This window comes from Bufo gargarizans, unplaced genomic scaffold (assembly GCF_014858855.1).
Source record: "Bufo gargarizans isolate SCDJY-AF-19 unplaced genomic scaffold, ASM1485885v1 fragScaff_scaffold_703_pilon:::fragment_2:::debris, whole genome shotgun sequence".
Taxonomy (NCBI): domain Eukaryota; kingdom Metazoa; phylum Chordata; class Amphibia; order Anura; family Bufonidae; genus Bufo; species Bufo gargarizans.
In genome coordinates, this window is record NW_025334170.1 from 94,075 (window position 1) to 166,163 (window position 72,089).

The window sequence follows — 72,089 nt, forward strand, 5'->3', positions numbered from 1 at the left end:
GGGGGGCCTTTATAAGTGAGATTGCCGCAGTAAAAAGAACATTTAGGAAGAAAGAGGAGGAGTTGGTTAAGACAGTCGCACTTACAGCAGAGCGATATGCTAGCCACCCCACTGAGTACAATAGGGAAGGAATGCAGAAGGCTAGCTGTTCTTTGGAGAAATATGTAACAGAGAAAGCAAACCATAGGGTATTCTTTAAGGGGCTCAATTATTTTACCAAATCTGGACGCCCGGGTAAGCTTTTAGCCAGAATAATTACACAACAAGATAAAAAAAAAAAAAACATTACTTCCATCCGTAATGCAGAGGGTGAAATCATAACAGATTTAGATGGAATTGGTAATACTTTTTTACAATACTTTGCTCAGATATATAGATCTTCTCCTGGTTTGTCATCTGGGCTGGCGATGCGGTTCCTAGAGAGAATTCCACTCTCAACGTTAAATGAAGCTCAGAGGGGATATTTGGAGGAGGAGCTGTCTCTTACGGAGTTGCAGGAGGCCCTTGGGTCTGTCTCGGGGAACTCATCGCCAGGGGCAGATGGCCTCCCATATGAGGTCTATCGCAAGTATAGCGATGTGATTCTCCCCTACCTGTTGGAGGTTTTCTTCCAAGCAGCTCAGGGAGGGAAACTCCCACACTCTATGATGGAGGCTCTTATTGTTTTAATTTTAAAAAAGGATAAAGATCCGGTAGAACCGAGCTCCTACAGACCAATATCCTTATTAAATACTGACGCTAAGCTATTATCAAAAGTTCTGGCTAGGAGGCTCTCGCGGGTTATGCCCACGATTATTCACCCAGATCAAAATGGCTTTATGCCAAATAGGGGCACCCATCACAATTTGCATAGGTTATTTACTAATATTCAATCCCCAGAGCGTGGTGCCCACTCCATCCTGTCGCTGGATGCCACGAAAGCCTTCGACAGGGTGGAGTGGATTTTTCTCTGGGAGATAATGAAAAAAATGGGCTTTGGTCCAAGATTTATTGCGATGGTCCAGTTACTTTACAATTCCCCAGTTGCCAGGATCAGGATCAACGATTCAATGACAGAGAGCTTTACTTTGGGAAGAGGCACTCGCCAAGGTTGTCCCCTTTCCCCCCTTTTATTCAATATTTATATTGAACCTCTAGCGGCTATGATAAGACAAGATCCGGAGGTGGCCGGTTTTGGCATAATGGGGAAGCATGACCGAGTATCCCTCTATGCAGATGATATTCTGGTTTTTATTCATCAAACAGATACTACTCTCCCTCGTATAATGGACCTGGTTGATCACTTCTCCGATTTATCCGGACTTGAGATCAACTGGGATAAGACCGTCCTCCTCCCTATAGACGAAATGCGAGGCGAATTTAATAATCGATTAATGATCTCTGATTCAATAAAGTACCTAGGGATAACAGTCTCCGCTAAACCTTAGGAATATTTACAACTTAATTTGATTCCTTTGTTGATGAAGTTAAGAGCGAAAATCAAGATATGGCAAAAAATTCTGCGAGCAAGAGCGGACAGAATCTCATTGATAAAAATGGTAGTGCTTCCCCAGGTTCTTTATGTCCTACGCAACTCGCCTATATGGATTCCAGACAAGTACTTTAGACTGATAGAGCGTATACTCAATGATTTATTATGGGGGAGGAAGCGCGTGAGACTGAAGGCACTTTACTTCTCTATGCCCTATAGTCAGGGAGGTCTTAACCTCCCTTACTTTAGGGGCTATTTTGTGGCCTCCCAACTATGGCTTTTTAATGATTGGCAAAATAGTCCCTTCTGCAGTAAAGTGGTGAAAGATGCAGGTTTCTCCGATTTTTTCACCGTACTGGAATCAGATTATTTACTAAACACACTGAGCGGATACACGTTTTTCTGCAGAATGGCTATGAAGACTTGGTCTCTCATAAGGAGTTGGTGTGGAGTTAAGGCTTCGCTTATTTGCACTCCATTATGGCATAACCCAAAACTTCTTAATTTAAATGACTCAAGCTGCTGCCAGTATTGGAGGATCAAAAATGTGCAGTACTTACACCAAGTAGTCAGTGGTGGACAAATTTTGTCCCTGATGGAACTAAGGGCAAATTTTGGTGAGGTGGCTTGGTTTGCATATTTTCAATTGAGGTTAGCACTCTCTAGCACTTTGAACAGTAATCTTTTTATTATAGATACTCCTGTTTTTTTACAGGATTTAATTTGCAAGAAAATTGCCACAAGAATTAAATTATCGCACTGTTATAGACATTTAATGCACAATTTCTTTTTTGGTGTTCTTTCTCCAGGACAGAGAGCCTGGTCCTCTCTTTCTTTAGAGGGGGGCTCTCCAAACTGGGAGAATATAGGGGGAAGTTTAAAATTAGTTTCACATAATTTTAACCACAGCGTGGTACAATTTAATATTTTGCACAAAATGTACAGTATGTGACACCTTTATGGTTATATAGAAGAGGATTCCAGGCTTCCTCTGACTGCCCACGCGGTGGCGACCCCGAGGCAGATCATTTACATCTGTTCTGGGACTGCCCAATGGTGAGTAGGTACTGGAGTTTGGTCCAAAAGAATTTGGTGCGCAAACTTAAAATTGTTGTTCCCCTGTCCCCCAGGATCTGGGTCCTGGGAGACTTATCTGAGGTTAATCATCAACCTATAAAAAGTCACTTGTTGGTTAAGGTGATGTTCTTGGCTAGGCTCCTGATTTCAAGATCGTGGTTCTGCTCTTCCGCCCCAGACTGTAATAATTGGCTGAGCCTGGTGGAAAAAGTAAAAAGTTATGAGAGGATCCTATACAGACAAAGAGGATCTTATCCAAAGTGGAATAGCTTATGGAAAGATTGGGATATGGCTAACTAATTAGGACTTCTTCCCCTTTTTTTTTTTTTTTTGTTTCGTTGTTTCCTGCAAGGTGGGGGATGGGTGGGAGGGGTGAGTTGGGGAAAATTCAATCTGTCCGGTGTTTCCTTATGTACATTATTGAGGAAGAATGTGAAGGTATATCCGAGCACGGGCGGGTCTCCAGGATGGTGGAGGGGGGACTTCCCGGCATTATATGATGTTGGGAGCTCTCAGCTATTTAAAATATCGAGCGATATGTGAGTGGGGGGTCGCGGCTTGAAGTCCGGGGGTCCCCGGATGCCGGGCGCGGCTCGGGGTACGGCTCTTCCCGTTGATACGGAGTTCGAGCGCAGGCAGGGATGGATCATACGTGACGAGCACGCTATTGTGTGCTCTTTTAAGGAGACAGAGCTGATTTTAGGCTCTGTTTTCTGTTTATATCTCCTTTTTCAGCTGCCAGTATCTGACATTTGAGTTGAGTTCCCTGCTGCATTAAAAATCTAAGCTAATGTACGCAAGGTACGGTGAACTATGGCTCTGATATGATTAATCATACGGGGATGAGGCAGTGAAATATGTGAGTGGGTTTCTGACCACTGTGGTGAGACTGCTGAACCCCCTCTTCTTGGTTTCCGTTTTATTAAAGGCCTGCGATCAAAGATCGTGGCAAGTTCGCCTACAGGTAGTATGGGAATATCAAGCGATTGGTCATACTGGTGCCAACCTCTTGGCTTGTATTTGTCTGTGTCTGGGTGAGGGCGTGCGCGAGCGGCGCTCGTTGCTTGGTGGAAGTCTGGGCTTCAGACCTCTACCCCTATAGCCACATAGAACTTGGGCTGAGAGTTTATTTATTCTATTAAGCCATGGATGGTCCTTGTACCCTCCCCTCTAGGAGACCTCCCTTTGTTTTTTGTTTTCCCTTTTAATGTTAACACTGTTAGGGATAATTGTTTGAAATTATTGGAAATTATTGTTAATTATGCTTACAGATTGGAAATGGTGGATTCATGGAGTATGTAATAAGGATTTAAAATTTTGTATTGAAATAATAAAAAAATATAAAAAAAAAAAAAAAGTCTGCATCCGATACGCAGCTTTTAAATACAGTATTAAAAAAAAACTTTTCCTCGGATATCATACCTGCCAGCCCCTTCTGGCATGCCGGTTTTAGTACATACTTGAAAATAACAATTCTGAAGCATGTTTTCTCATATTCAATTTCTCCATTATTCCTCTAAGAATTAAAAAAAAAATGATAGCTGGGTGCACCCATTCTCCTTGACAAAAGAGGCGTGTCGCTGCATGGTCTGATACTATCAGACTGATTGGACAGTGTAAAAGTATACAAGGACAGGCCCCCTACTGGTAACAGTTTATTCATACATTTCTAGGAGGACCAACAGAGGAACAGTACAATGTGGAACTATAGGAAAAGATGCTCCAGAATTGTTATATTACAGGTAAAAACAAGTAACTACTAACAGATTGTCTTTAAAGTTTTTTTAAAGGCACAATAGCATCACATTTTTTATTCACATATTGTGTAAATATTCTCTGCATTTTGTGTCTAAAAAAATGTTTGGATGGTCGTCTGGATGGAATTTTTGGAGTTTATTCCATGTATTTTACTTCCTTTCTGGGCTCTTTAACTTCCTCATTTGCTTGACTTTCTCAGTTGGACCATCACTGTGACCAGAGAGGGAAGAAGATGAATGGCAAAATTAGATCATCACACATTACACTAATCAGTGCAATGCTCTTCTGTGGACAATAGGGCTGCCATACTATCCCAATTCTACCTCTACTATTATTCTAGCAGATAAGTTCTGCCCCTCACAGCGGCAGTAAACTCTCAATGGTTTCCCTATTTATATAGGTATTTAACTCTCCATGCTGACTACTACAGAAGGACAGTATTTTTTTCTATGAAGATTGAATAAAAAAAATGGAAGTGTCCCTTTAAGTGGAATAAATTATACTATTGAGGTGGTGTAGAACCCTGGCAAAGCTTTACCAATTGTATCCCTCGGTACTTAACGCTTGTTGGCGCTATTCTTCTGCAGTGAAGACAATGCTTCGCATTTGGTGTGAATGACAAGGTGTGGCCCCATTATGGCTAGAGATTTTTTCTTTAAATAACTCCCTTTGCCGGTCTTCTATATCCACCTAATATCTATGTTCCCAGGACCCATTTCTAAGACCAAGAAGGGGATTCTCAGACTGTATTTTAGCAATGCGACAAATAATCCTACGTAGATGGAGATCAACTGAGACTTTACACAGGATAACTTGGGTTTCGGCAGTGGATGTCCTCTTCCCTATGGAAGAACCTAGAGCTGAAGACCACAATGTTACCTCTACCTTCACACAGGTTTGTTCGCCTTGGCTTTGGTTTAGGCAATCTCCTGCATCCTCTATACACTATTTCCCTTCTCACTACCTCCCTTCCTAACCTCCCCCTCTTGTTCCTATCCAGTGTTTATTTGGTTGTTTGTTGGTTTGTTAGTTTTTGCTAATTATCTTTTTTCTTTGGTTATCTTATTTGACTTTTCTGTACTGCGCAATTGTGATCGCTTTACACTTTTCATCCTCGTCCTGAGGATGGTATATATTACTATTGTACCGCCTCTCAACTGTCAAACACATGTTGGAGTTTCTAATATGTTAACAAAAAGATTGAATTCTAAGTGAAATAAACTGTTTTCTTGACTTGTAGTCCCATCTGTCCAATTCCATTACTAGAAGAATAAACACACTTACCGTCCAAGACACTAACGTGTTCTTCTAAGTGTGTGTTTTAGTGCATTTGGCTTCTTTTGTCCTAAGCAAGAAGAAAAGCGCTGAGCAAAGTCTGTCCATGGAGCCTGCCTTCAGGAAAGCCCCACATGTCTGCTCCTGTAAACATAACCCGAGATGCGGCTGATTATGGGAAATACAGAATAAAATGTCAGAGTAACACAATATACAGTATAAATGAGACAAAGGCGAACAGAGCAGCCTCTGTGCGGGCAGACGGAATATATTTGCTTTCAAAGGATCCTGAAGATGTTTTGGTGTTGAATGGGGTCCGCTGCAGCCCAGATGTTATCAATTATCAGCGATATTCCAGCACGGTAGAGCATGAAAACTTGTGACGGTATTCGGCAGTTTTGCTTTTGAAACATATCGTATCAATGAAATGACCCACAATGCCATGTCAGAGCTTTCCCATGTTATCGACATTCCACCTTGAATGTTTTATTAGCGTGTATTAAAAGCCGTGCGTGTTCTGTAAGAATCGTTCTGCTTTCACAAGATGTGTGATTTAAAAGCATCCGAAAATGTGGCCAAAATACATAAAATTCAGCTGCAGTAACAGTGCATTGAATTGCAGTTCAAAGCTGAGCCTCATTCTTGGGTCTTCAGATGAAACCCTAAAGTTATGACAATATAAAAATTACTGCTGGAACTTTTAGCATAAAACTGAGTATTTCTTAGGACATCGGGATATATGTTGTAACTTTTGTTATAATTTTGTCACACTGCCATCTAGTGGTCTTACCTATAAATAACACAAAGTATATTTTCTGTTAGAACACAGATCATTCAAAACCGTTTACATCACTGTGGTCTGCATACTAGACAACTTGCAGGTGTACCTGACCACACCACCAGGCACAGACGTCATCGTCTTGCATGGGCCAGGGAGCATATACGCTGGACGATGGACCTCAGTGCTGTTGACTGATGAAAGTTGATTCACGCTGAGCAGAAATTATGGCCGCCAACAATGTTGGAAACATCAAGGAGAGCGCCATGCATCAGCCACTGTTGTCACCTGAAGGCTCTTTGGTGTTGGTACAGTGTGGGCAGGTGTGTTTAGTCTAGTACACTTTGTGAATGGTACAGTGACAACACAGGCCTAATTTTATCTTCATGGATGATAATGCGCCAGCTCATCGAGGTCACATCATTAGGGAATGGCTGCTGTAGAATGGGGGACCTCACATGGATTAAAAACCTATGGGATCAGCTGAGTCACCGTGTAGAGGCTCTTGACCAGAACCTCAATGACCTGAGGGCCACCCTTTAAGAAGAGTGGGATGCCATGCCTCAGCAGACAATAAGTCGACTTGTGAAAAACATGAGACGTCATTGTGAAGCTGTAATTGATGCTCAAGACCACATGACAAGTTATTAAGACAGTGACATATTTTGTGGGGATATACCCACCACTGCTGGTGGCTTTTGTTTCAATAAATTGTTTGAGATGAGGAAATCACCATTTCCTGAACTTTCAAGTGAAATCTGCTGTTCAGGATGCTGCTAGAAACAGACAAGATATACTATTTGAAGGCTCACAAATCTCAATCTATTGCAGGCTTCTACTTAAATGCCCTACTTTCATCATATCATATCACTGTAGCGTGAACTTTTTATGTTTTCCATAAATTTCACCCGAAAGCCAAATATCTCAAACTTTTTGTGAGTAGTGTATAATGGTTTTGACTTATGTTTACAGGGTCAAACTGGCCATTGACCCTACAGGGAAATTTCCAGGGGTGCCACCCGAAGCCTTCCTAAGTCCCCTTTCACACAGACGAGTATTCCGCGCGGATGCGATGCGCGAGTTGAACGCATTGCACCCGCACTGAATACCGACCCATTCATTTCTATGGGGCTGTTCACATGAGCGGTGATTTTCACACATCACTTGTGCGTTGCGTGAAAATCGCAGCATCCTCTATATTCAGCATTTTTCACGTAACGCAGGCCCCATAGAAATGAATGGGGTTGCGTGAAAATCGCAAGCATCCGCAAGCAAGTGCGGATGCGGTGCGATTTTCACGCACGGTTGCTAGGAGACGATCGGGATGGAGACCCGATCATTATTATTTTCCCTTATAACATGGTTATAAGGGAAAATAATAGCATTCTGAATACGGAATGCAAAGTAAAATAGCGCTGGAGGGGTTAAAAAAAAAAAAAAAATCATTTAACTCACCTTAGTCCACTTGTTTGCGTAGCCCGGCATCTCCTTCTGTCTTGATCTTAGCTTTATGTAGCAACAAGGACCTTTGGTGACGTCACAGTCATCACATGATCTTTTACCATGGTGATGGATCATGTGATGACTGTGACGTCACCAAAGGTCCTTGTTGCTACACAAAGCAAAGATGAAGACAGAAGGAGATGCCGGCTACGCAAACAAGTGGACTAAGGTAAATTTTTATTTTTATTTTTTTAACCCCTCCAGCGCTATTTTACTATGCATTCTGTATTATTATTTTTGCATTATGCATTCTGTATTATTATTTTTGGGTACCAAACATGCGCGATTTTTTTCACGCGAGTGCAAATCGCATTACAATGTTTTGCACTCATGCAGAAAAATCGTGGGTGTTCCCGTAACGCACCCGCACATTTTCCCGCAATGCCAGTGTGAAAGAGGCCTAACAGTTGCTGAATTGATACATAGTGATCTGATGCTCTTAGCATTAATTAATGGTAGGTGCATCTGGCTGGCAGAAGACAGTGCCTTCCTGCATTCAGCTGTATTGCCATCCTCAGGACTGTGATAGATTTGAATGCTGCAGCAGGAACAGCAGCATTTTGTGCTGTATATTTGGTTCTGCTGAGGCGCTAATTTGCGCTGCACTGCAGTATTTCTGCCCCGCCTACTTATATTGGCCCTGACTTCTGTCAGTTTGGAGCTGCCACTTTAGTTTTTTTTTCCAGGGCCACTTTAAGTTCCCAGTCCGCCCCTGTCTGTTTAACATTACTTTACTTCAAATTACAATACAACCAGTGTTTATCTATTCTGAAATATTTTTACATCCTTCAGCTTTAAATGGACTTAAATGTTGATGACCTATGCCACGAATAGGCCATCAATATCAGATCGTCGGGGGTCCAACTGCCAGCATGATCAGCGAATCTGCTCCTGGAAGGGGCTACAGCACTTGTGTGAACATTGAGGTCTCTTACTTGGCCTGTTACATGGCCTTTTTGCAGCTCAGCCCCATACAAGGGAATGCGATTAAGCTGCAATACCAAGCTCAGCCACTATACAGTGTACAGCGCTGTGTTGGTAAATTATGAAGAGGCCATAGTAGTTGTCTTTTCGGACACCTGTTTGGTTGGGATGTCGGTTGTCAGACCTCCACCGATATGATATTGATGAGTCCTATTCTGAGGAGAGGCCTTTAATATTTTAAGTCTTGGAAAACCCAATTCAAGGTTGCTTGCTTTTATGTGAGTGATCATGAAATTGTATGAAAAATATGTGACAACATAGACTTGTAGCTAGCCGAAAGGATAACATAAGCTAGATTTGCTCATTTGGGCATTAACGGTTGTGTAATTACAAATGTTCAGAGGGATTAGAGATATTAGAGATGAGCAAAGTTATCCAAAATATGGTTCAGCAGCTTTCGCCAAATTTCACAAAGAAATTTGATTTGTTACAAATTACTCAGTCACGAATCGCAGTGCATTGTTTTTAGTGGGCGCGATGATGAGAACGGCGATCGCTCCGCCCCCCCATCATTGAACCCCTCAGATGCTGTATTTATTGCTGATCATAGCATCTGACATTAAAATTGAAGCCTTTGAGGGGTTAAACAGGGTTAAAAAAAACATACTCAAATTATTTGTTTGCTCGCGGAGAGGCCGTCGCATCCATCTTGATTGAAGAAACCTGCTGAAATACTGCGCGCGGTGACATGATGACGTCATCACGCTGGTCAGGTGCGGTTTCTTCAATCAAGATGGCCGTGATGGCCTCTCCGCGAGCAAATGGATGAGGTCAGTGAATTTTTTTACCACCATTTCAGGAAAAATAAATTTGTTACCACAAAGCGAGAGAATCAAATCTTCATGGAGAATCAAATTTTTCCTGAAATTCGGATTGAAGTCAATTCGTTTGACTTTGATTCGCTCAACACTGTCGACAGGACTTTTTTTCTGCCCATAGACACGTATTAGGACGGAGCGGAATGCCTCTTAAAGGTTTCTGTTTTGGATTCCGTCATATATAACAGAAGTTATAATGTGAGTGCGAACCCGTCTAAAATCTGTCATGTGTTATGGCACCCTAATACATTGACTCTGTGGGAGAAATGCATCAAAGGATGTTACCAGAGTGGCATTTGGTAGACTGTACTCCAGCACCCTTCTTATTAAGACTGGCATATTGAAATAAATTCTCCTTTTTGTTCTCATGAACTAGAAAGATCACTGTTCCCACTAAGCCGTGTGCTCTGGAAATGATAAAAATTCCAGTTTGCAGACAGGTAAGGGTATGGTCACAAGGTCAGGTTTCCTGATACAGTTTTGGAAGCCAAAACCAGGAGAGATTTTTTATTTTTTTTAAGAAGTTGCATATTGCCTTTCTACTTTCTCTTATTTTATGATACATTTCTGGTTTTGGCTTCCAAAACTGCATGCAGAAACCTGACCATGTGACGGTACCCTAACACTGTTCTGGGCTTCTTCTTTATTAGTATGTTGTTTTGAGTCTTTCTCTTCTGGATCACAAAGCTTGGATGGAAAACGTACCCCATAAATCCAATGAAAAGCAGAGAATCCTCTGCTCACAGTGTTAGGCCTACAGTCAGGTGTAATGGTCAAATTAGAGAATTTTGGGTGACTCACCAATGATAAATGGCAGAGAGGCCGAGTACACAGTATGTGTCCTATACCATTAGACTACTATGGTTGTAGGCCACTCAGAGATTACTGGCACTGAAGGTGTCAATTTTTTTTTCTCAAATACATTAATTGACAAAAAATCCTGATCATGCCTTGGTGGTTCAGCACTGTATGTTACCCTCAAGGTGTACTGTTGGATCAGCCACTAGGAACGCTGTATAGCTTCTAGATGTGTTCTAGATGTATTTTGAAGCCCCTTCTAGTCTTCTTTCTCAATAGCCTGCAATTGTCAAATGATATATAACAAGGCCTCATGGTCTGTGAAAAGTAAAAAAAATTCCCAGGAATTATATATGTCCTCATCATGTCTGCTTCTATTGCCAAGAAGTCTGTTCAGGAGTTTCATAAAAGGGTGATTCTTATATGTCTGTCAAACATGCCAGAAGAAGGTCTGAGTCCTGTGACCCCAGAGATCGTTGTGCTCCTTCTAACTTGAAAAGTTGTTGGAATCTCCAATTCACTGCAATGAGACTGTAACGCACTATGACATCTTCTGACATGTCTTAGGTGTTTGAAATTGAAACGTCCATTTATTACAGTTCTTATTGGCTTTATCATTTACAAATCTGTATAGCAATGACATATGCATCCAGGCAAAGTCTTTCCAGGGACTCTGTTGGTTTATCAGTCATCACTGTTTGGCGGTCATAGTGTTGGTTCAGCCAAGGTTTCCATCTTTGACGGCAAGAATGGCACCACATCCTGCATTATTCTTACAGTGATGGATTTTCTGGTGGATCCCTGGACAGCAGTCTGAACATAGCCTAGCTTGAAGGTGAGTACCAGCATATAGGTGGATGAAGCTCATCGACAGCTTCCATGTTGAAGACTACAGACTGTGACATACCCAATCATCTTTTATACCAAAGAAACATAATGTCTTTATTATTTTTCTTCAACCCTTGACCTTTGCAGCTGCGGTATGGCAAATATATATTAATGGAAATGGGGTGTCATGGAGGAGACAGCTGTGGGAAGACTTTTCATGGAGATCATTGGCACAGTAACAGCGATACCTCTGTGCAGTGTTTGTTTGGTCATATTGTCTAATGATCAGTACTAGAACTAGCTTGTAATCTCTAAGACCACAGTGAGTGGTAAAGAGACAAAAAACATAACGTATTCATGGCGAGCCAAACCTTTCTGAGTGTTTGTTTTAAAATTACTGAAGCTCATAAAGCACTGACGACGGATGGGGTATAATTATGAGAAGATGATGGGAAGATGGGTGGATATTTACTCAATGCTTGGTTTGCTTCCCTTCCAAATAAATGACATACACAGCTGTTGGATAATTAGCACTTGCTCTGTGGAGATTTTTGTCTCCAAATTGTTATTTTATTAACAGAACCACATTATCCAAGGGATTTTATTTGCCATAATTGTTTACAGGTCCAGACATTTCCTAGAGCCTTCCAAGAATCATCTGTGAGATGATGGTCCTTTAATTTGAGTGGTTTGAACTTTTATACTATCCAAAACGTACAGCAGCTCCCTACCTAAAATAACCTCTTGTGTTTTAAAGAATGGATGGTATCTGGCCACCATTACTTTTTAAAATTGTAATATTTTTTTTATTTATTTATGAAGGTGGTTGTGCCACCATTAAATGTTACTTTTGTAATTTATTTTCTGGTACAAAAATGTTCCAGCTCACAGATATTTTCTTTTCTTTATTATAATGGTGCCTTGGTATTTAATCTGTATAGTAATGTGCACGTTTACTTACTAAGGTGGTCGCACGTGCTCAGTTCCATCCTTCAACTGCCACCAGTCATATCTACTGTTAGAAGCTATGACAGTTACAGGGAGAGAGCTGCAGCAGAAAGGACACCCCCTGTGCGGACAGCTTTAATTAAATCTAGCAGAGCAATTGCATCCATGAGTAGGGGAGATCTCGGGATCTACTGTATGTGAGGTAAAGGGCTTGTTCTAGCTTTTTTTAGGAAGAGATTGTCATATACTATACACTCATCTAAAGAATTATTAGGAACACCATACTAATACGGTGTTGGACCCCTTTTTGCCTTCAGAACTGCCTTAATTCTACGTGGCATTGATTCAACAAGGTGCTGATAGCATTCTTTAGAAATGTTGGCCCATATTGATAGGATAGCATCTTGCAGTTGATGGAGATTTGAGGGATGCACATCAAGGGCACAAAGCTCCTGTTCCACCACATCCCAAAGATGCTCTATTGGGTTGAGATCTGGTGACTGTAGGGGCCATTTTAGTACAGTGAATTCATTGTCATGTTCAAGAAACCATTTTTCCAGTCTTCAACAGTCCAATTTTGGTGAGCTTGTGCAAATTGTAGCCTCTTTTTCCTATTTATAGTGGAGATGAGTGGTACCCGGTGGGGTCTTCTGCTGTTGTAGCCCACCTTTCTTTCCCATTCTGACATTCAGTTTGGAGTTCAGGAGATTGTCTTGACCAGGACCACAACCCTACATGCATTGAAGAAACTGCCATGTGATTGGTTGACTAGATAATCGCATTAATGAGAAATAGAACAGGTGTTCCTAATAATTCTTTAGATGAGTGTATATTGTCTGATTTTATTGTTTACATCAAGCATGGCATAACACCCTTTCCATATGACCCATTAGAAATGGGTCCCCACTCAGTACTTCTATTGGCCAGGGCAGAGAGCTAATAAAGAGCAACTGTTACTCTGATGGATTTGTCCCATGGTATTAAGTGTGTTGGCCATTCATTTGAATAGCTGGCATGTACTACTACATTTCACCTGCATCTTCCCATGGCAATAACAAGTTAGTGACTGAATTTCTGAACTTGTACCCATGGCATAAATCTCATTGCCCGGGTGGCTTCGATGGAACAGTTGTTGTGTTGATCGGACAGCCCTTCTAAGGATCTCTGAACTATAGTATGGCAAAGACAGATTTGATATAGAGTTTGTAATATCATATGATAATAGATGGGCATTTTTAGGATAATGGTGGATTCACACAACCACATTTTGGGTCCATGATCATTCCGCATTTTTGCATATCGCATGCTGACACATAAATTTTTATGGGGCTGCAACAAATTTGGCATCCGGGTACCTGCTCCGCAAATTATAGAACGTGTCTTATTGTCCAATAGGCATTTTTTCAATGGGGATGCAAACGGACCACATCCGTATATTGTGGAGCCGCAATTTGCGGACCGTGGAAATGGATATGGTTATGCGAATGCACCCTAAAAGTAATAATCTGGTCCTTCTAGATTCTGTTTGAGTACAGGTCATAGTTTGCATTTAATCCATTAGAAATGTTAAAAAATGTAATCCACTTATGTGTCACCTACCTATTTTAATAGACTAAGTATAAAGGGGCACCATGGCTTTATTATGGGCGTTCTTTACTTATCATTATGCTATTTTAATTGGTTTCTCTGAACAACTTCTTCATTTTTGTTTGTTACTTTTTATCAATCCTTTAAATGGAACCTGTCACCAGGATTTTGGGTATAGAGATGAGGACATGGGTTGCTAGATGGCCGCTAGCACATCCGCAATACCCAGTCCCTATAGCTCTGTGTGCTTTTATTGTGTAAAAAAAACGATTTGATAATATGCAAATTAACATAAAAGAGTCATATCTTACTTTTGTGACCAGAGAAGAGTCATATTTTCAAACTCTGACTCATCTCAGGTTAATTTGCATATGCATCAAATTGGTTTGTATACACAATAAAAGCACACAGAGCTATGGGGACTGGGTATTGCGGATGTGCTAGCGGCGATCTAGCAACCCATGTCCTCAGCTCTATACACAAAATCCTGGTGACAGGTTCCCTTTAAAAGTTATTATCTTTATAGTCATATCTGTATTATGTCACTATTGCCTTCATGTAAAAATGTTATATGACATACCTAATATGATTGGTGACACAACTGAATTCCACAAATGATGCTTTCCAGAACATTTCACCATATGCAGTTCAGTCTTCAAACTATCTTTATATCTGCAGTCCAAAGGTATAATAAGTCATGCCACCCTGTATTTGTGGATACATAATATCACAAAGTGATTGTGGAAAGGAAAATAAACTAGAAATATACTGTAACACAATACATTTTATACATTACACATGTATGGGATACATTTAGCAAAGGAGACATAATGATGCAGGAATAAATACATGAAAATGACAGCTACAATTAATGATTCTGATAAAGCTGCGGCTTTATAGGATGCGCTGTTTGGCCAGTTGCACAGACATTTTTAGTAATATATGCTATGCATAATGTAAGTTCATAAAAATGTACATTGTTATGTTGACTGATGTCTAGGGAAATATCCTAGGAGCACAGACTTTATCCAATGGCTAATGGCAGTAAAAACATTCAGTCTGCCAAAGTCTCAAATGTATTACATATATTGCTTTAGGTTATTACTGTCTCATGCAATTTACAGTACATGTTTTTATTTGTGAAATCATTTTTCAGTTTTATCCCCCTAGTATCGAAGTCAAACCATCATACATCACACACTGACCTTATAGAGAGTACAGATGTAGCAGAGCTAAAAAGAATGGTCAACACATTAACTAAATGGCTTGCAATGGTTTCTGTCACGAGATAACACTGTGACAGGTTATCACAGTTCATTTTAGTTCTGTATTTGTAATCCAATAAAGACCCAGGGAGAGAAATCTGTCCCTGTTGCCCCCTACTTGACCTATTCAGCCCTAGTGACCTAACACGGGGTCCGTGCCATGTCCGGTGCCCACTTCCCTGGATATCTGCCATATGCCCCTCCAGGAGCATTGTGATACTGTGGAGCAACGCCATACGCCTCGCTGCAGTAGTAATAAGACTTGCCTTATTCTGCGGAGCTGTGCCATATGCCCCCTTTAGCAGTTAGGCAGCCAGGATTTAGTTAAATACTAAGCCCCATGTCCCCTAATGATTCATGGGGTTTCTTAGTAAATATATCGTGGCCAATTTATTATATTAACCATTCCATTACCCTGATCTGTGGTTCATAATTAGAGGATTGTTTCTTGTTAGACCTAGTATCATGGTTTGGGTCCCTCTCCCATGTTAGAACCTAGCTTAGTGTGTCGCCGACCCTGATCGTGTGGCATATTTGTTTAGGTCCTGCACTTGTCTGTCTCTTTATGTTTGTAAGGGGTTTTCATTCTCCCGGTTATGGGAGTTCTTATCTAGTATAATAAAAGTAAAGTTTTACTAGGTTACTGCTTCCCTTTTCCTGATTTTTGTAGATTATACCTTGAGCAGTACCCAGGGAGAGGTGTGTACACACTATTCTCTCCTGGTGAGACAGTCCTTTTTTCTTGTAATCCAATAAACAATACAGTCAGATCAGCAAATTCTGATATACAGATAACTAGAGATGAGCGAATCGAAGTTGACAAAGTGGAATTTGATCAGAATTTCAGGAAAAATTTGATTCGCACAGAATCCAAATTTCCTCATGCTTCATGGTAACGAATCACATTTTTTCCTAAGATGGCTGCTGCATGTGTGAGGACATGGAGAAAGGAACTCTGGGAATGAGGGATCACCAACACAATGCCTTGCATGCAGCCAATCAGCAGCCAGTCAACCCTGTGATGTCACAGCACTATAAATAGCCTCAGCCATCTTGGATTCAGCCATTTCCCAGTGTATTGAGTGCAGGGAAAGACGTCAGCAGGGGCTAGGCACAGTGCTAGGAAAGACTTTAAAACTTTTATTTTTCTGTATAGAAGTTCAGGGAAAGGATAGGGAGGAATCATTCCACAGTATTGAAGCAGAAGAGGGTTCAGTAGGGGAGTTAACAGCCTGGGAAATAGGAACAATCCTATTACACCTTGCTGCACTGACTGGGGATCCAAATTGCCATTATACAGGTCTGCAATTCCAGCAAAATTCCGTTCTTGTTATTGGGGCGCAGGTGCTGTTTGATACAGCCATTAACAGGGTTTATTGCAAGGAAATATTTCTACATCTTATTTGCCCTTGTGCGGTGCAGTTATATGTTCTAAAGCCTTTTTTGGCTTGTATTAGTGGGGAAAAAAGGGCTTATTAGCCGTTGTGTGGTGAAATGAGAAAATTACAGCTCTTTTTGGCGTGTATTAGTGGCAAAATAATATATATTATTTGTCTTTCTGCATGCAGTTATATGTTCTAAAGCCTTTTGTGGCATGTATAAGTGGAAAAAAGTAAGGGCCTATTGCTGTTCAGTGGTGCAGTTATAAGTTCTAAAGCCTTTTTTGGCGTGTATTAGTGGCACAAAAAAAAAGTATTTGCCGTTGTGTGGTGAAGTGAGAAAATGACAGCCGTTTTTGGCATGTATTAGTGGCAAAAAAATATATATTTGCCGTTCAGCAGTGCAATTATATGTTCTGAAGCCCTTTTTGGTGTGTATTAGTGGCAAAAAAATAGAAATATTATTTGCTGTTCAGCGGGGCAGTTATATGTTCTAAAGCCTTTTGTGGCGTGTATAAGTGGAAAAAAGTAAGGGCCTATTTGCCGTGCAGCGGTTCAGTTATATGTTCTAAGGCCTTCTTTGGCGTGTATTAGTGGAAAAAAAGGGCTTATTAGTCGTTGTGTGGTGAAGTGAGAAAATTACAGACTTTTTTGGGGTGTTTTAATTTCCTTTCTATTTATTTATTTGATCTAACAGTATGTCAGACAGAGAAGTGCCAGGCCCTGCGCAGGGGGGGAGTGGCAGAGGCCTAAATGTTTTTTGGATCAGGAATAGGTCTCCTTGAAGTGTGCAGTGATTCTAAGAGTGATGCCTGTCATCTGCATGTCATACTGACTCACAGTATTGTTTCACTACCACAGCAGACTCCCTATGAATGTTACTGCAAGGCACAGTGTTCTACACCACAATAAAGGCTCTCTGCAGCCAGAAAATTGATGTTTTTGAACGCTATTCGCCACAAATAAATTCAGATCGAACCAAATTTTTCTGGAAAATTTGGCAAACCAGCATACTTTTTTAGATATTCGCTCATCTCTATAGATAACCTTTGGCGCTCTAGCCCACTGATTTTCCAAAACCATAATCACGAAAAACAAAATTATATTGATATAGGGTTGCACTCTCACTTACTGGCAGAATAAATTACTAAGAAAATGATAAAAAAAATAATGTAAGTGTAATAACATAATTTATTACACAATTGTGTAATACCACAAGATGTTAATATGCATTCTAATAAATTCTGTTACTACACATATATCATTATATTATTTTCTTAATAATTAATTTACTCTGCGAGTAAGTGACAATGCCAGCCTATATTAACATTAGGGTTGAGCAACTTTGAAGTATCCGAAGTGGACTTCGTTCTTAATTTCAGCGAAAATTCGATTTGCCACAATGATGGGGGGTCGGGAATAGCTGTTCATCGTCATTGAGCCCGCTACTTACAAAGAAAGGCGCTTCGTCATGAAGTGATTTGTCACAAAGCAAATTTCTTTGTGAAATTTGGCGAAGCAGTCGAATCTAAGCTTTCATATTTTTGCTCAACACTAATTAACATACATCTATAATTATTAGTATTTTAAGAAATTTCACTTATCCACTAGACTTGAACCATCCTAATCTTGTGTACAATTACAGAGAATACAGTATTTCTTGTTTTTAAGGAAAAGTTTCACTCCCATGAGTGGTAGACTTGGTGCAGTTGACTTGCTATTTCTGTCAGCCCCATATAAATTAATGGGAGCAGTGGCCATGCAGGTGCGGTGTGCTCCCATTCACTACTTTGAGGAGAGCGCTTCCCTCCCGTTCTCAGTGTAGGTCCTAGCGATATGCCCCTATTGTATCACATGGGAATACACCATTAATGTTATCTGTATGGCAGTATAATTTGTGCAGTATAGTATTTGAGGCCATTGGGGAGCACATCGGGCACAGTGTTGGGGGTAGCAGCAGAATAACTCTGTTGGGACACTAGTGTGGGTAGGATGATGGTAGAAAAGTGAGGAATTTAAGATGTCTGTATGCCAGACTCTGCAGAGATGAGGCATGGCTGAAGTTGCCATGGGCCTAACAAAGAAGATGGTGAAAGAGAATGTTTACATCACAGGACACATTACCTGTGATGTAGAACTGTATAGTCAAGCATGTTTGGTAGTGTCTATCCAGCAAATAAAACATGTCTTCAGTGCTACAGTGTTTGAAGGGAGGGGGGAAAGGGACTTTGGCATGGTTACTTCGAGAATTTGGCACATATGCATTGGGTCTTGGGCCCCTTATCTTTTGATACCCCAGCAAAGCCCCTGTTGTAGGTCCCATCCAATGGACCACCAACAATACAAACTTCCATAACATGTCAAAAGTTTGACCCCATATCAGTACATCAGTTTGAGCCAGCTTTGTCTTCGGTGGCAAGTTTTGCAAAAGTGACAAGCTTTAGTAGGTCAGTTGGCTTTATGTATAGAGATCTCAGCATTTTTTATCCAATTGCAGGATACATTTTTGCAAAAAGTTACAATAGGAAATTCAGCCATATTGGCTGTGACATTTAGATTTTCTTTAAAAAAAATGGCATTTTGTCAGCATATTTTACCAATAGTCAATTACTGTATAAGAAGACAGAAATTACTCTAAGTAAAACATACCGTAGTTATCAGACCGGCCATTGGTTTGGTTTTTGACTTATTAATAATGTTTGGCTGGAAAGGCTCTTTTTTCAGTTCAACTGTATATTTGGACGTGAATGTGTACTAGCTGTGATATCCATGAACATCAGTATATACCACTGTATAAGGAAATACATCTGCTGAACCTGTATATGTTCCAAGTTGATTCAGTGGACTTAAATTATACAAGAGTAACACACTGAGCATTATAGATTCCTGAACACCAAGACATGTTGTTAATCGCGGTCGTAAAACTCGGCTTCCAGCATAATAAACTTTAAAAGAGTAGCATTCATTAAGTTTTCCAAGTAAGAAAAAATTACTTGAGCCAAAAAAGTCATAAAGCCATAAAGTATTGTACTTAATGGAATCCTCTTGTGAAGTCACAGGTGATGTGTTTTCTGTGCTGCTGAATAAGAGACAATGTCGCATCATAAACTTTGAAGATGTAGGCTACACAACTGCAAGTCTGCAGTTTATGTTCTTCACTATACAATAGTGTTGATTAAGCACCAATGTGCTCGGGTGCTCTTGTGCTCGAGTAGAACACTTTGGGATGCTCGGGTGCTCTACAGAACACAATGGAAGTCAATGGGAGAACCAGAGCATTACACCAGGCTCCCCCTGCTCTGAAGAGGGGGGAGGGTGTCTGGTTCACAGGGAAAGGTCAGAAATTGATGAAAACACCACTGAAATGCGGGGCAAAAGGGGCAGCTGTACCAGGCCCAGTTTCTTCTCAGGGGCGCAAGGCAGCTGGCCACAGGTGACATGGGGGGCGGCGGAAGGGCACAGGAAGATGAGCGCTTCCATTGTGGAAGCGCTCATCTCCATAGTCAGCTGTATCGCCGTCCTCAGGACAGCGATACAGATGGAAGTGCTGCGACGGGGCAGCGAAGGGAGAGGCATCTCCCTTCCCAGTTCCTCTGATAGGCTGTAGGTACTAGACCATATCAGAGTATCAGAGGCCGGTGCAGGTGGCGCGATGACGCCATCGCGCCGCCTGAGCCATACAGCGCGGGACACATCCGGAAAAGGCCTACATCGCATCGCTGCCAGCCTGATGAAGGTAAGTATAAGTGTTTATTTTTTTTATATGGTACTACTCCTGGCACATGTTCGGGGGGGGGCATCTATGGGGGCAACTGTTACTGTCACATGATTGGGGGCATTTATGGGGGCACCTGTTACTGGAACATGATTGGGGGGCATCTATGAGGCACTTGTTACTGGCACATGATTGGTGGGCATCTATGGGGGCACTTGTTACTGGCACATGATTGGGGGCAACTATGGGGGCACATCTTACTCGCATCTGTGGGGGCACTTGTTTACTGGAACTTGTTATTCCAACATGATTGGGGGGCATCTATGGGGGCACCTGTTACTGGAACATGATTGGGGGGCATCTGTGAGGCACTTGTTACTGGCACATTATTGGGGGGCATATATGGGGGCACTTGTTACTGGAACATGATTGGGGGCATCTATGGGGATACTTGTTACTGGCACATTATTGGGGGCACTATGGGGGCATCTACTCAGGCCACAAAGAAGGGGTATTTTATATGGGTGAAGGGGTGAGAGGAACACTATGGGGGGCTTCTACTGAAGGGGTATTTTATATGGGGGATTCTGTATAGGGGCATTTTATACTGGGGCACATTATGGTGGGTACTATGGGGAAGGGGAGAGATGAGTACAATGGGCTCATTTATGAGAGGCACTAAGAAGGGGTAATTTATACTTGCAAATTATTGGGGACATTGAGGGCATCTATTGGAGCACCATATATGAGGCATTTTATACTGGTACATTATGAGGGGCACTAGGAAGAAGGGGGAGAGGAGCACTATGGGGGCATTTACTGGGGGCACTATATAGTGGTATTTTATACTGTCACATTTGGGGCACTATGGGGACATTAGCTCAACTGGGGGCATTTAAAGGGGGTATTTTTTGCGCTGGCACATTATAAGGAGAATTATTATTACTGGGGGGCATTATGATGGGCTTTATTACTACTGGGGGTCTATGGGGAACATGATTACTAATATGGGCACTATGGGAGCATTATTACTTTTGGGGCACAGTGGGGACATGTTCGGGGCACTGTAGGTGCACAATTACTACCATGTGTGCTCTAGCAGAGAATTATTCCTATTGGTGGGACTTTTGGGAGCACTATTACTGTGGGGGCACCTTGGCACAGTATCAACTTACCACAGTTATTTTTGGGGGACGTTATGTTTACAGTATTAGTGTCAGGGGCACTGTTTGCTGTGCGCAGTTATTTTAGGGCACTGTATGCCAATAATTATTGAAGGGCACTATCTGCATGGTACTACTATTATCAGGGGGTTTATCTGTTTCTGCAGTATAGTATTGGGGAGCACAGCGGCACAGTATTGGGGGTGGCAGGATGATTTGTCCAGAAGATGGGAGGATGACGGAAAAGTAGTAAACTAAAATTTTGTTTGTCAAACTGCAGAGACAAGAAATGGCTGAGAAATGGTGGTCTGGTCTGAAGGTCTGAAAAGAGAAGATGAGGAAAGAGAACATCTACATCAAAGAGACGTCAATGGATGTAAGAGGTCTGTGGTGCTGTATTACCCTGTATGTAGGGGTCCATGGAGGGGTTAGTAGTACAGTACTACTTGCACATTGTAAAAAAAAAAAAAAGGAATCTGCAAAATACTATATATTTGTGTCAGAAGTTGTGCTTTTTTAATTTTTAGAATAATGATACAGCCATTTTATTTGATACTTTTGTGCTGATTCTTTTTTTTCTTCTCTATGTTAAGGGACACTATAGTCATCAGAACCACAACAGCTAAACGTAGTAGTTCTGGTGTCTATAGCATGTCTCTGAAAGCTTTTTAATGTAAACACTGCCCTTTTAGAAAAAAAGGCATTTACATTACTGCAAAGAAGCACCTCTAGTGGCCACTCACCATTATTAAAGTTTACTACTCTACAAGGTGTGTAGATATTTTTTTGTGTGTGTGCTGTGGTGGAGGGCGTTATGGCATGCTAGGGTGTGGGAAGGCGGGATCCAGGGAGCCCAAGTAAATTCTTGCCCAGGGTCCAATCAATATTAAAGACGGCCCTGCTGAAATGGTCAGGAACAGCATGGGGAGGATGTCTGGATGCATCTTGGACTCCTAGGTCGCTGATGAGAACGATGTTGTCTGAGTAGTACGCCACTTTTACAGACTGACAATAATACGCAAAAAAACAAAGATAAAATCGATTTTAGAGGAAAAATCGTTAGGAAACATTATTTTCTGTATATTTACTTGTATATAAAGTGCAAGTGCTGCCAAAAATTACAAGGAAGAGGCACTCCGATATAACCTGTATATCACATAAAGGACGACCTCATTCACATTGTGGTACAATTGTACAGGTAGTGGGACTCCTACACTCATAAAGTGATAGGGCTGCCAATAATTAAAAGGAATCGGCACTCCAATACACTCTTTATTACACATAAAGGAGGGCATCATACACACCCTTGAAAAATAATGATTGATGGCCTACTGGTGACCCTCAAAAACATTAGGGGCGAGGGCCTGCTGCTGATCTGACCATCTAAAACATTATGGGTAAGGGCCTGCTGATGACCCTCTAAAACATTAGGGGTGAGGGTCTGCTGCTAAGCTGACCCTCTAAAACATTAGGAGCGAGGGCAGCTTAATAAGCATGTTGATATAATGGAGGAGGAGGAGGACGAGAAAAGGAAGATTGAACCATATACCCTTTTATGTGGTGGAAGGGGTGCATGGGAATACAGTGTATTCAATACACCATAAAAGCCACATTGAAAGTGTCTTTATGTTCAGCCACTTTCCTCTGGTGGAGTACAGAAGTCAGGGGCAATCCAGGCCTTGTTCATTTTGATAAGAGTCAACCTGTCAGCATTTTCAGTTGACAGGTGGATGCGCTTATCAGTTATTATGCCCCCAGCAACACTAAATACCCGCTATGACAAAACGCTGGTGGCAGGGCAGGCCAGCACCTCCAAGGCGTAGAGCGCCAGTTCGTGCCACGTGTCCAGCTTGGAAACCCAATAGTTGTAATGCACAGAGGGATCACTGAGGACGCTGACACAGTCTGCTACGTACTTCACCATCTTCCAAAACTTTTGCCTCCTTGTGACACTAGGCCACGCAACAGGGTGAGGGTGTTGGCGGGGTGTCATGAAACTGTCCCAGGCCTTGGAGAGTATTGCTCTGCCTCTGTTGGAACTGCTGTGTGTTCCTTTCGTCTCCCCTCCTTGGTTGCCCAAGGAACTACGTACTCTGCCGCCAGCAATGTCAGCTGGAAATTTTAGGAGCAATTTCTCCACAGGGACCTTCTGGTATTGCACCATTTTGCTAGTCCTCTCCACCACAGGAATGAGAGATGAGAAGTTCTCTTTGTAACGGGGGTTGAGAAGGGTGAACAATCAGTAATCGGTGTTGACCAAAATGCATATAATGCAAGGGTCACAGGAAAGGCAGCATAACATAGTCAGCCATGTGTGCCAAAGTCCCAACAGACAAGACTTCAAGACTTCGCTGTCTTCATCAGGAGGATGACTCTCAATCTCCTCATCCTCTTCGGCCCATCTATGCTGAACAGATGGAATAAAACTGCTATGGGGGTCCCTCTGTAGCGGAGGCAACCGTCTCCTGCTCCTCCTCCTCAACATCATCCAATTTGTGCTGAGAAGACGAATTGAGGGTGGTCTGGCTATCACCCTGTGTACTGTCTTCCCCCATTTCCACCTCTTCCACATGCAAAGCACGCACTTTCATTGTGAGCAGCGAGCGCTTCTGACACAAAAGTAGAATGGTCACGCTGAGAATAGCAGCATCACCGTTCATCATCTGTGTTGATTCCTCAAAGTTGCGTAAAACCTCACAGAGGTCAGACATCCATGCCTACTTGTCGCTTGTGAAGAGCGGAAGCTGATTGGAAAGGCAACAACCATGTTGCAGCTGGTATTCCACTACTGCCTACTACTGTTTACAAAGCCTGGCCAACATGTGGAACGTGGAGTTCCAGCGCATGCTCACGTCGCACAAAAGTCTGTTAGCTGGCAATTGCAAGCACTGCTGCAGCGTTGCCAGACCGATGGCAGCTGTAGAGGACCTTCAGAAATGGGCACACACGCGGAGCACCTTCACCAGTAGCTCAGGCAAAATTTGTGTGGGGGTTTGAGAAACTGCTGAACCACTAAGTTGAATACGTGGGCAAGGCATGGTATGTATGTGAGCTTGCCGAGCTCCAAAGCCGCCACCAAGTTACGGCCATTACCTGCCACAGCTCTGCGGCAGTGTGCTGTTTGTCACCTAAGCAAATTAGTTTCAGCACAGCCTGTTGCCGCTTTCCCACTGCAGTATTACACTGCTTCCAGCTACTGAATTATGGCTGACTGGTGCTGCAAGATGATAATTCAGATGTGGAAGTGGAGGAGGAGGTGGAGGAGGAGAAGTGGGGGTTGCAGCCACTAATGTAGGTGGTGGCGGCAATCCTGATGGAAGTAGGGCCCGCAATCTTTGGCATCAGTAGCACCTATGCCATCCCAGGGTACGACTCGCTCCCGACCTCCACAACATTCACCCAGTGTGCCGTCAGGGAAATGTAGTGTCCCTGGCCAAAAGCACTTGTCCATGTGTCAGTCGCTAAGTGGACCTTCCCAATAACTGTGTTGGTCAGGGCACAGGTGATGTTATGGGACACATGCTGGTGTAAGGCGGGGACGGCACACTGTCACGAGGGTGTCAAGAGCCACGCCTGACTCCGTTGTACCCGGGGTCAGGAGGTCGCAGCGGTTGGCTGCACGCTCTATGTCAGATAGGGAAGTTTCCTTATTGTAGCTTTCTGGGTTTGCTTTACAAACCCTTTTGGCTCACTCAGGGATCCGTAGCTCCTTCTCTCAGCTGTTCCTTGTCCAGCACTCCCAATCCTCCTTATATTCCCCTCTCACACTTCTCTGGTTGCCAGATATAGAGCTTCCTGCCTGGACATCTATTCTGACCCACTGGAGCTGTGTTGCTGCGTTCTCTGAGTGTTGCCTTAAAACGCTACCCTCCGGATCCCTGTTGGACCTTTGTGGACAATTGTTGCCGTCCACCTGGGTGTTTGTGTTTGTCTGTGTTTGTGTTTGTCTGTCCTCTCCCTGGTGTTTCCCTCTTAGTGCAGTGGTGAGGACTAGCGATCCCACCGGCCCGTTCATTATCTAGGGCTCATTTCAGGGAAAGCCAGGGTTTAGGCACGTGATCGCCGCACGGGTGAGGAACCCGTCTAGGGACGTCAGGGCAGGCAGGTGCCAGCTGCAAGGTGAGTTAGGGGTCACCACCTTTCCCTCTCCCTTGGGCAGGGCTTTCCTTGTTTTCCTCCCTGTGCGTGTTGCCGGTCATTACACACACGGGGAAAAATAGTGGTGGCTGGACACTGAGTTACGAAGGACAGCCACCACCATCAGGCTGCGGAAAGCCTCAGTGTCCACAAGCCTAAATGGCAACATTTCCAGGGCCAGCAATTTGGAAAGGTGCCTATTTAGTGCTATGGCCTGTGGGTGGGTGGCTGGGTATTTGCGCTTTCGTTCAAAGGCCTGGGGTATGTACATCTGTACGCTGCGCTGGGACCCAGAAGTGGATGTGCTAGCTGATGGTGCTTGCGAAGGTCCAGGTGCAGGGTGGGAGGCATGCGTGCCTGCGTCTTGGACAGGGGATTGGCCAGCACGTGACACACGGGAAGAGGAGGCAGTGATGTGACCTGCAGACACTGATTGTGGACCCAGGCGTTCGGCCCACCTATTAGGGTGCTTTGATGCCATGTGGCGGATCATGCTGGTGGTGGTGAGGTTGCTAATGTTCACGCCCATGCTCGTTTTGGTAAGGCACAGGTTGCAAATTACAAGTCTTTTATCGTTCACACTTTCCTCAAAAAAGTGCCAGACTGCGGAACACCTACCACTTAGCTAGGGAGATTGCCGCAAGGGGGTTCTCCGGGGAACAGTTGCGGGCCTGTTTGGGGTGGCCCACATTCTCAGGTTGAGATTGCCACCTTCCCAGGTTGGGTCAGTGTTTTCATCGTCCACCACCTCCCTTTACACTTCCTCACTCTGGTTATCATTCTGACTTGTTAATCTAACAAGAACCTCACTTATTGACAACTGTGTCTCATTTTCATTATCCACCTTGTGAAACACTAATTGCCGTTTCCCACCATGATCTTCTTCTGACTTCTGAGTTTGGGAATCAGTGCACAAGATCTCCTCATGTCGCTCTTCAGGCGGGCTTGGCGAGAAGCCCAAATCAAGGAATGGCGCTGAAAAGAGCTCCTCAGAATATCCGAGTGTGGGATCACTTGTTTGCCAAGACTCTCCATGGTGGGAGGAAGGAGGATCAGGGTGAGTATTCTGTTGAGCAGACTCTTGGCTACTGAGACTGGACTTTGTGGAAGACAGGGTGGTGCTTAACCGACTGGAAGCATTGTCTGCTGCAATCCAACTGATCACCTGGTCAAACTGGTGTGACTTCGAGAGTGGTGTACTGCGCCGCCCTGCAAACTGAGACATGAAGCTAGGTATCGTGGATCAGTGTGTCTCTTGTGATCTGGCAGCAGACACAGTTTCACCGCGCCCAAGGCCACGGCCTCTGCGTGCACCATCAGCAGCCTGGCCACTTCCCCGTCCCTTACTGCTCGCCTTGAGCATATTAAATGGTATATATGCTTGCAAGTAAACGCAGGTAATGTCACTGTCACCAGCGGCTAAGAAAAAATTACACTGAATGTCACAGATATTTAGGATGCGCAAACGTTATACAGGAGATGTAGCGCAGGTAATGTCACTGTCAGCAGCGGCCAAACAATTGCGCTCAATGTCACAGATAATAAGGATGCGCAACTGTAGCACAACAGATGTAGCAGTGGTTGTGTCACTATCAGCAGAAGTCAAACAATTGCACACAATTTAGTGCAGGTTGTGCTAATAATATATATTGCAGCCATATACACTATCTGTCCCTTCTCCTGCAGCTCTCCCTGACTAAGACTGAGCCAAACCACGTGTCATCGGGTGCTACAGTATATAGCACCCGATGACGCGTTCCGGCCAGTCAATCACTGTAATGCCAGTAACCAACATGACTACGGCATTACAGTGAGTGCAAGTACTTCCCCGCACGTTTGTTGGCTGCATAGCCAATTGATTATCTGCAGTAAATTCACTTTTGGCTATTTCGAGGTTTAATGTACAGTATGTTTGTAAGTGACACATATATGCACATATGTTAGACAGCTCAATAATTACTTCTGCCTTAACTACCATCTGACGGCTGCTTTGAGACCAACATATACTCACAAGGCTTAGCATTCTTCATTTCCAAAGCCATGTTTTGCTATAGGAGGGAGCAGCGACTTTAGAGCTATGGAAAAAAGCCATGCTAAAAATAATGTTTTTGGCACTGAAATCCTATACTTTCTTTAGAAAAGGTCACACTTTACTCACTTGTAGTTTCCTGGTTGTGTTTTTTGGCTTAAATTCCTATCTCAGGTTTGTGTCGTATAACATGAAATTGAATTATCATCGACTTATCTTACGGGAAGTGCATGCATTAAAGACACTGTGCAGCATTTTATCAGAATGGTAATAGCAATCCAAGTGCACTTACATGTATGGCAAGAATATCTGATTAAGCTATCACCTGTACATAACACAATACCCTAAGCTGTTGCAAAATCTGCACACTTGGCTCAGTGAAATACTGTGGGGACACAGAAATAGTCTGCATTCAGTTACATTTACACTTTTTTTTTTAAATGCTATTTGCTTTACTGAACCATTTCAAGGAAGATTTATCTAAACTAATGCAATAGATATATAGAACCGTTGTTTATAAGCAGCAACAATTGTATGTTGCTATTTTAGTTTTCCAAAAAGCAACTGGTTGCTATTAGAAATGGGCACATTTCTTAAAATTCGATTAAAGGGGTTGTCCAGGTTCAGAGCTGAACTTGGACAGCCCTCCATTTTCACTCCAGCAGCCCCCCTGACATGAGCATCGGAGCAGTTCATGCTCCGATGCTCTCCTTTGCCCTGCGCTAAATCGCGCAGGGCAAAGGCATTTTTCAGAGTTCCGGTGACGTACCGGGCTCTCCATGGGGCTGACAGGAACCCCGGTGACGTCACCGGCACTGATGGGCGGGATTTGGCTCTGCCCTAGCCAGTAAAACGGCTAGGGCAGAGCTAAAGCCCGCCCCTCAGAGCCGGTGACGTCACCGAACACACTGCTGGGCGGAAGTTACCGCCCGGCAGTGTGTTATTAAAAACAAAAGAGCCCGTGCCCTGCGCGATCTAGATGAGATGCTCCGATGCTAGGCTCAGGGGGGCTGCCGGGGTGAACCCGGACAACCCCTTTAAGAAACGACTGCCTGATTTATGTAAGAACTTTTTTAAAACAAAAAGATAGAAAAAATAGCCATGAAATAGATAAATAGATTGATTTTCTGAATTTATACAGTATATGAATGACAAAAAATAGGCACACGGACCAACAACAGACCCTCCATGGACATATTCATGGATAAAACACTGACTGCCTTGTCATAGACATGTGAACATATCCTTACACATACAGTAGTCGCTGTGCCTGGAGGGAGAGAAGGAAGGAGACACAGTTACTGTATCTATTGTAATTTATATCTTCCTCAAGTTTTTAACAGAAGTTCTACTGTACCTTCTCTTAGTAACTGCGAGTAACTAATTAATTTCTGAGCAAACCTACATGTATTTGATATCATTTTTCATGGAACACTTTTGACCTTTCTTTTCTGCCATTAGTTTACAAAGTTATAGAATATTAAAAAATATATATTTGTATATAAATGTATGTGTTTTCTTTCTTGTTTTTATTAATTATTTTTCCATTAATGTATCCATACAAGGGTTTGTTTTTGTGGGAAGAATAGTAGGCTTTTAATGGTGTCATTTTTGGGTACAAATAACTTTTATTAACTATTTCTGGTGGGGGGTGGGGGTGGGTTGGAAGAAACAAAAATTTTGCAGTGTTCATATTTCAGCATAAAAAACTTGATAACTCTACTATCTGGGTCAGTACGATTACAGCAACACCAAACACCAAGTTTTTTTTATGTTTTAGCACTTTTATACAATAAATATTTTAAAGAAAATATTTGTGCATCGTCGGATCCCAAGTCCCTTAACCTTTTTACTTGTCTTTCTACGGAGCTGGTTGAGGGCTTGATTTTTGCGGGTATCATTTTGGGTTACAGTACATAACACTTTTTGGTTGCTTTTTATTTAGCGATTCTGGCATTTTGTTTTTTGCGTTCATGGTAGTGGATAATTACATGATAATTGTGTAGTGTGGGTCATTACGAACATGGTACCAAATACTGTATGTGGAGATTTTATTTTTGCAATTGTTTCCATTGAAAAACATTTTTTCACTGAACAAAAGGTGTTTTTTTTACATAGAATTTTTTAAATAAAACTTTCGTTAACCATTTAATTGTCTCATACGTAGGCTATAATATGTGATCATTTGATCACTTCTAAAATCCACTGCACTGTTCATGTAGTGCAATGTTTTTTACTGTCAGTGCTATACTGACATCAACCCGTAGGCTAAGTCAGACAGGTGTGCCCTGCTGGGACACACTGGAGGCAGTCTTGTGGCCTTCATTAGACCACAGCCTGCATGCACAGACATCAGCACCCCACAATCTCATTCATGGGATTCCTCTGTAACCACTTACATGCCACAGGCACTATTGACCTTGGCATCTAAGAAATTAAACAGCTGAGATGAGTGCTTTTTCCTTTAGAGCAGGAGGCCTGTGCCATGCTTAGACCGGGTCATCATAAAAAGGCAGTGGCCCATCCTAAGGCCACTGTCGTAAAGAGGCGTATTGGTGGTTACTAAGGGGTTAATATTATCCTTAAATAGTTGGACAAAAGAACTTTCTTTGAACAAAGGTTTACAGAAAGATCTTTCGTTCATTGCCTGGTTTCAGTAAACGTGTATGGGCAGTTTGATCAATGGGGTAAAATGTGTATGACCGTGTCTGTGAAATAATCATTCAACAGATGATTGTCCATCTGCTGTTTAACCATCAACCAACTTATAGCTAATGTCTGCGGCCACCTTTAGTCAGAAAGATTTGTAAACTGATACAACTGTGATATGTGCCCTGGTCTGGGCTTCTGTGGATAAGATGCAGATCTGTTGTCCAGCTGATACAATGAGAGATGTTGAGAGTTGGAAGCTTAGTATATTCTTCTTGCCCTTGTGACCCAGTGGTATATTCATCATACCCTGGTGACCTAGTGGTATACTATTCATATCCAGATGACCTACCCGCAGATCTGTTGTTTAACTGATACAATGCGAGATGCTGAAAGTTGGAAGCTTGGAAAAATAGCATGCCATTGGCGACACAGTAGTATATTCTTCTTGCCCTGGTGACCCAGTGGTATATTTATCATACCCTGGTGACCCAGTGGTATATTATTCATATCCTGGTGTCCTACTTGTATATTCTTCTTGTCTTAGTGACCAAGTGGTCTATTCTTCATTTTCTGGTGTCTATGAGCCACTCTTCAGTTACTGGTGGTCCTGTATTTAAACAGACAGTTCTGTTGTGTTCCAGTAAGACCTGCTCTTATTAGAAGAACATTGAACTTTACGCCATGTTACAATATCCTTGTTATTAGGGGCTGACCTTGAAAGTTTACATTACAACAGACAAATTCTAGACAGTACATTATACCAAAGACTCCTAACAAGGATCTCATATTTCATGTATGTGAAGTGAATCATATGTAACAGATCACTGTAGAAAATATATTAAAATGGTGTCATCTTGTGCTGCTCAATGAATCACTCTATTGTGTCATATTATTGGATGATTAATCCAAGATTCCATTTTATTTAACATATGCTTAGTTTCTATTTGGGAAAGTGGATGACAGATCGAACAACTATGTACTTGTGGTAAGACCTATTCTTTACCACAGATTGCACTGTACTGTACATCTTACCAGACTTAACATATAAAAATAAGCCAAGGATAATATAGCACACTCCTCTCATTCCTATCCCATAGCCTAATCCAAAATTCACCATTCAGTCTGTTTGTTAGCTTTTATGACAATGACATACCCATCCAGGGATACTGATTGAATGATGAGTAACATTTGCATAGCACTAATATGTGATTCCATAACCCTTTTTAGATAGCCCCATCACAGCTCTTGCGATACTGTAGAACTACAGTATAATGTAGTATATGAATTTTAAGGCTGTCTTTTTATGCTAAGTTTAAGGGGTTATCTGGGAAATAATATTAAAGACCGATCCTCAGGATGGGTCATAAATATCACATCGGCAGCAGTCCAAGTCCCGGCACTCTGGTGAGCACTGCGGCTTCCCCTATGGCAGCTTAGCAAGCACAACGCCGTACATTGTATAGCGTCTGTGCTTGGCATTGCAGCTCAGACCCATTGATTGGAATGGGGCTGAGCTGCAACTAAACCATGTCACCGATGTACAGTGATGTCACAAGACCTAGGAAGAGGTCCAAGCATTGGTGGGGATCCCAGGAGTCAGACGCCCTCCGATCTGACTTTGAAGAACTATCCTGAGGATAGGTCATCAATATCAGTTCCCAGATAACCCTTTTAGTTAAAAAAAAATAATGGAATCTAAAATACCTAGACATGCAACCATGAAATTCGAAAAATATATGAAAATTTATAATTCAGTATTTTTGTAGTTCAGCCTAGAGTTGGCCATAAATTAGGGTTTTCAGATGGCTCAAAGACTTCTTTCATGGATGGTCTGTGAAGGTTGTTGTTTTGGTTGTCAATACTATAGTATATGTCAAAATGACAACTCACTGATCAATCTCAACTGTGATATGTGCCCTGGTCTGGGCTTATGTGGATAAGATGCAGATCTGTTGTTTAGCATGAGCGAGTTTTCAACTATAGCACATGAAGAAATCCAACATGGCAGATCTACTTTTTGACAAGTATCTGTAATCCGTCTGCACCATTTTCTGGTCAACAGAAAGCAATCTAAAGTTGCATGTGCTGCCATATAAAACCTCTAGCATAGATAGATCTCATATACAATATATGGTAATACCAACCCTGAACAACAGCACACAGTTCTATATTATAGAGCTGTAGGCTCTCCATGTGCTGCCATATCAAGGATCCATATTGTATGTCATTGTATACTACCGTAGATGGATCGCTGGAAGAAGAAGTCAACCTAATTGTTCTGTAGTATGACTATATTGGTCTGTTAAATACACATTTTCACATTTACATGCAAAGTTTTATTACTCTTGAGTTTGATTATCGAGGAGTTGACATAAGGGCTAGAATCCTGCAGTTTGACCAGATAAAAAATGAAATTAAAAAAATAATGTATAAAATGTTTGGATTTCATATGCTAGGGAAGGTAGAACAATGCAGCTTAAAAACATCTTTGTCACATTTCATTTTATATAATAATAATTAGAAAAAAAACCTGATCCTACAAAATTCCAGCTAAAGTTCAACTTATTTTGTTTAAACCCTTCTTTGTGATAAGAAACTGACTAGTGTTGGGAAGCATACTTGGTGCTGGGTGTTACAGATCTGACATGTAGAGTGACTTTTTTTTAAACAAAGAAAGACAATTATCTCAACAATAAATCAAGAATTTTTTGGTCTGTGTTACATGTGTCCACATTCTGACGGTTTGCCAATTCCATTTAGAAATGTTCAAAGCTGTTATGTTTTTCTCAGAATGCCAGAGTGACGAGTTCTCGTCTTTATCTCCAAAGAAAATACAGTAGTATAATTCCTTCAAGTTTTGTCATTCTCAAAGGTCTGCCAAACGAACCCACACTGAGATGTCTTGCTTTTGCTTAAATATAAGATGATTTGAAGCCAATCTGTAACCCCATTCACCTCCCTGCAATTCTTCAACCCCTCAGAGGGATGGATAGTTGCAGTCTAAATTCTAATAACTAAATTCTCATGAGTTATTATGTGGGCATATACTTTTGGGTCATCGGATAGATGTACGGTACGTGGTGCACTGTTCATGGCTATGGAAGAACAAGTCTAAGTGTACTGTGAACAATCCTTGATTAGCTAATTTTGCTAAATTGTGATCCACTCCATACTAGAACACAGAGAAGAACCTTTGTTTTGCTAATTTTGTGATCCACTCCATACTGGAGTTCTTCAGACTATAAATGTTCATGGCCTATCCTCAGGATAGGTCATCAATATCGGATCAGCAGGGGTCCAACACGCCTCACCGCCACCGATCAATGTATGCAGTGGAAGCATAACATTCTGTACACTGTTCCGTCCTACTGAAACTGTCTTGAATTGGTGCTGAGATGCAGTACCCCAGCAAAGACTCTACGCAGTGGGTTGAGCTGCGTAGGTCCAGCTCCATACCCGGTACAACTTCCAAGGCCATGGCTGCCCAAAACAGCTCATCGATGGGAATACCTTGTGTTGACACCCACGGATCTCATATTGATGATCTAACCAGAAGATAGGCCATCAATATCTGCAGGCCAGAGAACCCCTTAAACAGAATACAAATAAGTCTAAAGAACAAGAGTCTAGAGTACATTCATATACTGGCTTCAAACCCACAAAGAGTAATTTTTGTAACATCTAGGAGAATGACCTGACTTCTCACATACCTTACTTCTAAGCATACTATGCCATGGAGGTACAGCAGCTTGCCCATGCAGAAAGCCACCCCTACTCTACTCAAGCAAAGGCAGTGCTTGGTTAAGGTGGAAAGTGGAGTCTGTAGCCACCTATGGTGCAATTGAGGGGAGGAAAAAATAATTTTTTATGTCTTTACATGTACTGTATAACTAATTTGACACTGCTTTCTCCTCAATTGCACTCTGTTGTTTAGGCTGTACTGTAGTTGCAGGCATTTAATGAAGATTTTTTTTAGTACACTGTGGATGGGGCAGCTTCTTGCACTTAAACATAGACTACAGATGCAGCCGATCTAAACTTGATGGTTGACGCGTTAAGTAAACAATGGCAAGAAAATGTTAATTGACTTTTTCAATGGATTGCAATGGCTATTGTCACGAGATAACACTGTGCCATGTGTTATCAGAGTCAATTTTAGCCTGGCGACATCTGACCAATGTAACCAGTCAGCACTTTCATGTACTGTAGATGACAGCAGTTATTTAAAGAGATCAAGCGCCGGGCAGCCATTTATATTTACGTAAGGGATGGAGCAAGAAGAGCTGCAGACCTTCTCACAAGTGAGTAGTAGTGGCCATTGGCCCTTCAGTGAACAGTAAACATGTGGATGGGCTGAGGTGGAGAGAGAAGTGTATGTATGAATAAGAATGGTAGGTATAAATGAGGATGGGGGGATCCAATTAAATGAATGATTGCTCACTTAACAGCTCTCATGCCAAACTTCAAGCGACTAGGGTGGAAGGTACTTTCTGAAATCTTTGCATAAAGTGAATTTGTCCTGCCCCCGAACAAAGCATCTTTACCTTAGCTAAGCCTCTCAACACTGCTTATTATTCATTATGTCAAGACAGACCAATGTTTGTTGAATATGTAGAAAGTCTTGCAAATTTTTTGGGGCTTTTTTATTTATTATTATTTTCTATTTTTATTATTTATTTTTATCACAAGTACAAACTTTAGGGAGTTTAGGGTGCTTCAATTCATAGGTTTTAATAGCATTTTCTACACTTTCCTGTTTTATGCAGCATTTTATTTATTTATTTTTTTGCAGTGAAAACACCAGCCCAAGATGGTAGCTGACAGTTTATGGGAAATATGAAACACAGGGGACATAAATGTTTTTTTTTAATCCTGCCATTTTTCTTAATTAGGTGGTGTTTCTCTAAAAATGTGGCTGGCAAAAAACAAATACCACTTGCTCTTGTTCTGGCATTTTTTTTTACTGGTAAGAAAATGCCAGAGCCAAATTCATGTGTGAGACTTAAGACTTCAGGATAGAATGTCTCTTTAAATGTTTCTGTTGTGATGTTCTTTGCTCATGACAGAGGGGTAGCTACTGTAGGCTTTCCTGCCTGCACCTGGGGCAAGGATTCAGGATTCATACCCCCCCCCCCCCCTGCAAATGTGCCCCTCAAATTTACATAAAGAGGAAGAAGTTAAGCAAACTGTTTTTTTACACTAAGCCTCTCCTCTAACTCCCAATGCATAACTATACCCACCCAGTCCCACTTACCTAATAAAATCCACCATAGGGTAGACTTTGCAATAAATTAAAGAACCAGCTGGTTCCAGGGTGTCGCTGGCATTGGCGTGATGTCCGCTGGGTCCGTAAAAAGGTCACTGTGGTAATAGAGAAAAAAGAATAATCCATATAAGGAAGGATTGGTAACTGTCCCTGTGGATTCCCCAGCAGGCGGCGCTGTGCTTGCCCTGTAAAACTGAGCCATGCCGATGTATAACAGGGTAATCTAGGGCATTTCCCCTTAGTGCTACCACACAATACTAATAACCCCATTGTGCCCCCTCTCAGTACCAATGCTCACAATTGTGCTTCCTTCACAATAGTTATGCCCACCTTGTGGTCACTCCACAGTGGTTATGCCCACCTTTGTGCCCCCTCACAGTAGTTATGCTCACCTTTGTACCCCCTCACCCTAGGTATGCCCACCTTGTTCCCCTACAGTAGTTATGCCCACCTTTGTGGCCCTCACAGTATTTATGCCCACCTTGTGGCCCCTTCACAGTAGTTATGTCCCCTCACAATAGTTATGCCCACTTTTGTTCCCCCTCACAATTGTTATGCCCACTTTTGTGCCCCTTCACACTAGTTATGTCCTCCTTTTAGCCCTTCACTCTAGTTATGCCCACCTTTGTACCCCCTTACAGTAATGTCCACTTTTGTGCCCCTTCACAGTGGTTATATCCTCCCTGTGCCCCCACCCTTTGGTCGCCAGTGCCCTCTCCAGCTCCAGGAAAAAAATAAAATAAAATCTTTCCTGCTTTACTGAATATCGGCACATCCAGCCTCAGGCCGTGCTCCCACACACACACATCATGCTGCTGGTATGCAGGAGGCTGATTCCCAGGCTTTCAATGCTCCTACGGCACAGCCAGCAGCGTGTTGTGCGGCCTGCCGGGAGCGCCAGAGCTCAGCTGAACAATTAAGCAGGGAGCAGACGGCCCCTGCTTCACTATGTTAAGGAACTGCCCCTGACTTACGTACAAACATTGCTTGGCTATCTTTTATAGCTTATCAATCTAAAGCTTTATTTTAGGATAATGGGGGAAATTTCTTATGGCTCTCCATGCCACAAACTGGCAAAAGGTCACAAACCCTGGTGGGGAGTGGTCGGGTGGTGTCTGGGTGTGGGCATGGCCATTGCCCCTTGTGCATTCACTATCATTTACACCAGGTTTCTGGCATAAACAAGGATTGAAATTTACTCCAGTTACAATCTGGAGCAGGCTTCCATCTAGGTACACAGACGGCCAGAGGATGCACCTCATTTATCACAAGGCCTGCATCTCATCATAAATGAAGTACAGTGTACATTCTCCTCCAGCTGTGCAGGGGATATGACAGATTGGTGTATAATGCCGGTCTTTCAAAAATTACCCCAATATGTAGGCCATATGCTATTCAATATGTCTCTGCCACTACTACTTTCTATCTGTTGTCAAGGCTTTGAATTTCACAGTTAAGCAACAGAAGGCTCACCTATCTCTTTGTAGGAGCTGTATGACTTGAAATGATGAAGACCAACTGTATTAAAATGTTTGAAGCATTCTCTAGGTTCTTCATCCATATGGCACCACTTCGCCAGAAACAAAACAAAAAAGCAAAGTATTGAAAAGCACAAGTGTTGATATATTTTATATAATTACATTGCTGGTTCATATTGTAATGGAATAAATGGTTTGAAGCTGTCAGATTAGCACCAGGGAATTATGTATCCTGGGTAGACATCCAGCCAAGCCTCACACAGCTCGGTGTATCTCCATTTCAGTGTCAGTTACGTTGTAGATTAGTGACTCTCATGATTGCGTCAAGTCTATTTCCTATGTATAATTAGGCTTTTTGCTGACAATATATTTGTTATTTCTAGTCGGCCAGAGAAAAGCCTTCATACACAGTTGGCACTAGCCTTGAAACTGCCAATCGCCAACTAATAATTCACACATAAATGCATTGACCACAAAGTCTCTTTCCATTATGGAAGTTTGAACACAAGTTGGATAAGTGGAAAAAATGTAATATATGAGAGGTGAAAAGTAAACACTTCAGTTGCATATAACATTATATATATAACATTAACTATGCCATATATCCAATGTATGTATTCATCTGCCAAAGCGACCTCACTTTTTCAAAATACCTTATACAGCAATACCCTATACAGCATGTTCAAATAGATTTGTGTGGCTTTCGAAAAATATTTAAAGGACAATCTAATTTCTGTTATTATCTCTTCTAAAGCCATAAAAAAGTTAATATATACTGCGCAGTGGCATCTCTAGCTTTCACATTTTTTTTGGGGGGGGGGCACAGTGGGGGCCAGGACAAAAGTAGGGGGGGGCAGATATAACAACGATGCATTTACACAAGTACGCTTAGAAATGCTGCGATACTTTACCCAATACCTAAAACCACAACAGGGAAGAAAAGTCCTGCTTTCTGTGGTTTAAAAAAAAAAATAATCACTCAGATTTCAACATGTTCTAGCTGCCTGGGTATGCTGCATTACTCCAATTCCAGCATCTACCGGCTGTGCCAGAGGTAAGTCCTCTTCTCTTTGTCACATGGCATGACCCGATAGTATCGCTATCGGCGAGCACCTGAAGTACTTGTACTTAGTATTAAAAAATTATATTTAGTGCATTCCTATGAAAAATAACAGAAAAAATAATGAATAAAACAATAACCTCCTACTGCAACTTTTAAAGAAAACAAATAAACACAAGATACAAATTTTAGCTTTTGTTTTTACTGCAACTCGTAGTAAACAAAATGAACAACAATTGTAGTTAATACTTCTAGTGTATCTGTCACTTAAAGGGGTATTCTCAACACGCCGTTTCATACTTTCCTGCTCCCGGCACGCTGTCCACTTCCTGGTTTCGTCACTCGGCAGGGGGCGGGTTCCATCTTGATTGAAGTCTTCTCCCGGCCGGGCCGCGCGCTGGACTGAACGCACACGCCAAGGATTTAACAGTGATCATTAAGATGAGAATACCCCTTTAATCTATAGTGGTTATACTGGCAACACTGTGTATTAGGGGTTAACAAGCATATGCCAGGTATACCTTTGTTTGAATACTTCGCAGTTTGATACTTTCCAATAAAACAAAACATGTTTTATAGCATCCCCGTGACCAGTGCCAGAGTGACCAGGGGTCCGCAGCGCCTCTCTCCGCTGACATCAAGCCACTCTGCCTGGTGATTGACACACAGGACTGCCATGGGCAGTTTAAATGCCTCTGTCAGTATTGACAGCAGCATCTACATGGTTAATAGCCAACAGCGGAGATTGCTCTGCTCCGGGTATTAACAACAGCCCTCTGCTGTTGAAAACAGCCAGGTGCCGCTGGGTATGGAGCGGACTCAAGTCCCAAGCCCTCTCCATACTCTCTTAAGGACCCCATGATGTGTATTTACATCATGGCTCGTTAAGGGGTTAAGACAATATCTGTAACAAAAATAGAGGCACAAAGTAAATGGTGGAAAATTGTGTGCAAATATTACTCCTAAATACCTACTGAGTAAGGACTATCCTCAGTTTTATACATATCTTTGAAGTCTTCCCTTCTTTTCTGCAGGGGGGCATCAAGCTCTTATGGGCCCACCACACTGAAGCTGAGCCTCACCCACTGCCCTTTCACGATACAAGAGTTTGTGTCACAGGGTTTTATCTTGTGTGCTTTGGACCTTCAGCAACGATTTAAAAAAAAAGTTAATACAAAAATATATATATACATTTGAATAGCGTATCCCTGTTTACAGTATAAGAGCAGGGGTTCCTGTCAAAATGATGGAGCGAACCATACTGATAATTTCAGTGTGGTGAGCCATGATGACATGGCACCTAACATTACAGTTAATATGTTGATTATATTATTTACTTACCTATGTGAAGAATGGGTTAACCCAGATGCTGTGGGTGCTTGCGCTGATATCTTCAAATTTGATTGGAGATCACTTTAACTGCCAGTTTGAGAACCTATAAAAGAACAGAAAATAACGATTTTGGCTCATTCACGTAAGTATTTTTCAAGAGACAGACCTGCGTTCATCTGTGTCATGGAAGATCTGTTGAAACAACTTATTTTCAGAGCAGAAAGCCAAGGGGGAGAAGAATGGCTGAGGAAGTGCTTACAGCAAGGACCGGACCAGCAAGAAGAGCTTCTTTTATCTTCTAATCCCGTCTGCTGTGCAGTACCTGGCGCGAGCGCCGAACTGATCGATCCTCCCTGCGATAATTTTGTGCGCATGCGCGAAAAACCTGAGACCCGCTCGCCGATTAAAAAACGTCAGCGGAGAGACAAGAGGGCATATTCCCCTTCACAATATGCGCCTCCTTCTAAGACCAAGAAAACCAACTTATCTTCAAGCCGAGCCAGCAGGAAAATTCAACGGCGTCATTTTCAACAGCATTCAACTGTCACTCAGGAGCCATCACCTGCTTCAACAGTTGATCATCCTCCTACATCATCTGCTTCTGGTGAGCTGAATTATAACTTTTTAAGTGACTGCAAACCGCAGGGCACTATTAATCAAGAGATTAATTCACTTGACATTGATTCTTCTAAATTGAAGATTCAGTTGTTTGATGAATTTTTACTTTACCTATCTAAAAAGGATGAATCACCAAAAAATGTTTGGTCTGGATTAGCAGATGTCAGTCAAGTTAATACCCTTAATAGTCTGACTGCTGCTAATTCAACCATTCAACCGTTCACTAATGTACCTAAAATGTCCAATATTAACCCTGAAATGGCAGTAATTCCTGAGCTTGAATTTAACTCAGGTATAAAAGAGACATCTGTTAAAGAAGTTCTGGCGTGTCAAATTTCTCCATTAGGGTTTCATTTACCCTTGAGCGTGAAAGAAAAAATTTGGAGAAAAGAATATGTTGAAATTTTTTCTCTTCTTCCTTCATCTAGTGAGAATTTAAAAAGTGAATTATTGAAAGACAAAAAATCAGATTCTGAAGAAAAGAGAAAATTACACCAGAAATCCTTTTTTAACTGGCTGCAAGCATTTAATATATACGCAGCAGTTTTGGGTGAAAAATTTCCTAGTCTTTGTACTGGTTTATTTTACCATGTAGATACTATTTTGGAGGCATATAGAAATTTTGGCGGAATGAGTTGGTGTCTGTATGACGAATCCTTTCGTCAGAAACTTGCAGTATATCCGAATCTAAATTGGGGTAGTAAAGATGTCGGGCTTTGGTTGAATTTAATGCTCCCTAACAAAAACAATCTTTTTCGTCAACCCAATTTCATTAACGTCAAAAAAGGTATCTGTTTCGCATTTAACGAGTCGCATTGCAGATGGCAACATAATTGCAAATACCGACACGAGTGTTCTTTCTGTGCCGGTTCTCATTCAGCCTCAAAATGTTTTAAAAAACAAGGTATTCACTTCCCAATTTCTAACAAGGAAATTCAATCGTTTAAACAATGTGACTCCGCTGAATTTGCCAAGAATAATTCAGTGGCTAGGTCATTACCCAAACATTCAGATGGCTAATTTATTAATTGACAGTTTTACCAATGGGTTTTTCATACCTGAATTTGTGGGTCCAGGTTGCATTCTAGTTGAAAATGCGTTATCTGTAAAACAAAATATTGACATTGTTAAAGAAAAAATTGAATCTGAAATTTTGGCAGGTAGGATTGCTGGTCCCTTTGATTCTCCCCCCTTCTTGAATTTTCGTATATCTCCTTTAGCTTTAGTTCCTAAAAAAGAACCAAATTCTTTTCGTCTTATTCACAATTTATCTTATCCTAAATTCAGTTCCTTAAACGATGAGATGGAAAAAAATAAAGCCAGTGTGAAATACTCCTCATTTGATCAAGCTTTGTCTTTTTTACAAAAAGCAGGCCGCAATTCTCTTCTTGCCAAAGCTGACATTAAATCTGCTTTCAGACTACTACCTATAAACCCCATCGGTTATAATTCTTTGGGTTTTTATTTTCTCGATAAATTCTTTTATGATATGGCCCTTCCCATGGGATTCACCCTATCTTGCTTTTATTTTGAGGCGTTTTCAACTTTTCTACACTGGGTTATGGATATTCACTCAGGTAGTGGATTTTTACTACATTATCTCGATGACTTTTTATTTATAGGTCGTGAAGATTCGGATGATTGTATGAATCTTCTGAATAGATTCATTGGTATAGCTAAATATTTCTGCATTCCATTAGCTGTAGATAAAACTGTCTATCCTACTACGAATCTCAAGTTTTTGGGCATAGATATAAATACAGTAACAATGGAATTTAGCATACCAATGGAAAAAATCCAGAATACTGTTCAACAATTAACTCTCATATCCGGAAAAGAAAAAATTACGCTTAAACAACTTCAGTCTCTTTTAGGTTCTCTTAATTTTATTTCTCGTGTGATTCCCATGGGAAGGGTCTTTTCTAAAAGATTGTATGCTGCCACATCAGGTAAGTCCTCACCTCGATCCCATATTCGCATCACCAAACAACTAAAGGATGACATTTCAGTTTGGTTGCAATTTTTATGTGAATTTAACGGTCACACCATTTGGCAGGAAGAGTTTGTTGGCTCAGACACCTTGTCTCTTTATACAGATGCGTCTGGTGCTATTGGATATGGTGCTTATTTTGACAACTTTTGGTCTGCCGAACGTTGGCCTTTAAATTGGATTACTAATAACAAGTACTCAAAAAATTTGGTTTTTCTAGAATTATTTCCAGTTCTAGTTTCTCTAACAATTTGGTCCTCAGTGTTTCAGAATAAGAGAATTCTGCTAAGGTCGGACAATATGGGAGTAGTTTTTTCCATAAACTGTTTAACTTCAAAGTCTCCGTTAGTTTCTTCATTATTGCGTAAGATAGTTTTTCAATGTCTAAAATTTAACATTTGGATAAAAGCTAGATTTATTTCTGGGAAAACTAATTATATTGCTGATTATTTGTCCCGACAGCGCTTCAAGGAATTCTTCTTAATGACACCTCGAGCTTCCCGAATGGGAATTCCTTGTCCAACTCATCTTTGGGAGATATCAGAGGATTAACTAATGAACTTATTTTTGGTTCATTAGCCAAGAATACATGGGCAGCATATTCTGCCGCATGGTTGGATTGGAAGCTTTTCTGCATATCTCAAAAAATTTCTTACATTGATTTTAATTTAGGGAATTTTATCAAATTTATTATATATCTTTACAACAACGGTTTACAAGCCGATTCTATTTCTAAAAAATTATCGGGCATTTCTTTTTTCTTTAAATTAAAAGGCGAAAGCTCTATTCTGAATAATTTTATCATTAAACAAATGATTAAAGGTATCAAAAGAAAGTCAGTCCCCAATGTTAAGACCAGCCCTTTATCTATTGAATTGTTACAAAAGGTCATATGTAATTTAGTATTAGTTTGTTCTTCGGAATATGAAACCAATTTATTTTCTGCAGCATTTTCTATAGCTTTCTTTGCTGCTCTAAGATTAAGCGAGATTGCTGCAGACAATAAAATCTCAAATCCCCCATTATTGATGACAGACATAATTTTGAATAGTGATATTCTAAAGATTTATATCAAAAAATCCAAGACTGACCAATTTAGTAAAGGAGTTTGGTTGTGTTTGAGGAGTTATCCGATTAAATCTATTTGTCCAGTTGATAATATTACTAGATGGTTTCAGGTAAGGAAACCTGACTCCAATGCTTTATTTAACCACACTGATGGTTCCCATTTGTCTAAATTTCAATTCAATTTTGTATTTCATAAATGTCTCAATGATTTAGGTTACGTAAATTATAAACTTTCAGCACATTCATTTCGTATAGGTGCTGCAACCTTTGCAGAGCAATTTGGGTTTAGATAGTTCTGTTATTAAACGTATTGGTAGATGGAGGTCCAATTGCTATAAATGTTATATTCGGCCTAACCTTGTTGTTTATTGATTTTAGGACCTTCAAAAGTTGTATGGATTTTTGGGGATGAACTGATTCAATTGGCTGAGAGAAGATCTGCTTTTAGACATTCTACTGTTAATTTAGGTTATTCAGCAGAATTTTCCATAAACTGGTTTTCCTTTGCTGACCTTAAAATTTCTGATATCTTCAAGAATGTCAGCCTTATATATTCAAAAATGTCGAAACCTGACCTGTTTATTTTACATATTGGCTCGTTTGATTTGGGAAAAATCAAAACGCATTTGTTAATTTATGAATTAAAAGAATTGTTATGTAAAATATGCTACTTACTTGATGGTGTTGTACTCGTATTTTCTGACATCATCCCAAAATTTTCTTGGTTCAATTCTGAGTTATCCTTTCTGGAAACAATTAGGAAAAGAATTAATAAAAAAATGGAGATTTATTTGAAGGAAATTGGTCATGGCAATTACAGACATGTTGAATTAGAAGGATTCGTTAGAGGACTTTACCAAGAAAAGGATGATCAGCTTTCTGATATTGGATGTGATATATTCATTTCAGATTTGCAGAACATAATTGATAATGGTTTTTATTAAAGGCTTGCAATGTTTATTGGGCCACTTGTTTTTATGTGGCGTTGTGGGGTTAAGTCACTCTCTGAGTGGACTGAGTGTTATATGGTTTATTGGTTTAAATATTTACTTATTTATATTTGAGAATAAATTGGATTAACCAGATTATAATTAATTGGTTAAGTAATAAGCATTGCGGCCTTTAATTACCCAACTAAATAAATAAAGATATTTGCTTAAATTCTATTTTGAGTGATGATTTATTCTATTTTGTGAATTGGAGCGTATGACATCATGGAGCGAACCATACTGATAATTTCAGTGTGGTGAGCCATGATGACATGGCACCTAACATTACAGTTAATATGTTGATTATATTATTTACTTACCTATGTGAAGAATGGGTTAACCCAGATGCTGTGGGTGCTTGCGCTGATATCTTCAAATTTGATTGGAGATCACTTTAACTGCCAGTTTGAGAACCTATAAAAGAACAGAAAATAACGATTTTGGCTCATTCACGTAAGTATTTTTCAAGTTCCCTCCCTCCCTTCCCTATTTATTTTGTCGCTTTGCTTATTGACGGGGGTTAAGTCACTCTCTGAGTGGACTGAGTGTTATATGGTTTATTGGTTTAAATATTTACTTATTTATATTTGAGAATAAATTGGATTAACCAGATTATAATTAATTGGTTAAGTAATAAGCATTGCGGCCTTTAATTACCCAACTAAATAAATAAAGATATTTGCTTAAATTCTATTTTGAGTGATGATTTATTCTATTTTGTGAATTGGAGCGTATGACATCATAGGAGTTTCTGCACTTTAATGTTATTCTAAGTGCAAAAGGTGTGCCAAGTCTAGCTGGGCCTGAGGCCATCTGTACTGCAGCATAGTATAACTGTCAGTATATTTTGACAGTTCGCTTGTGAGATCCACTGGCTTTCTGTTGCCATGGCAACCAGCCAGGTTCTCCACCGATCTCGAGGTGCATTGAGAATGCAGGACATACGCATACGTCCAGTTGTGTGAACATTGCAGCTGCAAGGACATATGCATACGTCCTGAAGCGGGAAGGGGTTAAAGGGGTTTTCCCATCTCATTAAGTTATATATATCCATAGTATATGGTATACCAAGCAGATAGGTGGGAGTCTGACTGCTGCAACCCCTGCCGATCCTGAGAATGTAGACATGCATAGGGAATGGATGGAGTGGTGGACACGCAGGTGCATCCCCACTATTCACTCCAGGCACAATTATGTCCCATTCTCAGGATTGGTGGGGGCCCCAGTGGTCAGTCTCCCATCTGGTGCTTTAGCCTATAGAGCAGTGGTCCCCAAACTGTGGAGCTCCAGATATTGCAAAACTACAACTCCCAGCATGCCTGGACAGCCAACAGGAGTTGTAGTTTTGCAATATCTGGAGCTCCACAAGTCCACAGTTTGGAGACCACTGCTATAAAGAAAAAGGCAGCAGCTTTAGTGTCTCTAAACCTTGTTCCCCACACACTATGACAGTCCACCAGCTGCACTATGCACTGCAGGAGCCAGCAACAGTTCAGATGACCTAGTAAGTCATTTAACTGGATCTTCTTACTGTCACTGCTGCTGGCTCCTGCACTTACTGTCACTGCTGCTGGCTCCTGCACTTACTGTCACTGCTGCTGGCTCCTGCACTTACAGTCACTGCTGTTGGCTCCTGCACTTACTGTCACTGCTGCTGGCTCCTGCACTTACTGTCACTGCTGCTGGCTCCTGCACTTACTGTCACTGCTGCTGGCTCCTGCACTTACTGTCACTGCTGCTGGCTCCTGCACTTACTGTCACTGCTGCTGGCTCCTGCACTTACTGTCACTGCTGCTGGCTCCTGCACTTACAGTCACTGCTGTTGGCTCCTGCACTTACTGTCACTGCTGCTGGCTCCTGCACTTACTGTCACTGCTGCTGGCTCCTGCACTTACTGTCACTGCTGCTGGCTCCTGCACTTACTGTCACTGCTGCTGGCTCCTGCACTTACTGTCACTGCTGCTGGCTCCTGCACTTACTGTCACTGCTGCTGGCTCCTGCACTTACTGTCACTGCTGCTGGCTCCTGCACTTACAGTCACTGCTGCTGGCTCCTGCACTTACAGTCACTGCTGTTGGCTCCTGCACTTACTGTCACTGCTGCTGGCTCCTGCACTTACTGTCACTGCTGCTGGCTCCTGCACTTACTGTCACTGCTGCTGGCTCCTGCACTTACTGTCACTGCTGCTGGCTCCTGCACTTACTGTCACTGCTGCTGGCTCCTGCACTTACAGTCACTGCTGCTGGCTCCTGCACTTACTGTCACTGCTGCTGGCTCCTGCACTTACTGTCACTGCTGCTGGCTCCTGCTGCTCTGTCTGTAATTACTCACTGATTCCAAGCAGGCAGGCTCACTCACTCACTGGCTGTCCTCTCTGGGCAGCTGGCTCTTTCACACTTCTCTCCCTCCCTCTCTAGTTCTTAGCCCCGGCTAGGCCTCCTTCTATTCCCCTAAGCGGCGGTGCGACAGCCAGGCCGGCCTTCACTTCTTTCTCCCACACTGACCTGCGGTGTCGGCGCTGACTCCGGGGGCGGTCCGGCACTGACTGAGGAGAAAGCACCCCGGCGCTGCGCACCACATGATGCACAGTCCGACGTCACAGCACTCAGCTGGTGAGTTTCCCTGCCCTGCACCCGCTACACAGCCACCGCCGCCAGCGGCCGGCAGGGGGGCCGGGCAACGATTATGTGTCCACACACACTACCAGGGGCGGACTGGGAACTTTAAGTGGCCCTGGAAAAGAAACCTAAAAGTGGCCCCAAGTTGTAGGCGTGTCCAGTGACAGGAGGCGGGGCATTACAAGTAGGCAGGACCAACAGAAATAGGTAGGGCCAGCAACAGTATGGTGCAGCACAAAATACCTCCCTAGCAAAACTAAATATCACAGTGCAACACAAAATACTGCCCTTTCCCCATACTGAGGGCAGTGATACGGCTGAATTCAGGAAAGCGCCCGCAGCTGCTGGCCTAGTGCATAAGTACCTGAAGCTCATAGCATTAAGTAATGCTGAGAGCATCAGATCATTATGATCTGTGGATGGCACTGTTATGGGGGATCTGTGGATGACACTGTTATGGAGGGGGATCTGTGGATGACACTTATGGGGGGATCTGTGGATGACACTGCTATGGGGGTATCTGTGGATGGCACTGTTATGGGGGATCTCTGGATGACACTGTTATAGGGATCTGTGGATGACACTGTTATGGAGGGGGGTCTGTGTATGACACTTATGGGGGGATCTGTGGATGACACTGCTATGGGGGGATCTGTGGATTACACTTATGGGGGATCTCTGGATGACACTGTTATGGGGGATATGTGGCTGGCAGTGTTATGGGGGATCTGTGGATGACACTGTTATGGGGATCTGTGGATGACACTGTACAGAGGCATCTTATGCTATATGTGTCATCCACAGATTCCCATGGTCCCATCCATCCTCCTTTCAAAACGTGCAGTCGTCCTGTCCTATTTGCAGAAAAGCACCCCCAAAGTATGATGTTTCCACCCCCATGCTTCACAGTTGGGATGATGTTCTTGGGGTTGTATTCATTCTTCTTCTTCCTCCAAACACAGCGAGTGGAGTTGATACAAAAAAGTTCTATTTTGATCTCATCTGACCACATGACCTTCTCCCATGCCTCCTCTGGATCATCCATATGGTCATTGGCTAACTTCAAATGTGCCTAGACATGTGCTGCCTTGAGCAGGGGGACCTTGCGAGCCCTGCAGGATTTCAATACATGACGATTATGGTCCCAGCTCTCTTCAGGTCATTGACCAGGTCCTCCTCTGTAGTTCTGGGCTGATTCCTGACCTTTCTCAGAATCATACTTAGCCCACAAGGTGAAATCTTGCATGGAGCCCCAGATTGAGGAAGATTGACAGTCATCTTGTGTTTCTTCTATTTTCTTATAATTGCCCCAACAGTTGTTGCCTTCTCACCAAGCTGCTTGCCTATTGTCCTGTAGCCCACCATAGCCTTGTACAGGTCTAAAATTTTGTTCTTAGTGTCCTTAGACATCTCTTTGGTCTTGGCCATGGTGGAGAGGTTGGAGTGTTATTGATTGACTGTGTGGACAGGTGTCTTTTATACAGGTAACAAGTTAAAAAAGGGGCAATTAAAACAGGTAATAAGTGCAGAGTAGGAGGGCTTCTTAAAAATAAAACTAACAGGTCTGTGAGAGTCTGAATTTTTGCTTGTTGGTAAGTGATCAAATACTTATTTCATGCAATAAAATGCTAATTAATTATTTAAAAAATCATGCAATGTAATTTTCTGGATATTTTTTTGAACAGTGCTAGCCAATCCAAGGACAACAGGAAGTGTTTTGGTGTACCAAATGCATATATCCAGGGTATTGTAAGTTAGGCATACATTATATGATACTGCTACTAAGGATTCAGCCCTGATAATATTTGTCTAAAGGAACCTGTGTGAAAACATAACAGTTTATTAATTATTACTTCATGTAAGAACAAATATCCAAATACTTATGTGAAAAAATAACTTTCTCCCTTCTCCCTAAAATTAATAACTGGGTACACCACCTTTAAAGGGGTTAGCCACTTATAGCTTATAAAGATGAATTAGTAAGCTCCATATAATCCATCGTAAGAATATCTGGTTTAAAGTTCAGCTGACAGTGCACATAAGATTGCCAAACATGCATGTTGATTTCAATGTAGAAAGGGATAAATGCCGCTGTCAGCCTCTTTTGGCATTGGTTTATCTCCCGGAAGATCAAAGCCTGTGTCTTGCTGATAGATTTTGATCCGTTCCTCTTTGCAGAACAACTTTAATCCAGACACATTGGTAACCTTTTATACATGAACTGCTTTCAGGCTTAGAATGTCAAGTAAAAAGTTGTTAAAATATTTCAGTGGGCCACAGTGGTGGTAAATATTAATTTCACCTAGTGATATCATAGGCAAGGTTGGATTAAAGGAGAAGCCAGTCAAGTGCCACATTGTCCACCACTTGATAGCCTCCACCATGGACAACCATCCACATTCCACAAGGAGTACTGTATACTATTCTTCATGTTGTCAGCTACTGGGAAAAAAGCTGTCTGACATACGGGGATAGTCAGAATGCCTGCTCTAAGAACCTCTTCTCTTAATGTGGTTGTTAATCCTGGGGGGCCTTGCAGACAGATGCCACCATGGCTCCTAACCTGTGGAGGGAAGCATATTTATCTGCCCCCCACTGCTGGGTTCCAACTTATTTGCGTCATGTCACTGGATCACGTAATGCACGGGAGACACATCACTGTTGCGGCCAGTTATTGGCTGCATTGGTCACATGACTCACGTTAAACATTAAGTTGATGAGTGGAGACCTTTAAAACATCACTCCACATCCACACTAGACACCAGGAAATTTAAAGGCGTTATGCCACATTTAAGGGCCCATCCAAAAGACAGCGAAAAACAGCCGTGGGATAGCCATTTTCAGAACCAATTACAGTCTATGGAATCATGACCATCAAAAAATAGGACATGTCCTATTTTTAGACATTTTCACGGCCAGATGGACCCCATTGAAATCAATTGGCCTGTTTTAATTGCCATTTAGACAGGAGTGCACCCATCTGACTGCTGTTAAAAACGGGTGCCCCATTTCCCAGTCTGTATGGAACATCAGGTCGAGCATATGCTATGCCGCTCCATTCATTCTCTATGGGACTGCCAGCGATTGCCGAGTACAGCATGCACCCTCCCCTATAAGCTTCAGGGATTATACCCCCCTCTTGCCTACTGGATACCTACAGGCTGGTTCCTGGGCCTTGTGTGGTGTGGAGAAAGAGGGCAGTGGCACACAGGTCTGACCAGTGATCTCCACTGACCTTGATTATAGGTCAGTCACAGAGGTGCACCTAGCCTTTCTGCTGCCTAGGGCAAAAACTGAAATGGCGCTCATTGCCCATGGCCCTTCCGCTGCCCCCCTCTTGCCCCTACCTAGTGCTGCCTGAGGCGATCGCCTCACTTGGCCTCATTGGTGGTGCACCCCTGGTCAGCCATGAGAACCTTGTCTTTCACAGCAGGACATGTTTGTAGTGACAAGAAGCTTGTATCCATGCTTGTTACAGTAATTTAATGTTTCTGCTTCTATTGTAGACTATGCAGGAAATCTGGATTAAAACGTATTGTCCCTATTAACTATATTTTTTGGCTGAGTAAGTGAATGTTCCATATATAGAAAATGTTTCTAGGGTTAATGTTTATCTAAATCTGCCAACTGAAGGCTGCGCATGCCAGAAAAAATACATTGAGAATATGTATCTGGGCTTTTTACATGAATAAAAACCACTAATTATAATAAACGAGAACTTGTGACTACAAGCCAGTTCTTGTAGTTACATTAGCTATGAGAAAAAGATAGCTGCATATTTTTAGGACTCAAAAGTTCAATTTTGATACAAAGTTTTGGACGTCAAATACGTTTACTGCATCAACTGAAATTATTTTGTATATTTTAATTGTATTCATATTTGATTTTGTACCAGCAGTGATGCATTTACATTGACACTTGAGAGACTTCTTGGTCGTGATTTATTTTACAAGGCATCTTTGTTGCAACTTGACTGGTGGGTGAAGAAAAGGAGGTGTCGGCAGGGTCAACCTTATTAAACCAGACATAGTGACTGGTAGAGTTGATCTTGCTGAGTTCTGTAGTGTCTTGAGAGCCTAGCCCCTTGGTGCACCTCAGCTCCTCAGCTTTCCAGTGCTGGCTACTTCCATTGGGGCACTGAAGCCCTCATTCGCTTGAAGAATAAAAGTCTTTTTTCTCAGGAATACAACAGCCAATTTTCAAAAGACAGGTCTCATTTAAATGATCAGGATCAACCCTAACAGACAGTATGCCTGGTATAATAGGGTTGTTCTTACTGACAGGTACTCTTTAATACATGTCTGATAGTTATGCTATTTTCTGGGGCAGAAAACTGTCAGAATAAGATGTTATATAGAACTGTTCCAGTTTTAGTACCTTGGGTAAAATTTTCAAGATAAAAATAGTCAACTTTTTATTAGTCTACTTCAAATTTTGCTTCAGATGGCAAAAGAATTCGATCTAGTTTTGTCTGGAAAGAAATTCTATGTGTAGCCCTACCTCTAGCTACATCAGCACTTGCCGGTACGGCATACATATTAGGACATCGTCAGACATCATCCACAACTCCATCCTCCGTCAGGCAAAACTCCATCAGCCCTCAGACATCAGACAAAACTCCATCCTCCGTCAGGCAAAACTCCATCAGACCTCAGACATCAGACAAAACTCCGTCCTCCGTCACCCAAAACTCCATCAGACCTCAGACATCAGACAAAACTCCGTCCTCCATCAGGCAAAACTCCATCAGACCTCAGACATCAGACAAAACTCCGTCCTCCGTCAGGCAAAACTCCATCAGACCTCAGACATCAGACAAAACTCCGTCCTCCGTCACCCAAAACTCCATCAGACCTCAGACATCAGACAAAACTCCGTCCTCCATCAGGCAAAAACTCCATCAGACATCAGACAAAACTCCGTCCTCCGTCAGGCAAAACTCCATCAGACCTCAGACATCAGAGAAAACTCCGTCCTCCGTCAGGCAAAACTCCATCAGACCTCAGACATCAGACAAAACTCCGTCCTCCGTCAGGCAAAACTCCATCAGACCTCAGACATCAGACAAAACTCCGTCCTCCATCAGGCATCAGCCAAAACTCCGTCCTCCCTAACTCAAAATACGCCCTACTACACACACTCTTCACCTGACGGAGCTGCTAGCTGCTGGAGAGGCAAAGGACCTGTGATGACGTCATGACCATGTGACGAGTCACGTGTGTGGGAGGGGTCAGATGTGCACAGCAGCTGGTAGAGTGTACAGAACAGTAGCCATCAAATAGAGCTCTGTACTAGAGATGTGTGTGTAACCTGCATGTAGCAGTGCTGTGTACTGTGTTACAGAGATGTGTGTGTAACCTGCATGTAGCAGAGCTGTGTACTGTGTTTTAGAGTTGTATGTGTAACCTGCAGGTAGCAGATCTGTATGTGTAACCTGCAGGTAGCAGAGCTGTGTACTGTGTTAGAGATGTATGTGTAACCTGCAGGTAGCAGAGCTGTGTACTGTGTTACAGAGATGTATGTGTAACCTGCATGTAGCAGAGCTGTGTACTGTGTTACAGAGATGTATGTGTAACCTGCATGTAGCAGAGCTGTGTACTGTGTTACAGAGATGTATGTGTAACCTGCAGGTAGCAGATCTGTATGTGTAACCTGCAGGTAGCAGAGCTGTGTACTGTGTTACAGAGATGTATGTGTAACCTGCAGGTAGCAGATCCGTATGTGTAACCTGCATGTAGCAGAGCTGTGTACTGTGTTACAAAGATGTATGTGTAACCTGCAGGTAGCAGATCTGTATGTGTAACCTGCAGGTAGCAGAGCTGTGTACTGTGTTACAGAGATGTATGTGTAACCTGCAGGTAGCAGAGCTGTGTACTGTGTAGCAGATCTGTATGTGTAACCTGCAGGTAGCAGAGCTGTGTACTGTGTAGCAGATCTGTATGTGTAACCTGCAGGTAGCAGAGCTGTGTACTGTGTAGTAGATCTGTATGTGTAACCTGCATGTAGCAGAGCTGTGTACTGTGTTACAGAGATGTATGTGTAACCTGCAGGTAGCAGAGCTGTGTACTGTGTAGCAGATCTGTATGTGTAACCTGCATGTAGCAGAGCTGTGTACTGTGTAGCAGAGCTGTATGTGTAACCTGCATGTAGCACAGCTGTGTACTGTGTGCCAGTGCTGTATGTGTAACCTGCATGTAGCAGTGCTGTGTACTGTGTAGCAGAGCTGTATGTGTAACCTGCATGTAGCAGAGCTGTGTACTGTGTAGCAGAGCTGTATGTGTAACCTGCATGTAGCAGTGCTGTGTACTGTGTAGCAGAGCTGTATTTGTAACCTGAATGTAGCAGAGCTGTGTACTGTGTAGCAGAGCTGTATGTGTAATCTGCATGTATCAGAGCTGTGTGCTGTGTAGCGGAGCTGTATGTGTAACCTGCATGTAGCAGGCTGTGTACTGTGTTACAGGGATGTATGTGCAACCTGCATGTAGCAGTGCTGTGTACTGTGTTACAGAGATGTGTGTGTAACCGCATGTAGCAGAGCTTTTTACTGTGTAACAGAGATGTGTGTGTAACCTGGGAACTATAAAAAAGTGTAAAAAAAAACATAAAAATTCAGATCACCCCCCTTTTCCCAAAATGAAAATAAAAGAACTAAAAAAATACACATCATGGGTGTCGCAATGTGTAAAAACACCCATTGTATAAAAATATATTCCCCATACGGCAAACGGCAAAACAGAAGAAAAAAAAGAGTCCAAATGTCCGATTCGCCGTTTTTGGTCACTTCATTTGCTACAAAAATGTAAATAAAAAGTAATCAAAAAGTCTTAAACACCCCAGAATGGTATCAGTGAAAAGTTCAGATTGCCCCGCAAAAAATGAGCCCCCATCCAGCTCCGTACACATAATTACAAAAAAGTTATAGAGCTCAAAATATGACGACAAAAAAAAAAGTCACTCCGAGTTACTCAGAATTGGTAACCCTAATTAATAAATACATGCAACATGAATGCATATATGCCGCTTCACACAGATCACAAGTGTTAGGCCTCTTGGACATGAACGTTGTTGGTCCATTCCGTGCATTGGGGACAGCAATTTGCAGTCCCCAATGCACGGGCAACGTGCGTGCATCGGCCGGGACAGATCCAGACCTATTCAACTTGAATGGGTCCATGAATATGTTCTACTTTTTTGCTGTGCGGAGGCACGGCCAGAAACACCACGGAACCAGCACTCTGTAGTGCTTCTGTGGGGATCCGATCCGTGTTTCTGTTCCGTTCAAGTGAATGGGTCGACATCACGGATGCGGGATGCACACGGCTGGTGCCCTGTGTATTGCGGAACCGCCGTATGTGGTCCACAATTCGACCACAGGCACACAGCGACCATGTGCAAGAGGCCTTACAAAGATGGGATTTAAGGTGCACATCCTCTTGTGCTTCCCATATTCCACAGATTTATATCACACAGCTACTTACAGTTGTGCTGATAAGTTTACATACCCTTGCAGAATTTATGATTTCTTAAAGGGGTATTCTCATCTTCCCTTTTTCATACTTACCTTCCTTGAGCGTGATGTTCACTTCCTGTATTCTTCTCCCGCGCAATGTCCTGAACGCGCACAGCGCCGCGCATGTGCCATGGTGACTTATTCCTGGCCTGTATAGTACAGAGTCGGCGTGCGCATTCGCAGCTCTGTACTATACTGGCCAGGAAGAAGTCATCATGGCGCATGTGCAGCGGCATGCGCGTTCAGGACATTGCGCGGCCCAGCCGGGAGAGAATTTTCCGTCTTCTGCGCAAGCGTGGCCCGGCTGGATTCGACAGGAGAGGTGGCCGTGACCAGGGGAGACCAAAGACAACATCAGGTAAGAGGGGACTTATTTTCTAAAAAAGGATGGGAATTGGGTAATAAAATGTATTTAGAAAAATTATCACTGTCAAATCATTACCAGATTTACCAGTGATCATTAAGATGAGAATACCCCTTTAACCATTGTTTAGAGAATATGATTGATAACACGGACACTTCTCTCTCGCTCGTGGTTAGTTGTCGGCTGAAGCCATTTATGTCAAACAACGGTGTTTACTCTTTATAAATCATAATCACAACACAAACTCCCCAAATGACCCTGATCAGAAGTTTACACGCCCCAGTTATTAATAACATGTATTGCCCCCTTTAACATCAATGACAGCTTGAAGTCTTTTGTAGTAGTTGTGGATGAGGCTCTTTATTTTCTCAGATGGTAAAACTGCCCATTCTTCCTGTTGAAAAAAAAAAGCAATTCCACCACAGTTTTACGTGATTTTTATTTACGACATTCGATGTGCGATAAAACTGACTGATTACTTTTATTCTACAGGTCAGATGGAATCCGGCAATACCTTATATGTATAGTTTTTCTTGCGTTTTAATAGTGATAAAAAAAAAAATATATATCCGATTTTTTTTGTCGCCATATTTTGAGCCCCATAACCTTTTTGTAATTATGTGTACAGAGCTGGATGGTGGCTCATTTTTTGCGGGGCAATCTAAACTTTTTACTGATAGCATTCTGGAGTGTTTAAGACTTTTTGATCACTTTTTATTTACATTTTTGTAGCAAATGAAGTGACCAAAAACGTCGAATCGGACATTTGGACTCTTTTTTTTTTTCTGTTTTGCTGTTTGCCGTATAGGGAATATATTTTTATACAATGGGCGTTTTTACACATTGCGACACCCATGATGTGTCTTTTATTTTAATTTTGGGAAAAGGGGGGTGATCTGAATATTTATGGGTTTTTTTTACACTTTTTTATAGTTCCCAGGTTACACACACATCTCTGTAACACAGTACACAGCTCTGCTACATGCGGTTAGACAAACTGCTCTATATACACAATACACAGCTCTGCTACATGCAGGTTGCACATACATCCCTGTAGCACAGTACACAGCTCTGCTACATGCAGGTTACACATACAGCACCGCTACACAGCACACAGCTCTGCTACATGCAGATTACACATACAGCTCTGCTACACAGTACACAGCTCTGCTACATTCAGGTTACACATACAGCTCTGCTACACAGTACACAGCACTGCTACATGCAGGTTACACACACATCTCTGTAACACAGTACACAGCTCTGCTACATGCGGTTAGACAAACTGCTCTATATACACAGTACACAGCTCTGCTACATGCAGGTTGCACATACATCCCTGTAACACAGTACACAGCCTGCTACATGCAGGTTACACATACATCTCTGTAACACAGTACACAGCTCTGCTACATGCAGGTTACACATACATCTATGTAACACAGTACACAGCTCTGCTACATGCAGGTTACACATACAGCTCTGCTACACAGTACACAGCACTTCTACATGCAGGTTACACACACATCTCTGTAACACAGTACACAGCTCTGCTACATGCTGTTACACACACTGCTCTATATACACAGTACACAGCTCTGCTACATGCAGGCTACACACACATCTCTGTAACACAGTACACATCTCTGCTACACAGTACACAACACTGCTACCTGCAGGTTGCACATACATCCCTGTAACACAGTACACAGCTCTGCTACATGCAGGTTACACATACAGCTCTGCTACACAGTACACAGCACTGCTACATGCAGGTTACACATACAGCTCTGCTACACAGTTCACAGCTCTGCTACATGCAGGTTACACATACAGCTCTGCTACACAGTACACAGCTCTGCTACATGCAGGTTACACATACAGATCTGCTACACAGTACACAGCTCTGCTACCTGCAGGTTACACGTACATCTCTGTAACACAGTACACAGCTCTGCTACATGCAGGTTACACATACATCTCTGTAACACAGTACACAGCTCTGCTACCTGCAGGTTACACATACAGATCTGCTACCTGCAGTTTACACATACATCTCTGTAACACAGTACACAGCTCTGCTACCTGCAGGTTACACATACATCTCTGTAACACAGTACACAGCTCTGCTACATGCAGGTTACACATACATCTCTGTAACACAGTACACAGCCTGCAACATGCAGGTTACACACACATCTCTAGTACAGAGCTCTATTTGATGGCTACTGTTCTGTACACTCTACCAGCTGCTGTGCACATCTGACCCCTCCCACACACGTGACTCGTCACATGGTCATGACGTCATCACAGGTCCTTTGCCTCTCCAGCAGCTAGCAGCTCCGTCAGGTGAAGAGTGTGTGTAGTAGGGCGTATTTTGAGTTAGGGAGGACGGAGTTTTGTCTGATGTCTGAGGTCTGACGGAGTTTTAGCTGATGTCTGAGGTCTGATGGAGTTTTGCCTGACGGAGGACGGAGTTTTGTCTGATGTCTGAGGTCTGATGGAGTTTTGGGTGACGGAGGACAGAGTTTTGTCTGATGTCTGAGGTCTGATGGAGTTTTGGGTGATGGAGGACAGAGTTTTGTCTGATGTCTGAGGTCTGATGGAGTTTTGGGGGACGGAGGACGGAATTTTGTCTGATGTCTGAGGTCTGATGGAGTTTTGCCTGACGGAGGACAGAGTTTTGTCTGATGTCTGATGGAGTTTTGCCTGACGGAGGACGGAGTTTTGTCTGATGTCTGAGGTCTGATGGAGTTTTGCCTGACGGAGGACGGAGTTTTGTCTGATGTCTGAGGTCTGATGGAGTTTTGCCTGATGGAGGACGGAGTTTTGTCTGATGTCTGAGGTCTGATGGAGTTTTGGGTGACGGAGGACGGAGTTTTGTCTGATGTCTGAGGTCTGATGGAGTTTTGCCTGATGGAGGACGGAGTTTTGTCTGATGTCTGAGGTCTGATGGAGTTTTGGGTGACGGAGGACGGAGTTTTGTCTGATGTCTGAGGGCTGATGGAGTTTTGTCTGACGGAGGACGGAGTTTTGTCTGATGTCTGATGGAGCTTTGCCTGACGGAGGACGGAGTTTTGTCTGATGTCTGAGGGCTGATGGAGTTTTGCCTGACGGAGGATGGAGTTGTGGATGATGTCTGACGATGTCCTAATATGTATGCCGTATGCCGGCAGCAGATCGTGCTGTGGAAACTTGCTCTGCTGCCGGCAAACAAAAAACCTGTATTGGGAAGAGCAACGACATTAGTGATCACTCCTCTCCATACTGAGGAGGAGATCGCTGCATGTAATAACAGCGGTCTCCTTCACTGATGAGCAGGAGCTTGCCGGGAAGGAATGGTTATTTCCCAACAATCGCCTTTGAGCGGGAGCCTTAAGTCTCTTTTGGCCTTACATTTGGAAAGCTCCCGGTATAAGGGCGTCTTCACATACTGCAGATTTTGTTGCAGAATTTTCTGTAACTGAAAATCAATTATATTCATTGGAATAGATTTCTGCAAGTCCCATTCAGGTGAATGGAACTGATTTTCAGTCGCAAAAAATTTTTCAAAAAATAAATCTGCAGTGTATGAATGTCAGATGAGCCTTAGGACACCATTCACTTGATGGAGGCCAAAAGAGGGTCATTTTGGCCTCCATTGGTACACCAAGTCAACTATGCCTTTTAAGCAGAGGAATCTTGCAAAAGTATATATTTATATAAATGTATAGTACTATATATACATATATATATATTACAAAAATATATTTTTTTATAATAGGAGCCAATGGGCAAGGTATGCCACTGCATATCATTGCAGTGACATATTTCATAGCCTTCCAGCAGAGGTATACAGCATTACCCGCAGCCAGTAACCCACATGTAATGTAGCACCATTATTTAGTCCACCAATTAACCAAATATACAGTGGATATAAAAAAAAAATATGAGACAAAGATAAAACATTTCAGAACTTTTGCCACCTTTAATGTGACCTATAAACTGTACAACTCAATTGAAAAACAAGCTGAAATCTTTTAGGTAGAGAGAAGAAAAAATATAAAAATAAAATAATATGGTTGCATAAGTGTGCACACCCTTAAACTAATACTTTGTTGAAGCACCTTTTGATTTTATTACAGCACTCAGTCTTTTTGGGTATGAGTCTATCAGCATGGCACATTTTGACTTGGCAAGATTTGCCCACTCTTCTTTGCAAAAACACTCCAAATCTGTCAGATTGCGAGAGCATCTCCTGTGCACAGCCCTCTTCAGATCACCCCACAGATTTTGAATCGGATTCAGGTCTTAGCTCTGGCTGGGCCATTCCAAAACTTTAATCTTCTTCTGGTGAAGCCATTTCTTTGTTGATTTGTATGTTTGCTTTGGGTCGTTGTCATGCTGAAAGATGAAGTTCCTCTTCATGTTCAGCTTTCTACCAGAAGCCTGAAGGTTTGTGCCAATATTGACTGGTATTAGGAACTGTTCATAATTCCCTCTAGCTTAACTAAGGTCACAGTTCCAGCTCAAGAAAAACAGCCCCAAAGCATGATGCTGCCACCACCATGCTTCACTGTGGGTATGGTGTTCTTTTGGTGATGTGCAGTGTTGTTTTTGCGCCAAACATATCTTTTGGAATTATAGACCATAACACCTTTTCCCACATGCTTTTGGGAGACTTCAGATGGGTTTTTGCAAAATGTAGCCTGGCTTGGATGTTTTTCTTTGTAAGAAAAGGCTTTTGTCTTGCCACTCTACCCCATAGCCCAGACATATGAAGAATACGGGAGATTGTTGTCACATGTACCACACAGCCAGTACTTGCCAGATATTCCTGCAGCTCCTTTAATGTTGCTGTAGGCCTCTTGGTAGCCTCGCTGACCAGTTTTCTTCTCGTCTTTTCATTAATTTTGGAGGGATGTCCAGTTCTTGGTAATGTCACTGTTGTGCCATATTTTCTCCACTTGATGATGACTGTCTTCACTGTTTTCCATGGTATATCTAATGCCTTGGAAGTTCTTTTGTACCCTTCTCCTGACTGATACCTTTTAACAATGAGATCCCTCTGCTTTGGAAAAACCAACTAGAGCAGCTGAACTTTATTTGGGGTTAATCAGAGGCACTTTAAAAGATGGCAGGTGTATGCTGACTCTTATTTAACATGATTTTGGATGTGAATGCTTAATTCTGAACACAGCTACATCCCCAGTTATAAGAGGGTGTGCACACATATGCAACCACAATATTATAGTTTGTTTTTCAATTGAGTGGTACAGTTTATAGGTCACATTAAAGGTGGAAGAAGTTCTGAAATTATTTATTTTTGTCTAATTTTTTTTTACAGCACAGAAACCTGACATATTAACAGGGGTGTGTAGACTTTTTATATCCACTGTAATTGATAGGCTGGTTCAATTAGACACCTAGACTTCATTAGTAACAGCTCTAATACATCTAGACATCACTTTATACTGCCCCATCATTGCATACGGTTTTGCCACAGACCTTCTCATCCCAGGCAGCTGGGCTATAAGTCCTAGCATCATAAGTGTACAGCACCACCAATCAAATATTGATGATCTATCCTGAAGTTACCGTAGGTCTTTATCAATTTTGAACTCCCCCAAAAAACCTTTAGGAGACCAGCAGTTGACACTATACTTTATACGGCACACCATAGCAGTCGTTTATCCATTTTACATGCACAAGCTGTAATGCGTTGTAATACAATGTCCCTGAGAGCGCTAGAAGCACCCAATAATTTAGAGCGGTTTAATAGTTAAGGATCTAATTCAACTTTCAACCAGTCTATTGATGTCAGTGGCTTGTCTAGGAGAAGATGATGTATATTCTCCTTAGATGCCTCCCCCCCTCCACCCAGTAAAAGATGTCAAAAAAGTCTGCTTTCTTATGATGACAAACACAGTGGACATATGGCATCCATCAGACAATACCGTTGCCATTTATTTCACAAACATGGGAAACAATATGAAAATATTGAAAATGCCTTAATGTTGGGAAGTCTTTTCCTTTGTTCTTTGATATATTGCACATTATATAACTGAAAGAAAAATAAACATGTTTGAAAATTCAGAATAAGAAAAGATGCAGCAGCGGCCTCTTTCAGCCCTTTAACAGACAAGCCCATCAATACATTTTAAACTGACAAAAATATTGAGAAATTTCTGTTTTGTTGTTCTTTTACTTTTGACTAGAGTTGAGCGAACACCTGGATGTTCGGGTTCGAGAAGTTCGGCCGAACATCCCGGAAATGTTCGGGTTCGGGATCCGAACCCGATCCGAACTTCGTCCCGAACCCGAACCCCATTGAAGTCAATGGGGACCCGAACTTTTCGGCACTAAAAAGGCTGTAAAACAGCCCAGGAAAGAGCTAGAGGGCTGCAAAAGGCAGCAACATGTAGGTAAATCCCCTGCAAACAAATGTGGATAGGGAAATGAATTAAAATAAAAATTAAATAAATAAAAATTAACCAAAATCAATTGGAGAGAGGTTCCATAGCAGAGAATCTGGCTTCCCGTCACCCACCACTGGAACAGTCCATTCTCAGATATTTAGGCCCCGGCACCCAGGCAGAGGAGAGAGGTCCCGTAACAGAGAATCTGTCTTCATGTCAGCAGAGAATTAGTCTGCATGTCATAGCAGAGAATGAGGCTTCACGTCAGCCACCACTGCAACAGTCCATTGGCATATATTTAGGCCCAGCACCCAGGCAGAGGAGGGAGGTCCCGTAACAGAGAATCTGTCTTCATGTCAGCAGAGAATTAGTCTGCATGTCATAGCAGAGAATGAGGCTTCACGTCAGCCACCACTGCAACAGTCCATTGGCATATATTTAGGCCCAGCACACACACAGGCAGAGGAGAGAGGTCCCGTAACAGACAATCTGGCTTCATGTCAGCAGAGAATTAGTCTGCATGTCATAGCAGAGAATGAGGCTTCACGTCAGCCACCACTGCAACAGTCCATTGGCATATATTTAGGCCCAGCACACACACAGGCAGAGGAGAGAGGTCCCGTAACAGAGAATCTGTCTTCATGTCAGCAGAGAATTAGTCTGCATGTCATAGCAGAGAATGAGGCTTCACGTCAGCCACCACTGCAACAGTCCATTGGCATATATTTAGGCCCAGCACACACACAGGCAGAGGAGAGAGGTCCCGTAACAGAGAATCTGTCTTCATGTCAGCAGAGAATCAGTCTTCATATCATAGCAGAGAATCAGGCTTCACGTCACCCACCACTGTAAGAGTCAATTTTCATAAATTTAGGCCCAGAACCCAGGCAGAGGAGAAAGGTCCCGTAACAGACAATCTGGCTTCATGTCAGCAGAGAATCAGTCTTCATATCATAGCAGAGAATCAGGCTTCACGTCACCCACCACTGTAAGAGTCAATTTTCATAAATTTAGGCCCAGAACCCAGGCAGAGGAGAAAGGTCCCGTAACAGACAATCTGGCTTCATGTCAGCAGAGAATCAGTCTTCATATCATAGCAGAGAATCAGGCTTCACGTCACCCACCACTGTAAGAGTCAATTTTCATAAATTTAGGCCCAGAACCCAGGCAGAGGAGAAAGGTCCCGTAACAGACAATCTGGCTTCATGTCAGCAGAGAATCAGTCTTCATATCATAGCAGAGAATCAGGCTTCACGTCACCCACCACTGTAAGAGTCAATTTTCATAAATTTAGGCCCAGAACCCAGGCAGAGGAGAAAGGTCCCGTAACAGACAATCTGGCTTCATGTCAGCAGAGAATCAGTCTTCATATCATAGCAGAGAATCAGGCTTCACGTCACCCACCACTGTAAGAGTCAATTTTCATAAATTTAGGCCCAGAACCCAGGCAGAGGAGAAAGGTCCCGTAACAGACAATCTGGCTTCATGTCAGCAGAGAATCAGTCTTCATATCATAGCAGAGAATCAGGCTTCACGTCACCCACCACTGTAAGAGTCAATTTTCATAAATTTAGGCCCAGAACCCAGGCAGAGGAGAAAGGTCCCGTAACAGACAATCTGGCTTCATGTCAGCAGAGAATCAGTCTTCATATCATAGCAGAGAATCAGGCTTCACGTCACCCACCACTGTAAGAGTCAATTTTCATAAATTTAGGCCCAGAACCCAGGCAGAGGAGAAAGGTCCCGTAACAGACAATCTGGCTTCATGTCAGCAGAGAATCAGTCTTCATATCATAGCAGAGAATCAGGCTTCACGTCACCCACCACTGTAAGAGTCAATTTTCATAAATTTAGGCCCAGAACCCAGGCAGAGGAGAAAGGTCCCGTAACAGACAATCTGGCTTCATGTCAGCAGAGAATTAGTCTGCATGTCATAGCAGAGAATGAGGCTTCACGTCACCCACCACTGCAACAGTCCATTGGCATATATTCAGGCCCAGCACCCAGGCAGAGGAGAGAGGTCCCGTAACAGAGGATCTGGCTTCATGTCAGCAGAGAATCAGTCTGCATGTCATAGCAGAGAATCAGGCTTCACGTCAGCCACCACTGCAACAGTCCATTGTCATAAATTTAGGCCCAGCACCCAGGCAGAGGAGAGAGGTCCCGTAACAGAGGATCTGGCTTCATGTCAGCAGAGAATCAGTCTGCATGTCATAGCAGAGAATCAGGCTTCACGTCAGCCACCACTGCAACAGTCCATTGTCATAAATTTAGGCCCAGCACCCAGGCAGAGGAGAGAGGTCCCGTAACAGACAATCTGGCTTCATGTCAGCAGAGAATTAGTCTGCATGTCATAGCAGAGAATCAGGCTTCATGTCAGCCACCACTGCAACAGTCCATTGGCATATATTTAGGCCTAGCACACAGGCAGAGGAGAGGTTCATTCAACTTTGGGTAGCATCGCAATATAATGGTAAAATGAAAATAAAAATAGGATTGAATGAGGAAGTGCCCTGGAGTCCAATAATATATGGTTATGGGGAGGTAGTTAATGTCTAATCTGGACAAGGGACGGACAGGTCCTGTGGGATCCATGCCTGGTTCATTTTTATGAACGTCAGCTTGTCCACATTGGCTGTAGACAGGCGGCTGCGTTTGTCTGTAATGACGCCCCCTGCCGTGCTGAATACACGTTCAGACAAAACGCTGGCTGCCGGGCAGGCCAGCACCTCCAAGGCATAAAAGGCTAGCTCTGGCCACGTGGACAATTTAGAGACCCAGAAGTTGAATGGGGCCGAACCATCAGTCAGTACGTGGAGGGGTGTGCACACGTACTGTTCCACCATGTTAGTGAAATGTTGCCTCCTGCTAACACGTTGCGTATCAGGTGGTGGTGCAGTTAGCTGTGGCGTGTTGACAAAAGTTTTCCACATCTCTGCCATGCTAACCCTGCCCTCAGAGGAGCTGGCCGTGACACAGCTGCCTTGGCGACCTCTTGCTCCTCCTCTGCCTTGGCCTTGGGCTTCCACTTGTTCCCCTGTGACATTTGGGAATGCTCTCAGTAGCGCGTCTACCAACGTGCGCTTGTACTCGCGCATCTTCCTATCACGCTCCAGTGCAGGAAGTAAGGTGGGCACATTGTCTTTGTAGCGTGGATCCAGCAGGGTGGCAACCCAGTAGTCCGCACAGGTTAAAATGTGGGCAACTCTGCTGTCGTTGCGCAGGCACTGCAGCATGTAGTCGCTCATGTGTGCCAGGCTGCCCAGGGGTAAGGACAAGCTGTCCTCTGTGGGAGGCGTATCGTCATCGTCCTGCCTTTCCCCCCAGCCACGCACCAGTGATGGACCCGAGCTGCGTTGGGTGCCACCCCGCTGTGACCATGCTTCATCCTCATCCTCCTCCACCTCCTCCTCATCCTCGTCCTCCTCGTCCTCCAGTAGTGGGCCCTGGCTGGCCACATTTGTACCTGGCCTCTGCTGTTGCCAAAAACCTCCCTCTGAGTCACTTCGAAGAGACTGGCCTGAAAGTGCTAAAAATGACCCCTCTTCCTCCTCCTCCTCCTCCTCCTGGGCCACCTCCTCTTCCATCATCGCCCTAAGTGTTTTCTCAAGGAGACATAGAAGTGGTATTGTAACGCTGATAACGGTGTCATCGCCACTGGCCATGTTGGTGGAGTACTCGAAACAGCGCAACAGGGCACACAGGTCTCGCATGGAGGCCCAGTCATTGGTGGTGAAGTGGTGCTGTTCTGTAGTGCGACTGACCCGTGCGTGCTGCAGCTGAAACTCCACTATGGCCTGCTGCTGCTCGCACAGTCTGTCCAGCATGTGCAAGGTGGAGTTCCACCTGGTGGGCACGTCGCATATGAGGCGGTGAGCGGGAAGGCCGAAGTTACGCTGTAGCGCAGACAGGCGAGCAGCGGCAGGATGTGAACGCCGGAAGCGCGAACAGACGGCCCGCACTTTATGCAGCAGCTCTGACATGTCGGGGTAGTTGTGAATGAACTTCTGCACCACCAAATTCAGCACATGCGCCAAGCAAGGGATGTGCGTCAAATTGGCTAGTCCCAGAGCTGCAACGAGATTTCGCCCATTATCACACACCACCAGGCCGGGCTTGAGGCTCACCGGCAGCAACCACTCGTCGGTCTGTTGTTCTATACCCCGCCACAACTCCTGTGCGGTGTGGGGCCTGTCCCCCAAACATATGAGTTTCAGAATGGCCTGCTGACGTTTACCCCGGGCTGTGCTGAAGTTGGTGGTGAAGGTGTGTGGCTGACTGGATGAGCAGGTGGAAGAAGAGGAGGAGGAAGCCGAGAAGGAGGAGGTGGCAACAGGAGGCAAAGAATGTTGCCCTGCGATCCTTGGCGGCGGAAGGACGTGCGCCAAACAGCTCTCCGCCTGGGGCCCAGCTGCCACTACATTTACCCAGTGTGCAGTTAGGGAGATATAGCGTCCCTGGCCGTGCTTACTGGTCCACGTATCTGTGGTTAGGTGGACCTTGCCACAGATGGCGTTGCGCAGTGCACACTTGATTTTATCGGATACTTGGTTGTGCAGGGAAGGCACGGCTCTCTTGGAGAAGTAGTGCCGGCTGGGAACAACATACTGTGGGACAGCAAGCGACATGAGCTGTTTGAAGCTGTCTGTGTCCACCAGCCTAAATGACAGCATTTCATAGGCCAGTAGTTTAGAAATGCTGGCATTCAGGGCCAGGGATCGAGGGTGGCTAGGTGGGAATTTACGCTTTCTATCAAATGTTTGTGAGATGGAGAGCTGAACGCTGGCGTGTGACATGGTTGAGACGCTTGGTGACGGAGGTGGTGGTGGTGGTGTTGGTGGTACATCCCCTGTTTGCTGGGCGGCAGGTGCCAACGTTCCTCCAGAGGCGGAGGAAGAGGCCGAGGCGGCAGCAGCAGAATAGGCCGAGGCGGCAGCAGCAGAAGAGGTAGCAGGGGGAGCCTGAGTGACTTCCTTGGTTTTAAGGTGTTTACTCCACTGCAGTTCATGCTTTGCATGCAGGTGCCTGGTCATGCAGGTTGTGCTCAGGTTCAGAACGTTAATGCCTCGCTTCAGGCTCTGATGGCACAGCGTGCAAACCACTCGGGTCTTGTCGTCAGCACATTGTTTGAAGAAGTGCCATGCCAGGGAACTCCTTGAAGCTGCCTTTGGGGTGCTCGGTCCCAGATGGCGGCGGTCAGTAGCAGGCGGAGTCTCTTGGCGGCGGGTGTTCTGCTTTTGCCCACTGCTCCCTCTTTTGCTACGCTGTTGGCTCGGTCTCACCACTGCCTCTTCCTCCGAACTGTGAAAGTCAGTGGCACGACCTTCATTCCATGTGGGGTCTAGGACCTCATCGTCCCCTGCATCGTCTTCCACCCAGTCTTGATCCCTGACCTCCTGTTCAGTCTGCACACTGCAGAAAGACGCAGCAGTTGGCACCTGTGTTTCGTCATCATCAGAGACATGCTGAGGTGGTATTCCCATGTCCTCATTATCAGGAAACATAAGTGGTTGTGCGTCAGTGCATTCTATGTCTTTCACCGCTGGGGAAGGGCTAGGTGGATGCCCTTGGGAAACCCTGCCAGCGGAGTCTTCAAACAGCATAAGAGACTGCTGCATAACTTGAGGCTGAGACAGTTTCCCTGGTATGCATGGGGGTGATGTGACAGACTGATGGGGTTGGTTTTCAGGCGCCATCTGTGCGCTTTCTGCAGAAGACTGGGTGGGAGATAATGTGAACGTGCTGGATCCACTGTCGGCCACCCAATTGACTAATGCCTGTACCTGCTCAGGCCTTACCATCCTTAGAACGGCATTGGGCCCCACCATATATCGCTGTAAATTCTGGCGGCTACTGGGACCTGAGGTAGTTGGTACACTAGGACGTGTGGATGTGGCAGAACGGCCACGTCCTCTCCCAGCACCAGAGGGTCCACTAACACCACCACGACCATGTCCACGTCCGCGTCCCTTACTAGATGTTTTTCTCATTGTTATGGTTCACCACAACAACAAATATATTATTTGGCCCAATGTATTGTATTCAAATTCAGCGGGATATAAATTTGAGGCCTAGTATTTAGGCGCTGGGTGACCGGTATGGATTTAGTGACAGAATTAGACTTGGAAATGCACAGAAGCGTGTGTGTGAAGTTATTCTGAATGACCCTATGTGCACCTTCAATATTATATACCCTTTTAGGGATAGATTTCAAATAGCTCTGATATAGCAGAAACGACTAAATTATGAAATTGCTAAATTGGGAATTGTACTTCAACCCAGAACAAAAAATGTGCTTTGACGGACACTAAATATCTTGCCCAGCAACAACAGTACAGCGGTGGGTAACGAGAGATTTAGAGGGATTTAAATTTGAGGCCTAGTATTTAGGCGCTGGGTGACAGGTATGGGTTTAGTGACAGAATTAGACTTGGAAATACACAGTAGCGGGTGTGTGTGAAGTTATTCTGAATGACCCAATGTGCACCTTCAATATTATATACCCTTTTAGGGATAGATTTCAAATAGCTCTGATATAGCAGAAACCACTAAATTATGAAATTGCTAAATTGGGAATTGTACTTCAACCCAGAACAAAAAATGTGCTTTGACGGACACTAAATATCTTGCCCAGCAACAACAGTACAGCGGTGGGTAACGAGAGATTTAGAGGGATTTAAATTTGAGGCCTAGTATTTAGGCGCTGGGTCACCGGTATGGATTTAGTGACAGAATTAGACTTGGAAATGCACAGAAGCGTGTGTGTGAAGTTATTCTGAATGACCCTATGTGCACCTTCAATATTATATACCCTTTTAGGGATAGATTTCAAATAGCTCTGATATAGCAGAAACCACTAAATTATGAAATTGCTAAATTGGGAATTGTACTTCAACCCAGAACAAAAAATGTGCTTTGACGGACACTAAATATCTTGCCCAGCAACAACAGTACAGCGGTGGGTAACGAGAGATTTAGAGGGATTTAAATTTGAGGCCTAGTATTTAGGCGCTGGGTCACCGGTATGGATTTAGTGACAGAATTAGACTTGGAAATGCACAGAAGCGTGTGTGTGAAGTTATTCTGAATGACCCTATGTGCACCTTCAATATTATATACCCTTTTAGGGATAGATTTCAAATAGCTCTGATATAGCAGAAACCACTAAATTATGAAATTGCTAAATTGGGAATTGTACTTCAACCCAGAACAAAAAATGTGCTTTGACGGACACTAAATATCTTGCCCAGCAACAACAGTACAGCGGTGGGTAACGAGAGATTTAGAGGGATTTAAATTTGAGGCCTAGTATTTAGGCGCTGGGTCACCGGTATGGATTTAGTGACAGAATTAGACTTGGAAATGCACAGAAGCGTGTGTGTGAAGTTATTCTGAATGACCCTATGTGCACCTTCAATATTATATACCCTTTTAGGGATAGATTTCAAATAGCTCTGATATAGCAGAAACCACTAAATTATGAAATTGCTAAATTGGGAATTGTACTTCAACCCAGAACAAAAAATGTGCTTTGACGGACACTAAATATCTTGCCCAGCAACAACAGTACAGCGGTGGGTAACGAGAGATTTAGAGGGATTTAAATTTGAGGCCTAGTATTTAGGCGCTGGGTCACCGGTATGGATTTAGTGACAGAATTAGACTTGGAAATGCACAGAAGCGTGTGTGTGAAGTTATTCTGAATGACCCTATGTGCACCTTCAATATTATATACCCTTTTAGGGATAGATTTCAAATAGCTCTGATATAGCAGAAACCACTAAATTATGAAATTGCTAAATTGGGAATTGTACTTCAACCCAGAACAAAAAATGTTCTTTGACGGACACTAAATATCTTGCCCAGCAACAACAGTACAGCGGTGGGTAACGAGAGATTTAGAGGGATTTAAATTTGAGGCCTAGTATTTAGGCGCTGGGTCACCGGTATGGATTTAGTGACAGAATTAGACTTGGAAATGCACAGAAGCGTGTGTGTGAAGTTATTCTGAATGACCCTATGTGCACCTTCAATATTATATACCCTTTTAGGGATAGATTTCAAATAGCTCTGATATAGCAGAAACCACTAAATTATGAAATTGCTAAATTGGGAATTGTACTTCAACCCAGAACAAAAAATGTGCTTTGACGGACACTAAATATCTTGCCCAGCAACAACAGTACAGCGGTGGGTAACGAGAGATTTAGAGGGATTTAAATTTGAGGCCTAGTATTTAGGCGCTGGGTCACCGGTATGGATTTAGTGACAGAATTAGACTTGGAAATGCACAGAAGCGTGTGTGTGAAGTTATTCTGAATGACCCTATGTGCACCTTCAATATTATATACCCTTTTAGGGATAGATTTCAAATAGCTCTGATATAGCAGAAACCACTAAATTATGAAATTGCTAAATTGGGAATTGTACTTCAACCCAGAACAAAAAATGTGCTTTGACGGACACTAAATATCTTGCCCAGCAACAACAGTACAGCGGTGGGTAACGAGAGATTTAGAGGGATTTAAATTTGAGGCCTAGTATTTAGGCGCTGGGTGACAGGTATGGGTTTAGTGACAGAATTAGACTTGGAAATACACAGTAGCGGGTGTGTGTGAAGTTATTCTGAATGACCCAATGTGCACCTTCAATATTATATACCCTTTTTGGGATAGATTTCAAATAGCTCTGATATAGCAGGAACCACTAAATTATGAAATTGCTAAATTGGGAATTGTATTTCAACCCAGAACAAGAAATGTGCTTGAACGGACACTAAATAACTCGCCCAGCTACAGCACTAGGGACAGATTTAGCTGGATATAAATTTGAGGCCTAGTATTTAGGCGCTGGGTGACCGGTATGGATTTAGTGACAGAATTAGACTGGGATATGGCCAAAAAATAAACAGACTATTGCTGGTTAAATGCACTTGGTGTGACAGCTTCACCCTGATGTAGGCTTTAGCCAAAAAACAACCACACCATTGAGGGTTAAATGCACTTGGTGACAGGCGCAGCTTGCCCCTGATTTTGTATATGGCCAAAAAATGAACAGACTATTGCTGGTTAAATGCACTTGGTGTGACAGCTTCACCCTGATGTAGGCTTTAGCCAAAAAACAACCACACCATTGAGGGTTAAATGCACTTGGTGACAGGCGCAGCTTGCCCCTGATTTTGTATATGGCCAAAAAATGAACAGACTATTGCTGGTTAAATGCACTTGGTGTCACAGCTTCACCCTGATGTAGGCTTTAGCCAAAAAACAACCACACCATTGAGGGTTAAATGCACTTGGTGACAGGCGCAGCTTGCCCCTGATTTTGTATATGGCCAAAAAATGAACAGACTATTGCTGGATAAATGCACTTGGTGTGACAGCTTCACCCTGATGTAGGCTTTAGCCAAAAAACAACCACACCATTGAGGGTTAAATGCACTTGGTCGCAGCTTGTGCTGGCGCACCACAAGACACAAAATGGCCGCCGATCACCCCAGAAAAATGAGACTGACAAACGGTCTGTGCAGCCTAAAAACAGTGAGCAATTGAGGATCAGCAGCTCAATGATCCACAGCTGCAGATCGATCAGTTAATCAAGTCCTTTGGAGGAGTTAATCTGCCTAATCTCGCCCTACTGTCGCAGCCGCAACCTCTCCCTACGCTAATCAGAGCAGAGTGACGGGCGGCGCTATGTGACTCCAGCTTAAATAGAGGCTGGGTCACATGGTGCTCTGGCCAATCACAGCCATGCCAATAGTAGGCATGGCTGTGATGGCCTCTTGGGGCAAGTAGTATGACGCTTGTTGATTGGCTGCTTTGCAGCCTTTCAAAAAGCGCCAAGAAAGCGTCACAAAAGCGCGAAGAAAGCGACGAACACCGAACCCGAACCCGGACTTTTACGAAAATGTCCGGGTTCGGGTCCGTGTCACGGACACCCCAAAATTCGGTACGAACCCGAACTATACAGTTCGAGTTCGCTCATCCCTACTTTTGACACATCTTGTCATTGTTTTATTTCTCAAGTATTAACAAACTTTGATCTTAAGCATGAAAAATGCTGATCCTCTTCTGGCTTAGCTGTTCGGTTGTGGGAGACTGCTAAGGATTTATAAAAATTGGAATAGTGTTGACTTAAAGTCAATGTCAACCTTCTAACTCAATGTAGCTTTAGGCCAACATTCTGTGCCGATTTATTTCTTCCTATATCTTTATAGCAGTCCATGATTTAGAGCATCAAAAAACCTGCAAATACAAAGCGTTAAAGTGGTTTTCCACCCCTGTAGTTCCCACGTAGTATCATTGCAGTTACCCCCTTGAGCCAGTGTAGAGGACAGGAGTGGTTGTGACCCTAATGAAGTGTTGCGTCATGCTGTACACCTTACAGCAGTTTCTTTAGATGCAAAAGTAGCAGGCCACTCTGTTGTCTGGATTGTGAAGGCTTTATTTGAGGACAAAGTGGAGTTGTTCTCCCTGGAGAAATGTATAACAGGAACAGTAGCACAGTAAGTTTTACCCTCTCTATTCCCTATCTCAGCAGGAACTCCAACTCCTGGCAAGAAGTAGAAAAAGTCCACTCCTACCAAAATGGGAGGAACAGGGCAGTTAACCCTGTTCCTGCCAAGCTTTCCTTGCTGGTAGTGATGGCCAGGAACAAACAGCAAACAGCAGGATTTAAATGTTCACCACGAGACCTCCATACTTGAGCTGGACCGTCATTGGATCTCAAGCAGAACCTGTATTCATCACTAAAGATGATATGGTTCCAGTCTGTAGGAGTTCATGTTTCTTATTCATGACACCACTTGAAACAAAAGGCGACAGTGGCTTGCTGTCAATGGCAGGACACTTAATGGGTGCCATGACACCAAATTTCCTTCTGCTAAGTACCTGGAAATTGTCGTGACAGAGACTGTAATGAAGGTGCCATCTGTGTCTGGACGGTAAACAATAAAACTGTAGGAGCAGCTTGTGCATTTCAGCAGATCAAGCAATCCTCTCTAATGGTCTGTCTGGGCTGTTCAGAACCTGTTCGCTGTGTGCGTGCCCTCACGTAACCACTGCTCCCAACACCTCCTAACAGCTAGGTCAGAAAGGCTTTTATGGCAGGCAGTTTGTCGAAACGATCGTCCTTCTTCTCTCAGTCCAATGATATGCCCTTCTGAAAGTCATTCAAAATGTTTTCCAGTGCATCGTAAAGGCATGTTTAACAGTCAACGATCTCTCGCCAAGGG

At 43.0% G+C, this 72,089-nt stretch overlaps 1 protein-coding gene and 1 long non-coding RNA gene across 3 annotated transcripts; one reads left to right on the forward strand and one right to left on the reverse strand.

Moving 5' to 3' along the window:
- Positions 1-5,616: 5,616 nt before the first annotated feature.
- LOC122922781 lies at positions 5,617-44,345 on the reverse strand. The gene is made up of 7 exons (XR_006387191.1): positions 44,287-44,345; positions 43,653-43,723; positions 40,978-41,022; positions 36,905-39,404; positions 35,420-35,526; positions 14,406-14,530; positions 5,617-5,725 (listed from the first exon to the last, which is right to left on the reverse strand). It is a non-coding gene; the product is annotated as an uncharacterized LOC122922781 (long non-coding RNA).
- Positions 39,669-44,090, forward strand: LOC122922780. Of its 2 annotated transcripts, none has more exons than XM_044273503.1 (2): positions 39,669-39,905; positions 43,356-44,090. In XM_044273503.1, exons 1-2 carry the CDS (start codon positions 39,674-39,676, stop codon positions 43,919-43,921), a joined length of 798 nt encoding a protein of 265 aa, XP_044129438.1. In that variant the 5' UTR covers positions 39,669-39,673; the 3' UTR covers positions 43,922-44,090. The 2 variants fall into 2 exon arrangements, with proteins under 2 accessions (XP_044129438.1, XP_044129439.1); XM_044273504.1 differs by lacking the exon at positions 39,669-39,905 and adding an exon at positions 41,798-41,868.
- Positions 44,346-72,089: the final 27,744 nt, after the last annotated feature.

Excerpts from the sequence above, each read along its gene's own strand:
- LOC122922780 (XM_044273503.1), top strand. The coding sequence starts at position 39,674 with ATGCGCGAAAAACCTGAGACCCGCTCGCCGATTAAAAAACGTCAGCGG. Across the intron at positions 39,906-43,355 it reads TCCTACATCATCTGCTTCTG|GACCTTCAAAAGTTGTATGG; the intron begins GTGAGCTGAATT and ends TATTGATTTTAG.